Below are 72089 nucleotides of genomic sequence, written 5' to 3'. Positions count from 1 at the left end.
AAGTAAATGATTTTGTGATGGTGGAGCTACATGATGGGAGGAACCTGGATTCCTAAGTCACCATTTACTGGGTTAAGCCACAGATTTTGCGGTTATGCAGTACAGCACATGACCTACCCTGATGAATAAATTAAGTCTTTTTTGCTTCTTTCCTTTAGCAAACTATGGGCTCTGTTATTTCCTGTTGTATCTGCCACCACCAGCAGAGTGCTTGGCAGAATGTGAGCATTCAACAAAGGCTTGCTAAGTGAATGAAAGGCAACTGGATTCAGGATGAGGACATGAAGGGAGGGGTAGGCAAAATTAGGGAGAAGTGTCACCGTCACCATGAGAGATGATGAGGGCTGAAGTGAAACAGGAGGAACGGGGATGACAGGAAGGAAGGATCTGATGTTTGTTCAGGAGGGAGAATTAACAGAACTTGGTGACCAACAGGATATGGGAGATGAGACAAAGGGAGGCACCAAGGACCACCCAGTTTACTGGTTGGGACACATGGTTGGCTGCTGGTGCACCGAACTTTCTAATGTTACAGGGGTTGTTCTGATTATGTCAGTGAAAACACAGCTTGTATAACTTTATGTGACTGTTGCTTCTTTGCTGACAGTAAAATCCGTGTGTATAAAGTTTCTCCTGAAATACTGTCGGTGGGGCAGTCTTGGTGATAGGGAGATTTTCATTCTACCATGGTTGGGAGTAATGGCATTTGAACTATTTGGTAGGTTGAAGCTATCCTCTAAATGTTTGTGTCCTCTCAAAATTCCCATCTGGAACCCTAATAACCAATATGATGATATTAGAAGGTAGGGCCTGTGGGAGGTGGTTAGGTCATGAGGGTGGATCTTCACAAGTGAAATCACTCTTCTTATAAAAGAGACCCCACAGAGCTCCATCATCCCTTCCACCATGTGAGGACACAGTGAAAAGGTGCCGGCTATGAACCAGGAAGAGGGCTGTCATCAAAATGTGTCCATGCTTGTGTCTTGATCTTGCCAGCTTCCAGAACTGTGAGAAATAGATTTCTACTATTTCCAAACCACCCAGTGTATGACATTTTGTTACAGCAGCCCAAATGGACTAAGACAGTTGATAAAAAAAAAAAAAGAAAAAAAAAAAGGTACAGTGATTCACACATTCTGCATGCATGTCCCTTTTCTTTCTTTCTTTCTTTCTTTCTTTCTTTCTTTCTTTCTTTCTTTCTTTCTTTCTTTTCTTATTTTCAGAGAGAGAGAGAGAATGTGAGTGGTCAAGGGGCAGAGAGGGAGAGACAGAATCCCAAGCAGACTCCACGCTGTCAACACAGAGCCCGACACAGGGCTCGAACTCACAAACTGATTATGCCCCAAGCTGAGATCAAGAGTCAGATGCTTAACTGACTGAGCTACCCAGGCACCACATGTATGTCCCTTTGCAATGCAACTTTGCCACTCCTCCATATTCTCCTTGAATATGAATTGCCTTTGTAGTTTGTTTTGTGCCAAAAGAATGTGATATTCTTTTGTACCAAAAGAACAGTGATAATGTGCCTGTTCTGACCCTGGGTCTCAATAAGTCTTATGTGCTTTATTTTAGTGACTAGGATCCTTGCCCAGGCATCATGTGAAAAAGCCTGGGCTAGCCTGATGGCTTATGAGAAATCTCATGGGACAGAGAGGAACTGTCCCAAATGAAGGCTTTCCCAGACCAACCAGCACCCTGGTGACCTGGCAGTTAGCAGCAAATGCAAGAGTGAGTCCAACCAAGACCAGAGGAACCATCCAGTTGAGGCCAACCTAAGTTGCCAATCTATGGAACTGTTAGTTAAATAAATAGTTATTATTTTAAGCCATTAAATGTTGGGATGATTTGTTACATGGAAAAAACTAACTGATACAATCCGTATTTATAGGCATTTATTGGAACAGAGAGACATGGGTCTGGGGAGTTGTGTGGTTTGCATCCAGCCATAGCTGATTCCTGGGGATGCACCTCATCATTTTAGCCAATGTAGCTAGCTGGAAAATGCATGACCCTAAAACCTATTTTGGTTTCACAGCACAGTTGGAGGGACTTAAATTATTCAGAGAATTGCCTCAAACTACCACTTTACTTGTGAGCAAAACCTACTGTGAGGTTCTTAAATTAGTCATCCCAAACTCTGGGATTTCATCTATAGTAAAATGACCAAAAACTAGGCATGATAAGTTTACCATTTTTTCCCTGGTAAGAAATATTTAAACACACACACATACATAAATATAAGACTAACATAATTTAGAAAGTGAACTGTGACACAAATAAAGTATACAGCTTTAAAAGAGGTGCTTATAGAATATCTATTTCATCAACCATAATTTTTCTCAATTTTCTATGGACTAGAAAGTTAACTATGGAAAACTTCAGTATTGTTCTTAGGACTGACATTTGAGAACTACCTGTTGTATTTTATTTATTTATTTTGGGGGGCAGAAAGATAGGGAGAGAGAGAATCCCAAGCAGTTTCCACACTGTCAGCACAGAGTCCCATGTGGGGCTTGATCTCAGGAACTGTGAGATCATACCCTGAGCCGAGATCAGGAGCTGTATACTTAACTGACTGAGTCACCCAGGCGCCCCGAGAACTATTTTTAAAGAGAATCTACCAAATTTCTTCCTGCTATGGGGGTGCCTGGGTGGCTTTGTTGGTTAAAATTGATCTCAACTCAGGTCTTGATCTCAGGGTTGTGAGTTCAAGACCAGCATTGGACTCCACACTAGGCATAAAGCCTACTTAGAAAAAAAAAAATTCATCTTGCTATGTTGCTGAGAATGCTTACACACATGTAAGCTGGGACTGCTGGGATGTCAACACTTTGAGAGAAGCCTTTGCCTGTGTAGGCGGAGTGAAACATCCTTCTGTAAGTTCCCATATGCTTGACCTCTCTTTCTGCCAGAGTTGCATCCCCTACATAGAGGACTGGCTGCAGAATTGGTGAGGCCCCGTGTTCAGAAATCATTTAAGAGTTTTACAGCAATTTAAACATGGGGCGGTTCTCAATTGATTTTGCAATGTCTGCTCATCAACAGTGTTTGGTTGTGGCAACTGGGAGGTGCTACTGGCATCTAGTGGGTAGAGTCCAGAGATGCCGCTGAACCTTCTATGATGCACAGGACAGCCCCCCACATCAGCTCCCCATATCACAGAATGATCCACTGTAAAATGTCAATAGCATTGGGGCACCTGGGTGGCTCAGCCGGTTAAGCTACTGACTTCGGCTCAGGTCATGTTCTCACGGTCCGTGAGTTTGAGCCACTCATCCGGGTCTGTGCTGACAGTTCAGAGCCTGGAGGCTGCTTCAGATTCCGTGTCTTCCTCTTTCCCTTTCTCTCTCTCTCTCTGTCCCTGCTTTGCTCACGCTCTGTCTCTCTCTCTCTCTCAAAAATAAATAAACATTAAAAAAATAAAATGTCAATAGCATTGAAGCTGAGAAACCCTGTACTCACACCAAAACCCATGTTTCCCAAACATAAGACACTTCATCTTATTTTATTTATTTATACTTTATTAGTAAATACTATAATGTATTTATTATTCTTCTTAAATGGACTTTAAATTGATGTGCACCTTAAATGTTTCTGCCCATGAAGCCAAGTGTTTGATGTGTCATAAATTTTTTTCTGACACACATTAAAAATAAATATAAAATTATTAAAAAAACATGTTTGGGTACCACCAAAAATCATCTCACCTACTACTTGTGGTCTGGGGGAACCAAAATTTAGACCCATTTCACTTCTCTTGTAGTTTCCTTTATCTTTTCAGAACAAAAGAATAAAATATATCAAATCAGCGTGTTGCCCCAGCACGGCAAGGTGCTAGCCACATTTTGGCTTCTGTTGGAGAAAGTCATCAAGGGGACATGACCTTCAGTTGACCCCTGAGCTGGAGGTGGGCAATCGGAGGCTCATCACCCCCTCCCCTGTCCTTGCAATGTATATTCCAAACACTGTACTGGCACTAGGAGTCTGCTTCAGGGATGCAGCGCTGAGAGAGCAAAGTGCTGTTAAGACCATCTGGACGATATACTACTGACCTCCGTTTTGGGTTGTGTGTAATATAAACTTGTAAGATTCTGGCAGGCAGGTGCAGAGATCCACTTGCCTTGCAGGGCCCAGGGCAGGCCTTGTAAGTTCCCTTGCTTATTACCCCCACCACCCACCTATCTGGAGACATCTGCCTCCTTCTTTGGTCTCTCCTTGCCCTCTGTATAGGGGGGTCCAGTTTTGACCCCCCCCCACCCCCCAGCCCCCAGGTAGCTCTTAAGGTTCCCAACCAACAGCTTCTGTGTCATCTCTTTTTTCTCAAGGCTAACAGTTGCTAAGAAACATTTTTGAAACCCTAAAAGTCACCAGATGAGGACTATTAACAATCAACGCCTTCGGCCACAACACAGTCTAATTTGTGGAGTTGCGTATAGATGGACGCAGGCTCCAAGTCTTGGTGAACAAACCCCCTTTGTAACATCGCTCCTTCCCCTTAATTGTTGGGGAGTATGGTTGCAGGCTCCTTGCTAATTGTGCTGCAGACTGACATAGTTAAGCCTAGAGCAAACAAGATTCTTCCTTTGATATTAAAAGTGCCTGTGTTGTAAATACTAATGTCATCATCTCTTTCATAGAAAGCACTTTCCTGAAGAGCTGCGTTTTAATTTCAACACATTTACATGAATTCATTTGAGTAGTGGTGGGGGTGGTCTTTGATGATGATTTTACATCTTCTATGAATTTGACAGGTGTTTCAATTAGGAAGTAAATAACCACCCCCCCACACACACACGCCGCACCCCTCCCTGCCAGAAACCCTGAGAGAAATGCTTTCTCAACCACATGTCCTAAATGGGGACATGTTTTCAATAATCACACATCTATTAGGAAGCAGTGACTCTATTTACTGAGTTGACATACCCAGAGGAAAGTGGCTTTCTTCCTTCAAAGAGTAATATGACCCTGATTCTCCCCTTCTTGTACATATTTTTCAAAGGCTTGGGAAACAGGTGTGGGCAATATTCCAGGCCGGAACAACAAGGGAATTTGGTTTGGTTAAAGTTCACAGGGCTAGCAGGTTTAAAGTTTGGGATCTGGCAAATAAGCCATGAAGGGTCGGTCTATCCGGTTGGCTTCTTTCCAAAACAGGCTCCCTGCACTCTCCTTGTGACAAACAGGGGACAGTCTCTTAATTAAAGCCGGGAACAGCAGGCAGAGTGAGTCTCCTCTGAGGACCGGACTCAAATGTTCTGGTGACAAGCAATATTTTACAGAGATTGGAGACCGATTCTAAAATGGACTTTTCTGTCTAGAGTTTGTCTCTTTTCATGAAGGTGTTTTCTGTCTCTCTTTTTTAAAATCAAATTTAGAAGTGTCCGAACACCCCCAACTCTTGAGGGAAGGTGTCTGTGACCTATTCTTCTACCAGGTCCTTGCCCTAGGCTCCCAGCTCTGATGCTTGCTGGGAGGTGCCTCGGTGGGGTGCAGTGGGGGTGGCCAGGCAGGAAAACAGAGGCTAAGAGTCTGGCATTCTGCACCCAGCCTTGGCTTTCCCATTTGTTGACCATGTGACCTTGGGACAAAGCCCTTAACCTCTCTGAGCCTCAGCTTCTTGGACCTTGGCAGGCGTGCTGGAACAGTCCTTTCAGGTTCTGATTTAGTGCCTAGATTTAGTGCTTAGACCAATCCCTCTGTGCGGTCCCGACAGCAGAAACTCCATTGTCAGTTCTCCCTTGGTTTCACACCAAGGTCTTGGATAAGAGCTTAATAAGTTAAACAAAACAGCCTATAAATAGTTTTTGAGTGTCTCTCATGCTTCTGGCTGCTGTAGGTGCTGGGAGATGCTGCAGGAGTCAAGGCCCCTTTCTGCCCTGGAATTTACGTAACATTCAATGTGCGGAGACGGGCACAAACCAAATATATAATGTAATGTCAAACGGACAGGGAGTCTAAGGGCCTATTTTAGGAAGGCACTACCTGCAGTGGTTAGAACACAGACCTAAGAGTCACTTTTCTTGGGTCAAATGCCAACTGTGTAGCATCCCTTGCTGTGCTACTGTGGGCAACTGGTTTAACTGCTTTGGGCCTCAGTCTCTCCCTCTGTTGTATGGGCCTGATAGTATTACCTAGAGATAGAGTTAAATGAGATCAGTCACTCCAGTGGTTTAGCAACTATTCCCAGATTGTCTGTGAGATGCCAGGCACTGCTTTGAGCATCTGTGAGGAGGTGATTTTAGAAAAGATAAGCTTAGTGGGTATGTTGTAAGCATCAAATAAATGTCAGCTATCATGAGCTCTCACATACCAATGCTTGTGTTTGTAGAGGCTCACACCGTGGTGGTGGGTGTGGGTCGACAGACATCCACACTACCTTATTTTGGAAATCTCATTCCGATGGCTCTGATGCATTTAGACTAAACAATCTCACACCTTGCCCAGGTGGTTTGGGACATAATACAGCCCGCAATTCAATGAATCTCCCAGGGCTGGCATACTTCTGGATATGCTGGGTCAGTGTCGGCCTGGTTCATTTTTTGCTGGAAAAGGGTCATTCTATGCTAGTGTTTCAGAAGACAGGAGGTGACATTCTTTGAAGAGAAGGCACAATTAATTCTCCAAGCTCCCTGTCATTTTGAGAAAACTTGCCATAGAGTCCAATAACCGCCTCCCCAACCATGCTTTTTTAGTTAAAGAGAACCCACTATGTCATTTTCTATGTGACCCAACTTTTTGATGCTTTGAAAATGAAAATGACCCGAGAAGCCCCTAACCGAAGCCCAATGGAGGGGCTGGGGTGGTGGAGATATCATTTCCCTGCAAACCGCCCAGCTGACTGCAAAGTGTATACTTAATTAATGCAATTAAAAACAAAACAAAACGCAGGGGCGTGTGGAGATCTAAATTTGGTGTAGCAGCTTTGGTGCAAATCCTGTTTTGGGGGCTATTGGAATCAAATTCAAGCAGAGGAAAGAAGTGGTAGACATGAGAGAGGGCTGACGGATGGCTGGAATCCGCTGAGTGGAGAGGGCAGATTTGGAAATGCTGACGGGCGACGACCTGAGGCTGAAAGCTGAGGAAACAAGGCCGGGCTGCGCCACATCCGGTGAGGATGTCTGGGGGGCTCCGTGAGCACAGGGGCCAGCCGTCTCCGGAGACCCACGCGCGGGCTCCAGGCGCGGGAGGGTGCCTGAAGCTAGGTGTCCAGGCCTTGCGCTGCACCGATCTGGGCGCGCAGAGGCGGCGCGGCGGTGTGCCCTCCTGTGGAACGCAAGGAACGCTGCCGCGAGGTCGTAAAGGGACAGAAGTGGCAGGTCCTGGGGCCTGGGAGAGTCCCAAGGAAAGACCTTCCGGCACGTGGGACGTGCCCCTGCCTGGGCCTGGTCTACTGCCTCTCCCTACCCCCTGCGCTTCTTGACTTCAGTTCCTCCCACAGCCCTCTCCCGGGGGTGCTTACCCCGGGGCCAGTGGCTTGCCACCCCGCCTTCCCAGCACAGCCTCCGTCCTCCGCCAAGTCCCGGGGAGTAGAACCATCCCGGACGCGCGCGCCTGACTAGAGGGCGCAGTCGGGAGAAGCTTCGGAAGGGCGAGGCGAGACGGCCCCGGGCACTATGGAGGGGCGATCCTGATCAGACTGTGTCCCAGTCTGCCTTGGAGCGGAAGCCACTTAGTCGGTCCCTACCTAACCCCGCCGAGTCCCCCCTTCCCTGGAGGTCAGATTCGAGACGCAGCTCCTGCGCACTCACGCCTGAAAAAGCCACGGGCGGAGCCCGCCTCTTCGCCCGGAACAGGTCTGAGCCGCGACTCACTCCCGGAGAGGGCGCGGGAGGTCCCGCAGCCATCCTCCACCTGCTGGGAAACCCGAGCGGTGCCTTCAGCCCCAGTGGCTGCCTAAGCTCCCTCCTCTCCGCCCGCTAGCGTAGCTCAGCTCCGCACGCCCCCCAATTCCCTCCCGCTAGCCCTCCTGAGTCACCTCTTCCGCGCCCCCGCCCCTCTGGAGCTCGCGCCCTTTCAACCCCCTCCCCCCTTTCCCTCGTCCCCCTCCCCCTTTCCTCCTGCCTTCCCTTCATCCCACAAGCGTTGCTTGGCTCTCTCCAGGGCACTTGGCGAGCTGGAGAGGTGAGAGGGATAGGGATCCTCAGAGCGGGCGCAGAGCGGCTAGTCCGGAGCCTCCCGCCTAGGCGAGGCGCTGACAGATCGACTCTCCGCTGCTCTCCGCCCCCCACCCCGCCCCGCCTCTCCCCGCCTCTCCCCGCTTCTCCCCGTAGCCCGCCGGACCCACACCCAGCCCTTGTCCCTACTCATCCTCCCCGCGCCCGGCTGGGCGCGCTCCTCCCCGCCCGGCCCCTCCCCCTCGGCGCGCACGCGCGGCGGGCGGGAGGCGAACGCTGGCTGAGGCCAGTGCAGTGACCGCCCACCGCTGAGCGGCCCGCGCAGCTCCCTGCCTGTCCGGCCCGCGGCGGCTCGAAGCCCCCGGCAGCAGCCTCGGCAGCTTCGGCCGCACCTCAAGAGGCGGCTGCAGCGGCTCTGGCGGCGGCCGAGCGACCGAGCCCAGGCTGGGAGACATGATTTCGTCGCGTCCCACGGCTTCTCCTCGGCTGCTTCCTCCCCGAGCTGTGCACCCGCGTGTGCCCGGCGCAGGAGCGAGCGGGGCACGGGCAGCTGGCGCAGCTGGAGGCGTGGTAGTACTGGCGGAGGGGGGGGGGGGGGCAGCTGCTCCGGGGCCACCTCGGGAGAGGCCGGCGAGGACCCGGGGGTCTCGGACAAGCCACCTACCAGAGCGTCCACGCCGGACTTCTACCGGGGCTACTTCGATGTCATGGGGCAGTGGGACCAGCGGTTCACTCGGGCGACTTCATCTTCTGCTGCGGGACTTGTGACTTCCGGTTCTGCTGTACATTTAAGAAGCGGCGACTGAGCCAGAGCACCTGCACCAACTACGACACTCCGCTGTGGCTCAACACCCGCAAGGCCCCGCGCGCAAGGACGACTCCCCACACCACCCCACGAAGGACAAGACCACCCTGATCCTTTACATCATCTGCGGGTGGGACGTCATGGTGCTTGTCGGCATCTTCACCAAGCGGGGGCTGTAGAAAGCGCACCGGCTGCAAAGGGAGCACGTGTCCAGGTGGGCTGCAACCCCTCCCCCCTCCCCTCCAGGCGCCGCTCTCCCTCCTCTTCCCTCTCCACCTTTGCCTGCGCAATGGCGCTTCCCCCACCCCCCGTATCTCCGCTGGAGGAGGTCGCCCAGGAAGCCAACTTGGGCTCCCAGCTCGGAGAGGGGGCGCTGGGCTCCGCACAGGTGTGGACTCGAGCGCGTGTGTGTATGTGGGGGTGGTCTCTGCCCTCCTCCTTCACCCTCTCGCCGCCCCCTCCCGCCTAGGATTGAAGCGGATCTGAGACACACACACAGCCCGGAAGCCCACGGCCCCGGAGTCTTGGGTTTTGGCGAAGGGTCGACCCCTCGTATTCCAGTTGCTAGGTTCTAGGTAAACAGGGCAGGTGGGCCCAAAGGGAAGGGCGGCCTGTGTAAGGGAGGGAAGGAGTGTGTGCCGCCTGCAACTCGTAAGGCTCGCGAAGAAGAGGCGAGGGAGGTAGAGAGAGAGGGGAGGGCGAGAACAAAAGCCTTGCCTGGAGCGGCCGCCTCTCTCTCCCTGAGCTGCCAGGTCCCTGGAATTGGGACCTTGGTTGCCTTCCTGTCTTTCCTGACTCCTCCCTGCTTTCCGCTGGCGCCACTTCTCCCTGCTGGGGGTCAGGGCCTCCACCTCGCCCCTTGCAGGGTTGGCCCGGACTCCATGGGCGGGAGCCCCCCTGATTCCTCAACTTTCCAGTTTGCTTTATTCATTATGCAAGTCCCAGCGGGAGCGAGTTGCAGCAGATGGGAGAAGGCATTTGGGGATTAATGGAGCGATTTGCCTTTTGCTTTTTTTTTTTTTTTTTTTACGTTTATTTATTATTGAGAGACAGAGACAGAGCATGAGCAGGGGAGGGGCATAGAGAGGGGGAGACACAGAATCCGAGGCAGGTTCCAGGCTCTGAGCTGTCAGCACAGAGCCCCCACGCGGGGCTCGAACTCAAAAACCGCGAGATCATGACCTGAGCCCAAGTCGGTTGTTCAACCAACTGAGCCACCCAGGCGCCCCTGCCTTTTGCTTTTTAAAAAAGTGTCTGAATTGATTCGCACGACCCAGTAACTTTGAAGGCAGAGGACGCAGCCACAGGGAAGCAGCCCCCAGACGCGTCGCAGGCCAGGGTTGGCGTGAGGTCTGGGCGGGCGGGGTTGGCGAGCGACTGGTGGTCTTGGAACAGGTGGATGGCTGGGTGCTAGCTAGCTCGATCTGGCCGAGTGTGGGCAGCGGGGTCGCCATGTGTCCCCCTACCCTCCCTACACACAGACACATACCCTCCCCACACCTCTGGCGGGGGCCCATGTGTGCTCGTGTGGATGCACGAGCTCCGTGTGCCTGCCTAAAAAATCTGAACAGAGACCCCACCCAAAACAGGCGAAGCAACATTACCACCTCACTAGTCATTATTTTCTACTTATACGCAGAGTATCCGATGATTCCCACCCCCCCCCCCAGAGGGGAGGGATTTGGGGCAAGAGGTGAGGAAGTTCCTCTTGGTTTGGGTCAGCAGGGAGGTGTGGGTGGATGTTGGGGTCTTGAAGCACAAAAGTTAGCTTCAGGGGACTCAGGATACTCTGACCAACTGAGAGAATAACACGCTGGCCCCGCCCACCTCCTGCACCCTCAACATGCCCTGTCGCCAGCCCCACAGGCCAGTTTCACTTCCCCGCAGTCCCCACCAGTCCCTGTAGCTTCCCAGGGTCTGTGTTAAGATGAAGGAAGAGTACCACAGGACTGCGGCAGGGGACGGGTGTCGCCTTGGTAGGGAGAGAGTCCCCCAGGGATAGGTAGGCTCCCTTGCAGATTCGTTTTAATTCCTCTGCTGAAGTATATCCCCTGAGCCTTTCTTGCAAACCAGCGTTTCCAGGAGCCCTCCTGGGTGTTTGGGTGGGGGGTGGAGGAGGGTAGGAAAGGTGGGAAGGTTCCAGTGGAGTTAAGGGTGGGCGGCTCCCTTTGGCCTGTCGGCGGGGTGGGGGGGGGGGGGGGGAGGTGATGTGTGATCTTCAGGCTCTGTGTGATCTGGGCATTCCTGTTGAGACAGCGCTCCACCGCTGACCTCACGGCCCAGGAGGGACTCATGTACTCATGTTCGTGTCCTGCCACCTTGAAGCTCTGTCTGGAGAAAAAGAATCCCCCAGAGGTTGCAGCCACTTCTGCAGGGACCACAAAGGGCTGCTTGGGGGTGGAATCTCGGGGCACCCAGTCCTCTGATAACAGAGCCTGGACACAAGACTCTCCCTGGGCACAGTTTGGGAATTCTAGAATGCAGTGGAAGTACATTCTCTTGAAGAGAAAGGATAGTTGGTTTTTATTGGCAGTTTCCCCGGTGTGGTTTTTTACCCCAGCTGCTGTTTAGCACCTGGAGTGCTTTAAAAAACAAAAACAAACAAACAAACAAAAAAACGTGTTGCTAGGGGCCCCGCCCTAGGCAATTTAGATCAGAATCTCTAGGGTTGCTGAGTCTGTATACTTCTGTAAAGCTCTCTAGGCTTTCCTGTGTGTAGCCAGTTACTATTACGGAAATGGAAGGAACATTTGTCAAGCACAGCACTAGAGGTGTGTGTGTGTGTGTGTGTGTGTGTGTGTGTGTGTGTGTGTGTGTGTACTCGCATGTGTGGGTGTGTAAACGCTCCTTTAGTGTGCATGACTGCCTTAGGAGACAGGTGCTGTCAGTTCCCACTTACAGAAGAGAAAATCATGGCTCAGGTTGGGTGGCTTCTCCAATGTCACACAGTTAGTTATAAAACTGCAGTCCCCAGCCCCCTGATTTCAACTGTGTTTCCAGTTTGAGTGAGCAATGGGTGGGGGTGGGGGGCTTCCTAGAACACACATTCTTGTGTTCTGTCCGGAAAGGGAACGATTCCGGGTCAGTAAAGGTCTGGGATGAGCCCCAGAAATCCGCATGTAACAGCCTCCTCGAATTGCTCCTCAAAAGTGGCCTACACATTTAAGGAAGACTGTTCTTGAGTTTGGGACTATTTTACAGTCTTGGAGATGGATGCATTAATCCAGTGCCACTCTCTTATTTGCATTTGGTTGTGTGTTTTCTGCACGTATTTCTGCTTGTGTATTTGTGGTGCTGGGGGCTGCCCCAGGGACTGTCCAAATGCATGTTACACTGTGTATGCAGTTAATCATTTCAAGTCTCAGCCACAGGTCAGGCTGGGTGGCATATACCCAGCCACCTGGGAGCTCCCGGGTGAAATTAACATCTCGGCCACAGCCTCTTAATTTGTCTTGGGCTGTGCGGGTCACTGAGATGAAGGGTTCATTCTCATTTCATCGGAAAGCACCCCCACGTCACCAACTGCTTCTGGTGACCCATGCACTTGTGGTATCCCAGAAGAGGCCTCTGTGATGTCAGTTTTCAGACCCAGAGTCCTAGGCATGTCGGCTGCTCCTTTCTGGGCTGACTGGGACCTGAAAACAAGAGAAAGTCGCTAATTCCAGGAGCTGTGGGGGTCTTGCCCACCTATCTGAAGAACTTTAGAGGCCCTCATTCACCAGCCACAGCAGCCTTACATCCAGCAACTATGTATTGGAACAAGTGACTGCAAACAGTGGCGAGCTGTGGTTACCCATCCACGCAGACATGTTTTGTTTGGTCTGCAAGGTATTGCTATTTATGTATTCTTTTTAAAAATTTTTTTAATGTTTATTTTTGAGAGAGAGAGAGCATGAGCAGGAGAGGGGCAGAGAGAAAGAGAGAAGGAGACACAGAATCCAAAACAGACTCCAGGCTCTGAGCTGTCAGCACAGAGCCCAACACAGGGGGTCGAATCCAGGAATGCTGGGATCATGACCTAGGCGGAAGTCGGATGCCCAACCGACTAAACCACCCAGACGCCCCTATTTATGTATTCTTATTTTTAGTTTCTCTCTCTTTCTCTCTCTCTCTTTTCTTACTGTGAAACATTTTACACATACAAAATAAAAAACTTAAAAGAAGGACAGGAATGTCTTCAGGGTTTGTCACTCCCGGTATGACTGCCATTGGGGCCGGCTCATTCTCAGCTGTGGGGGGCTGTTCTGTGCGTTGTAGGGTGTCTGGCAGCCTGCTTCGACTCCCCCCACTAGGCGCCAGTGGCAGCTCCCTTACAACCCAGCTGTGACAGTTAAAAAAAAAAAGGTCCTCAGTCATAGCCACATGTCTTCCGGGGGTAGAATCACCCCCAGTTGCGAGTTACAGATCTAGACCACACAATTACTAGTATTTTGTCATATCTGCTTTAACACACTCTATATTTTCATTTTCTCTCTCCCTTTCTCCCTCCATTTCTTTTTCCTCTGTTTCTTGTTGGAAACATTTGAAAAGAAATTGCAGATGTGGCACTTCATCCCTCAATCCTTCAGTGTGGATCATCTAAGAACAAGGACATTCTCCCACATGACACAATCCCAGGATCACACTCAAGAAGAAGGACAGAAACTCTGTAATACCATCAAATAGCCAATCATGGTAACATTTTCCTGGTCATGCCAGAAATGTCCTCTGGAGCTTGGACTGCCAAACTCAGATCCAGTCAAGGCTCACTGCATCTGGGCTGTAAAATGTCTTCAGTGTCTGTTATATATTGTGTTTTAAAACCAACTTAGAACCAAAGAGATTTCACATAGAAATCCCGATTTCTGACTTCTCTTGAGAAATTGGTAGAACCGACAATACCGGACGTGCATTTTCACAGGAAGCTGTTGGTTGCCACCCAGTGGTGACTTCCCTCCTTAGGAAGCTCTCAGGTTCACCTCTGTCTCCACCCCCAACCCAGTTCACTTAGTGCTGGTCCCTGCAGTGCCTGGAGATGCGGTCAGGCCGACCTCAAGTCAGATGTCCGGAGATTCCATCCAGCCTGGCCACTTAAGAGTTGTGTGGCCTTGCGAAAGTGACTTCACCTCTCTTTTAGGTTCTTGACTGTAAAATGAGACCACGGCGATCCCTATGTCCTAGGTTTGTGTGAGGGTTTCACTGAGACTGGGCTTAGGAGGCCCTTAGCACAGGACCTCTTTATGGTCACTGCTCCGCAAATTTTACCCCTTTGCCATGACCCTTATTATTGGAATTTTCTACCCCTTACCTGCCAGAGGGGTAAATGTTGTAGTCTGAAACTCGGTTCCTAGCCCTCACTCTGTTATATCTTTTTAGCTATGTGATATTGGTCAAGGCTCCTAACTCCTTCAGACATAAGCAGCGGAAGGTGACAGGTTCAGAATAGGAGAGAAGGCCCAGGTATGGCCACATTGAATGCCTTGCAAAGTGTTGGCCTGGGTGATATTAAAGAACTCTTGTCTAGCCTGCTATTTTGCCGTGAGCTTGGGTATAAATTCTCATTTAATTTCAGGCCCTGCCCCAGTGAAGCAGGCGTTAGGACGTGTGCCTTTGAAGAGGCACAGATTGCTTTCCATGAGGATGAACAAGGCCCTGGGAAGTGGAGGAGTCAGACTTCCAACCCAGACAGTCTGAGGCCAGAGCACAGGTCCTTGACCACTAGGCTGCATGGCCTTTGAGCGGACATGTGCAGGACTTCCGTGCTCTCAGATCACCTAGAAGTGCTTGCAGTTCTGCAAATGGCAACATGTGCCAGGGGGGCCAGATCAAGAAGACACTGTAAGATCAAGACCAGGAGTGTTTCCTGCATCTGCCCCTGGCAGGACCAGCACCCTTGGAGGAGGCATTGATGAGAAATGACCTTGGGGGCAGGAATGCCTGTTTGAAGCTCCATACACTTGAGGCCAGTAGGGAACACATGCCATTATTTTGCCCACCTTCAAACAGAATCAGAAATCCAAGTGGCACATTACACAGCACAGTGTCCTGGGTGCTTTTCAAACACACTTCAGAAGAGCTGGAGTCCCTTTTAAAGAAGTGGCATCAAGGGATAAATGTCTTCCCTTCTTTTGCCTTTTCTCTCTTCCTCCTGTTTCCCCTTTTTCCTGCATGTCTGTGGTTACCCTGTGGCTTTGACCAGCTCCCCAGCTGGAGAAACCCTTGCAGGCACATCTCCTTGCCCATGGAGTAGTCTCTTTATATTCTTTTTCATGGCAGGTTACTTCTCTTTGGGCAATGGAGTCCTTGCATTTTAGCAGTCACCTTCAGTGGGGAATACTTTATACATTAAAAGGCACACATTTTAAGTTTAAGTGTGGTTTGAGGAGCTTTGCCTGTACCTGTGTAACCAGCGCTCCAGAAAGTTACCTCATTCCCACAACCCTTGCGTTCTTGAAAGACTAAAAGATGCTTCTGGTACAACAGGAAATGCTCCAGAGTCCTAGTCAAGTGTTTAAATGTCAGGACACAGTTTAGACCTCGGGACTCCTGGAACCTTGGAAGCAAGATGAGGAGGTTCTGAGCTCTGTTTGGGAATGTTGGGGTCTTTTATTTGCTCGCCGTAATTGGAAAATGAAGGAACACCGTGTTCTCTTTTTGTTCCTCAAATGTATCAAGCTCATTGCTACCTTGGAGCTGTTGTGTTGGCTTGGCTTGAATTCTCCTCCATCAGACCTCACATGCTGGCTCCCTCGCCATTGAGGTCTCCGCTCCAATGTCGCCTTCTCTGAGAAGTCATCCCTGACGGATGACCCAGGCTCAGTTACCACTGCCCCCCACCCACCCCCTCCAGCCCATTGCTTGGTGTTCCTTGCTTCATTTCACATGATAGTCTAAAATTAACTTATTAATTCCCTGGTTTGCTACTTGATTATCTGTCTGTTTGCATTACTGTCCACAGTGAGGAGTGCAGGGACACTCCACAAATCTCTTCTTTTGTATCCTCAGTGCCTAGAACAGTATCTGGCACAGAGGAATTCTGGTTTCTGACATCCCAGTTTACAAAAGAAAGTACCTCCTCTTTTATTCATTCATTCATTCATTCACCCATTCACCTATTCATTTAATAGGTATTTATGGAGCACCTATGGCATACCTAGCACTGTTTTGAGAGCTAGAAGAGAATAGTGACAGTGCAGACACAATTCCTGCGGTCAAAGAACTAACAGTCAAATGGCCCAAGACAAGTAACACACAAGTACATGTAGAAGGAAATTGACACTAAATTGAACCTTATGAAATTGCCAATATTCCATCATCCTTGACCACACAAATGGCAATGTCTGAACCTAATTTTTCTGAACTGGGACAAGGGATATCAAGGAAAAGTATAGTTTCTTTAGTAAGGTACCTGTATTAGTTAGGGTTCCCCAGAGAAAGAGGACTATATTTATATATACATATATACAGTTGAAGGCTGTCAGACGGGAAAATTCCCCTTTACTCAGGAGAGGGTCGGCCTTTTGGTCTTTGCATGCTTTCAACTGATTAGACGAGGCCCACCCGAATGATGGAGGGCAATCTACTCAGTCTGTTGAATGTCAATGTTCATTTCATCCAAACACACATTCTCAGATGCATCCAGGATGACCTGACCAAATATTTGGGTACCCTGTGGCCCAGTGAAGTGGACACTTAAAAGTTACCATTATAGTTCTTTTAGGAACTTAGTATTCAGGGTGTGTCCTTTGGAGCAGCCTCATTTTCATGACCTGGGAGCTTGAGTGGAAGAATGTTATGCCATGCCTCAGACTTACTGAAATAGAATCTGCGTTTTATCAAGGCCCCTAGGTAGCATGAATGCATATCGTTTGAGAAGCACTCAAACTATGTGCTACAAATAGATGGCAAATCCTTGGGAGTTTGTTTGGTTTATAGCACATAGTTGGTGATTTCCACTGTGTTATTTATGAAGCTTTTTGGACATGTATTTTCACATGTTTTTTAGTATGTACCCCAATCCATACACATCTGTTATACTAATAAGTATGTGCATGTACCAGTGAACAGTTATTAGGTACATTATAAAGCATACATAACAACAAATTTTAAACTGAGCTGTAGGTGCAGTAAATATTATTGTAAAATTTGTTGGTAAGCACGATGACATTGTGCAATCATTAGCTAATGTCAAAGCATGATGTATGTTGAGGATGAAACTTAGCATTAATAAACAGTCCATATTTTGAATATTTTTCATGAGAGTTTTGATTATTCTTGGCTGACTTTGCTTTGATCTGAATAGAACATCATTGTTTTTAACCTTGTGACAAGCTAGCTGTTCAAGAGATGGGGAGAGTCAACGCAATTGTTTTCTTGTGCTTCCTCTATCAGTATTTTCTTGAGTCTGTAGTTTTGTTATGGCAGGGGGTGGGGGTAGTGGTTTAAGCCATGTGCCTGCTTAGTGATGGTTAGCCTCACTAACCCTAGATAACGAATCTGCATATCTCCTTTAGGGGGGCACATAGCTGTAATATGGGCAACATACCCCACCGATGGTGCCACTGCCAGTCATCGTTCTTGGTCTGAGCTTCCTGATTGTCACTGTCTGACGCAGGCATTTCAAGTGAGGGTGCCCGTATCCATACATATATTGCGTTGATTCCCCACTTTGACGACTAAAGACCGTACGCAGGAGTTCTCGGATTTCCTGCCCCTATGCCGAATCATTTTATGTGGTCTGTAGAGTGAGTGGACTCTACTTTGAAGGCTGCTTTTCCAGGATATGGAGGCCTCTTAAGAACTCTCATCTCCATTGCATGCCCTGGGAAGGGCTGCTTTGGGGAAAAGCATCCTTGGCTTTTCAGGAATTTCAGCACTCTGGAGAAGCCCAGGGGATCTGCAGATAGTAGTGCTGACCAAGTTCATGGTAGCTGTCCTGGTAACTTACTATGCGAACCTCTTGAAAGCCTGAATAACATGGAATTATGGGGAGGGGGGGGGACTCCTTAGAGAAACTGCTGAAAGCTATGGCCTCTTGCTTGAGAAAAATGCACAAATTTTCCACTCAACTCCCGAGGGGTCCAGGGACCCCCTGAAACTCATGATGAAGAACCTGTTTAGAAGTGAAAAAGGCAAATCAGGTTTGGAGGGCCTGCTTTACCTCAAACATTCCCTTTCCTGCAGCCTCCTTGAGTTTCAGACTATGCTTACAGCACAGAGTGAGGAAGGAGGCTGAACTCCGATTTCAGAGACCCTCAGTTTTGTATGTCAGTCCCTGCATTGATGCGCCAGGTGAACTTGAACAGTTTTTTTAGCTCCATAAAATGGGTAGGTTTTCCTCACCTTAAATGCTCCCTTCCTTATTGGCTATCCTCCAGCTTCATTGGCCTTTTGGCTTATACCTCAAATATCTGAACTCTTTCCTGCCCCAGGGCCTTTGTACTTGCTGTTCCCTCTGCCGGGAAGGTTCTTTCCATCATCTTTACATGACTTACTCCTTCTTACCGTTCAGGGCTCAGCTCAAATGTCAACTCCTCAGGAAAGCTTTTCCTGATCACCTTGTGTGTGTGTGTGTCTCTCAGTTTATTTAGAATTTTAGAAAAGTGTACAATTCATTGATTTTTGGCATATTCACAAAGTTGAGCAACTATCACTACTATCTGATTCCAGAACATTTTCATGGTTGAAAGTCTGTATACATTCCAGAACCACTCCCCAGTCCTCCCTGTCTCCAGCCCCTGGCCACCACTGGTCTACTTTGTATCTCTGTGGATTAGCCTATTCTGAACACTTGATGGAAATAGAATCACGTACCCTGTGGCTTTTTGGGTCCTTTGCAGGAGCCTCAAGTTTCCAGGTTCCATCCATGTTGTAGCAGGTGTCAATGCTTCCTTCCTTTTCATGGCCAAATCATACTCCACTGCATATTACACATTCTGTGTGTCCATTCATTAGCTGATTTGGGTTGTTTCCACTTTTGGGCTGTTGCAAATAAGGCTGCTATGTGCTGGTGTGGTGGTCTGCTCTGTTACACTTTTTCAAATTTATTTAATATGCATATATTTTTTATCCTGTCCCCTAGAATACAAGCTCCAGGAAGACAGTGATCTTGTGCATCTTGCACACTGGCTGTGTTCCCAGAGCTTTGACTAGTGCCTGGCACATAGTAGGCAATGAATGTTTGTTGAGTGAATGAATGAATGATTGGGAGCTGTTGTTATTCTCTTGTGTCTTGGCACACTCCTCTAATTCTTGAGGGACTCTTGCTGTGTTATCTGTATTTCACATCTGACACTTCTCACCAGCTGTGGTTTTTGGGCCATTGTCTCATTGCCCCCTGAGCAACCACTCAGTCCCCAAGCTTGGGGCCTCTGTGAGCCTAGCACAGGCTCAGACTTGAACGTGCACTTGAAAACACAGGTAGCTAACTCTGGAGTTTCTGAATCAGTAGGTCTGGGTGGATGTGAAAATTTGCCTTTTAACGTGCTCCCAAGTGATGCTATTGCTGTTGGTTGGGAGACATTATTTGAAAATTGGTGCTATTGGGGGGGGGGGGTAATTGCAGCAGGCAGGGTGGCCTCACTCAAACAGCTCCCCTTCCTTCTCTGTCTCCCTTGATGTGGATTCAGAGGGTTCTAGTTTGTTAAGAGCATCTGGATGTATCCTAAACCATGGCAGTATCACTTGTGAGTGTGTACCCTGAGAAGCTCTCCCTGGTCCAAGAGGAGGCATGGATGAGGATGCCTATTGCTGTGTTGTGTTCAGAGGCAGGGAGGTGGTGACCATGTAGGTGTCCATAATTGGGGAACTGGATAAGCAGGGCTGATATTCTTCTACTTCACCATAAAACCACTGGGTAAAGGAGATTCACAGTTAGAACTTTGGCTAGCTCTCATGTCGTGCAAAGAGGAAGAAACAGAATGAGATTTGTGGTCAAAACACTACTCATGTCAAAGATACACACCTATGCAATTATACCTACAATAGTATATATCATTCAAGCATAGTCCTGTCTCGGTAAAGACATGGTGGAGCGTAGGTGAAGAGAAAGAAATGTGGTGGTGAGGTCTGACCTTAGATGTGATATCTGCTTGACACTTACCTGTGTTCTGCTCTCTGTGCAAACACTGAACTGCTTTACTAAGGTTACATCTAATTGTGAAGGTCACTGTTCTGGGTGAATTGTGTACCCCCGCCCCATAACAAAAATTTTTTTAAAGTCCTGGTCTTTTTTAGTGATCCTCAGAAAGTGGTCCTCAGAATGTGACATTGTTTAGAAATAGGATTTTGCAGATGTAATGATTTGAGATGAGGTTATCCTGGAGGAGGGTGCACCCCTAACCCAGTATGACTCGTGTCCTTAAAAGCAGGTCTTCATGGGAAGACAGAGCCTCCAGGAGACACATCAGGTGAAGATGGAGGAAGAGTGAGGCAGCTGCGAGCTAGCAAATGCCAGAGATTTCCACCAGAAATCCACCAGAAGCCAGGAAGAGGGAAGGGAGGAGTCCCCTAACGTCTTGGTTTTGGACTTCTGGCCTCCGGAACTGTGAGAAAGTACATTTCCATGGTTTGAAGCCACTTAGTTTGGGGTACTTTGTTACAGCAGCTGGGAGAAACTAATACAGTCACTTAACACCTCTCAACTTATTTTCTTGTCAAATAATAGTAAAAAGCATATTGACCCTTGGATGAATGTCAAGGAGATGAAACATGATGATAAAACACAGTTGGTGACTCAGGTTGTAACCTTGCCCTCCATCCCAGCTACTGATTAAGAGGGGCACCAACCTGGCGGGGGGTGTGTGGATGGATCATGCCAAATCCTCCCTAACTACAGGAAACCCAATGCACTCAGTGTACAGAGCTGTGAAAACAGACTCTTGTTCAAAGCCCTGTACAATTGGCTGTGTGACTTAGAGCAGGTTAATTCACCTCTCTGAGCCTTGGTCTGCTCATCTGCAAAGAAGGAGTAATAAACCTCATAAAGTGTTTGTAAGCTACTTAGTTGAATTAAGGCTTATAACGTGATCGGCATGGTGCCCCGCTTATGGTAAGCACTCCATGAATGTTATTTGTGGTTAATGGTGGGCCATTGCTGTACATGGAGTGTGGTATCGGGCGTTAGCTATGAGGGGGGACTGAGTTTATGGGGTGCAGACACATTACGTATATTTGTCATTAAATCTTCTCCACAGCTCTGCAGGGTGGGTGATACTGCTATCTGTGGGTGATACACATCTATTGTGAGAAACGTGTGGATTGTTTTGCATGAAGTCCTTATGTAATCTGTAATTGCAGTGATCTTTGGTAACTTCCTGCTGTCTTTTTCTCCCTCCCACCTCTAACGAGCATGCAACTCCGTGGAGTAAGGGGCCTTGTCCTCATAAGCACAGTGCTCAGAACACAACAGGTGCCAATCATTGTGTTTGGAATGAACAGATTTAAATTCTTTCTCCTTTCAGGGCCCTTGCAGATGTCATGAGGCCACAGGGCCACTGCAACACTGACCCCATGGAGAGGGACCTCAACATTGTGGTTCATGTCCAGCATTATGAAAACATGGATACCAGAACTCCCATAAATAATCTTCATAAGTATAGCAATGCAGTCTGTTTCCAGCCCCACTTGGTGACCCAGGCAGTGGTCACGTGTCCAGATTTCATGGGGTGTGTTTGGGTTCATTAAGAGCTTTTCTGTTTGTTGACTAGTTAGAAGTTTTCTTTCATCTCTCCGGGATGTTTGGCATCATCAGATTTCCCTTGGTTGGTGTCTCTGTTAAAGATTGATCCATTTGGTTGGTTTCTTATGGTTGGTTCTTCTGTTAACTAATGGCCCTCTTGGTTGGTTCATCATGGGTACTTAGTTAACTAATGGGTTACTTGGTTGTTTCATTTTACATAGTTAATCTGTTTGGCAATAACCCATTTTGTTGGTTCATCTTGATCGGGAAATCGGTTAACCAACAATCCATTTGCTTATTTGTCTGCTTCCTGAGGTGGACCAGTTATGGCCTTTAATCTTCATGCTGTTGTCAATGAACAGATAGTAGTTCAGAAGAATTTGATCTCTTTTTCATAAAAATAGAGTTTCATAAAAATAATCCCAAACTACTCTGAGTATGCACGCATGCACATACACATGCGTTTGTGTGTGGGGTGTTGAGTTGTGGTTATGATGGTTTGGGGTGCTTATTCCTTGCTATTATGTTTTCAGGTTACCCCCACATTAAAGTAATGTGGAGGGCTTCATTTAAAATAACACAAGCCAGACAGTTTAAAGGATGCATTTAGTTGTGGCTGGAGGTTCTTAAAAACATGGCACATTTTATAATCTGGGTGGCCTTTGCTGAAGCCCCATTACAAGAGCTGCATTGGTATCTTATTTGCTGAATCATCGTTTTGGACTGTTTGGCTGCAAATTTTTATGCTGGCTGGGTAGAGGAATAAATCGGCGGTATTAGACACAGGTGATGTGGATTCTCCCATTCTGCACTGTGATAATTTTTCATAGCCTTGGAAATGTTGCCACATATTTATCAAGTCAATGTTTACATGGTTTGGAAATGGGCTACTAAATAGAATGTCCTAGGTTTCATTGTATTCAGTGATTTGGCATTATTTATTTATGAATCGGGCCATAGAATGGCATGAGGAACGGCCACATCTTAGAGCAAAATACGTCAGAAATTGTAAGTTTTATAACCAAATCTCACAGCCCTGAAAGATACAGTAAATTGCACCAACTCAGAAATGGCGATCACTGAGTCCCGTTCTGGCTCTGATAGAAATGAGCACATTCCCTTTCAGATGTCACTGGGAAGTAAGCAGAACCTAGTTGTATGTGGGTCCCGGACGTCACACATGAGAGAATATGATTGTGAAATAGACAAAGGTGAAATGGTGTGGAGTCTGTGGCTATCCAAGGGGACTGTTAACAAGTTTCTCATGTGAAGTTATAAGCTTTAAGATGGTTTTTGAATCAACACTCAAACGAAATAACTCATTGAACTCATTTTTATCAGGCCAAAGGGCAAGGTACATTAATGAATCTTGTTTAAGTAAGGGACTTCTGTTTAACGTTGTACTGAAAACAAATTACTGCTCAGAGATGAGTGTCTAGGCACTGAGGAATTCAGAAGTCTCTTGTGACAGACTAACTTGATTTATTTATGATTCTTGCTTTTGGTCTATGTCTGAGTCTCAGTAATCAGATATTTATACCAATTAAAAAATGCCTTGTAATATTCTACTGGGTAGATGTATGCCAGAGCATTGCTGGTGGACTACAGGAGAGAATGCCAAGTGTACACAAACATTTACTGCATTCTTGCAAGATGTCAATTTCCTATACTGCTGCTGGGTTAATCCAGTTCTTATTTCCTAGAATTTTGGGGAAGATCTGGAAAGATAAGAAGCATATAGCTCTTCCACCGATTTACATTAATCAGTTTAATTTTATTCAAAAACTTTTAAAATTAATTTATTTATTTTTGAGAGAGAGACAGAGTGAGCAGGGAAGGGGCAGAGAGAGAGACAGAGAATCCCAAGCAGGCTTCACACCGTCAGTACAGAGCCTGATGGGGGGCTTGAACTCACAAAATGTGAGATCATGACCTGAGCCAAAGCCAATAGTCAGACGCTTAACCAATTGAGTTACTGAGGGGCTCCTTAATCAATTTAATTTTTACAATTAATTTAATAGTTGTTAATAAAGATAGCCTTCCTTGGAGTGATTTTATCTTTTTATTGATTCACAAGAGCTATTTACATATTGTAGACACAGGGAAAATTTACATGTTCAGAAGAGGGAATGATTTTGGGAGTTCATTGAGAGGATAGGCCTAAATGACTGATATTTGTCAATTATTAGGGGTTCAAGAGGCCAGGCAGTCACCAGAGCCCATTTTGACCTATAGAGAACTAGGAGAGAAGGAATTCATTCCAACTGAGAAGTTAGACCAGCTCTTGGTGCCAGAATTAGAGTGCACCTATTGAATTGAACTCTTCTCTGGACACTGTGAGCAACAAAGATTTACCATTACCAAAAATGGAAAGAAAGATGCATCCATTTGTGATATACCAAGAGGGGGCACATCATGCCATTGTTGCGGTATTCTTCACTAAGCATTCAAGTTATCAGATCTGACTGGGAATTCGATAACCCAGACTTGAATGTCATTTTCATCTCTATTCAGTGACCCATTCACCATGGCTTTCAGAGGATACTCATCTCCATCTATTTCTCTTTCCTCATCGTTTTTTTTAGTATTTATTTTTGAGAGAGACAGAGTGCGAGCGAGGGAGGGGCAAAGAGAGAGGGAGATACAGAATCTGAAGCAGGCTGCAGGTTCTGAGCTGTCAGCACAGAGCCTGACGCGGGGCTCAAACCCACGAACCATGAACCTGAGCTGAAGTCAGACACTTAACCGACTGAGCCACCCAGGCGCCCCTCTTTTCTCATCTTAATACTAATGCTAGACTCCTTTCTGATCTTTCCATTATGCCTTAATCAAGCTAAGAGAATCAAAAGTCTGCAGAAATCTGGATATTTGGGAGGAAGGAAGTGGAGGACTAAGGTAAAGGCAAATTGGGGGGGGGGGGGAGGTGGAGAAAGCTTCATTGTGGGGAAATGTGGTCAACTTCCCTTTATAAATTTCCTAGGGTTGATTTTTCCTGTGATATGCAAGACTTGCCTTTTTATCTGAAGATGAATTTTTCTTCAGCTGATAGTGTTCATGTTCTTTCCAGGCATTCAGTGATATTGCCTAAAAATATTTAGTCTGATAATCAAAAGGGCCTCGACCTCTATCAAAGAGGTGGGGGAGGGGCAGAGAGAGAGGGAGACAGAATCTGAAGCAGGCTCCAGCGAGCTGTCCACGCAGAGGCCAAAGATCATCATCTGAGCTGAAGTCGGACGCCCAACTGACTGAGCCACCCAGGCGCCCCTAACAGCACACTTTTTAAAAAATATATATAATTTTAATTTTATATTTACAGAGAAGTTGCAGAGGTAATACCCAGAGTTGTATATACTCCTCACCCATACTTCCCCCTAATGTTAACATCTTTCGTTACTGTGGTATACCTGTCAAAACTAAGACATCAACATTAGTACATTATTTTTAGCTAAACTGTGGATAGTGTTTGGATTTCACTAGTTCCCTTTCTTAAGTCCCTTTTCTGTTCCAGGATCCACTCCAGCATACTACATTGCATTTCGTACAGGCAGCTTGATAGTAGAATTTTGGCTGTGCGGTATTGTTTAGTGATGTGGTAAAGACTGAAAACGACGCCAAATAAGTCAGCAGCAATTACAGAGCCTTTATAGCCACGGTATAAAAAGTGTCTCCCAGGGTCTATAAAAGCATCCACATAAAATTATTCACCTGGTCAGTGTTGGAATAGAATCAGTTCATGTTTTGACTATGCTCTCATATAGGCTCATGGGACAGAGTCCCCCTGAGTGTTCTACCCAAACATGCAACCCCTCTTTTGAATTGGGTTGATGTTACAATGTTACTTAGCAGGTGAGATCTCACACCAAACTGAGGAGAAATACTGGCTTGATATTTCCTGACACAGAAACCATCTGAAAGACCAGGCTCCTGTTCCAGCCTCAGCTCTCCCCTGACCACTCCCCTGCTCACCTCCAGAACCATTTCCTAATGGGTTTACAAAGAACCAGATGAAAAGCAGATTCATGATTTAGCTTCTGAAGATGTTGTGCACCTCATATCTAGGGCCAGATGGATTTCCATTCATTTCCTATATTTACCAAGACACCCAAATGTCCTATACTTGACTTTTGGAGACACTGGCAGGGATATTGCCAAATATCTTTTAAAAATTGGGGGAATTTCCTAATCAGGGGAGGTGTATAAGAGTAAAAAAAATATGTAAGATAGTGAAATATTAACAGTAACTTATATAGGCAGTATTCTAACCCCTCCCTCCACATTTAATGTTCAAAACCTTATTAGGTTGGTACTGTTATTTCCACCATCATAAAGCTCAGAGAGGTTAAATGACTTATCCAAAGTTCATACAGCTACTAAATGGTGGAGCTGGGATTTAAACCAGGCCAGTCAGACCCCAAGGTCTATGTTTTAACCACTATACTACGTGACCTCTCCTTTGGGTACAGGTGTTTGCAGAAGGGGAAAGTCTTCCCCCCCTAGGAGTTGAAGTGGTTGAAGGATATGTGAAGTGAACCAAAAGATCCATTGGCATTGTAGGAAAGAGCTATTTCCAAAACACATTCCAGTGTAGGTCTTGTGATGAGTCCTTCTTTAGGAGGAACAGGAACTAACATTTATTGAGCACTTGCTGTGTGCCAGGCATTGTGTTAAAGCTCTGGACGCATTAGCTCATTTTGTGCTGAAAACAATCCTCGAACAGCCTTGCTCATCCCTGCCCCAAGGATCTTTGCACTTGCTGTGTTCCCTGCCTACAGAACCCTGCTCCCAGGCCTCTACCCTTTTACATCGTATGTGCAAAGCTGCCTCATTGGAGAGGACTTCCTTGTCTCCCTTGGGCCCCCAAGTTATCTACTGTTCCTCTTTCCCCCATGATTTTCTTCATGACTTTTGTTCTTTCTGAAATTGTCTTCCTCCTTATTTATGCCTCTTCCACTACAATGTAAACTTCATGAGAGCACATACTTTGTATTGTCACAGCAGCATCCCATACCGTGGGAACCGGGCTGGCTCATGGCAGCAGCCCCATCCATTTCTGTCCAGTGAATGAAAAAGACTATGGAAGGGGTATCATTATTCCTGTCTCATGGAGGAGAAAACAGATTCATAGAAACTAAGGAACTCACCTAACATGATGACTGAGATTTACTTTAAAAATTGCCAGGAAAATATAAAATTGTGGGGGCAGGTGAAACAGAAGGGGGGAAATATCATTGCATACTACTACTAACAAATATTTTTATTATTATTATTTGGTGGCCAAATACATGGGAGTCCATTCTATCTTTGTGTGTATTTGAAGATATCCACAATGAAATTAATAGCGAAAAAACTTGTCCGCGGTGTCATAGTTAATAGATAGCGGAACAAGGATTTGTCCCCAGGTCTGTCTGACTACATAGCCTGAACATTATTGGATACACGTGGGGTATCTTCTGGTGAATATCCAGGCTCAGGAAGGGTAGGAATCAGGGCTACCTTCAGGACTTTAGTAGGTGGAGTGAGTAAAGCATCAGTTTTGTCTTTAATGCACTTAACTGCTGTGTCTTTTAGTTCATATTCTGCAGAGAGAGAAAACATGATGAGCTTTTGACCAGCCAGTGGTCTGGCTTCCCCTGGATCAGCTGTCTGACCCTGGTTCAGTCAGTTGAGTCGGGTGGAGAGTATCTCAGCCTCTCTCATGGCTGTGGTGGAGCCGGTTCTCCAAGAAGGCCAGGCTTGAGAAGTGGGGTGGAGATTGCTGATTTAAGCTTTGTTGGGGAGGGGGCAGGGGTTGTGTTTGTTTTATTCACCCCTGTATCTCCAGTGAAATGACGCAGTGTTCAATAGGTGTTTGTTGAATGAACGAACACCTACATGGGTGAATGAATCTCTAGCCAATGGAACCCGTTAGCAGGACCCTTAGGATTTTGAGTTTTGAGGGAACATGGCCAATTCCAACTCTTGTGAGGCTCTCTTTTGAATGAAGCCATAGCTACCAACACTCTTGTTTCTGAAATGTGAGCATTCTTTTCCCCATTCAGGCAGACTAAAATTGTTCCATCTGAAGATCTATGACTGTTATGGTTTTGGCACATGGGTCAGTAAGTGATGACGTTAGTAAGAGTTAGGGGTTGGATCTGTAGTGGATTACCAAACACATTTGTAGGTTCAGTGCAATGGCTTGAATCACTGTTGTATGCTTTTAAATCAAAAGTTCTGTTTTTCTCTTGAACTATTCAGTGTTACGGAAGGGTCTCTCACATGTGGTTGATGCCCACTAAATATGTCCAGTATGTCTCTGAGATAGTGCAGTGAGGCAGTGGGGCATATGGACTTGGGAGGTAGATGTAACTGGGTATCTGCTCTGTCACCTATTGGGTATGTAATCTTGGGAAAATTAATTTCATTTTCTGAACCTCAGTTTCCCATTCTATAAAAGGAGCAAAATGCAAGACTGTTTGGGAGGATTAAATATATTAACACATATAGTGAACCTAGCATAGTGGCCAGTAACCTAAATGTTGGCCGTTACTCTTATCATTTGTGGAACGAGTGAACATTCGTGCTAATGTGGTCCATTAATGAGGGGGCAATGATACACAACACACAAATTCATTGTGCAGTTGATATTTCAAGTGAAAATGTTTGCCCTCTGCGTGTGTCAGTTGGTGACACAGTCTGTGTGTGTGTGTGTGTGTGTGTGTGTGTGTGTGTGTGTGTGTTACTACTAACGTGTTTGATGCCAGTGAGAACTGAAGGATCTGTCAATTTCTTCCCAAGGAAGTAGTTCTGATGGAGAAGCTGTCCTACTCTTAACCATTTGTTCCTGTCTTATGTTTTTTTTCTATTCCCGTTGAAACACATGATCTTTTGTTCTGTTAGGAATATTGGTTTTAATATTTTATTTACAATGGCAGACCAGGACCATAGGAATCTGTATGGTCTCAAAAACACCTTGTATTTTCAGCCAGAAAAATGAGATTGTGTATTCATGAGTGTGTGTGTGTATGTGTGTGTGTGTGCATGCGTGTGCATGTGCGAGCAACACAGAAAGAGCACTTAAAACGGAAAAAAAAGCCCTACCACTTTCTTTCTTTTTTTTTAATATGAAATTTATTGTCAAATTGGTTTCTATACAACACCCAGTGCTCATCCCAACAGGTGCCCTCCTCAATACCCATCATTCACCTTCCACTCCCTCCTACCCCCCATCACCCTCAGTTTATTCTCAGTTTTTAAGAGTCTCTTATGGTTTGCCTCCTTCCCTCTCTAACTTTTTTTTCCCCTTCCCCTCCCCCATGGTCTTCTGTTAAGTTGCTCAGGATCCACATAAGAGTGAAAACATACGGTATCTGTCTTTCTCTGTATGACTTATTTCACTTAGCATAACACTCTCCAGTTCCCTCCATGTTGCTACAAAAGGCCATATTTCATTCTTTCTCATTGTCAAGTAGTATTCCATTGTGTATATAAACCACAGTTTCTTTATCCATTCATCAAGTTGATGGACATTTAGGTTGTTTCCATAATTTGGCTATTGAAAGTGCTGCTATAAACATTGTGTTACTAGGATCATAGCAAAAGGACTTAAGAGTCAACTTTAACCAGGCTCCACTGGTCAAAGATGAAACAATTTGAGGATCAAATAAGGACATTAACTTGAATGGATGGATATTCATCACATATAAATAAATCCATGAATTTAAAATGACATCAGAGGGGAAAAGAACCCTAACTGCTCACCATTGAAGGATGCTAGGGAACCAACTCATAATTATGAACACTAAAGAAAGAATCAAATATTAATTTTGTCTTTCCTATACAAACTGTACCACTGAGTAACCAAATAGTAGATAATGGGAAATTTATATTTAGAGAAGTATCCAGTTAATAAGTGAAGACGCAATGATAACATTGGAATGACACCATGATAGAACCACTAATCAATGAGTGGATCCTGACATTGAACGTGAGTGGCTGCTAATATCTCAAAAAAAGAAGAAACCACGCATGATGTGCCTCCTGACCAAAGAATACATCTCCACCTTTGAGATAGTTTTGCCAATGGATGAAACTTGCATCTCAACAAACCTCTAGAAGCAGCCGCCAATTTACAGGAAATGCAGAGGACAGAGGATCACATCAGGAGACATCCTGATGATGAATGAAGATGGCAAAATCCAGACTGGGAAGCTCAAGATAAATGAGCTTGTTTCTTCAACAAATAAATGGTAAGAACGAGAAGAAGATGAAGAGAGGAAAGTATGAATTGAAAGAAAGTTTAGAAATGTTCAACCAGCCATAATGTATGGATCTTGTCTTCATTTTGAGTCCATAAACAAACCATATGTTTCAATTAGAAATTTGAGCACTGACTAAATATTTGATATTAAAGTATTACTAAGTTTTTTAATGTTTTTTTTCAATATATGAAGTTTATTGTCAAATTGGTTTCCATACAACACCCAGTGCTCATCCCAAAAGGTGTCCTCCTCAGTACCCATCACCCACCCTCCCCTCCCTCCCACCCCCCATCAACCCTCAGTTTGTTCTCAGTTTTTAAGATTCTCTTATGCTTTGGCTCTCTTCCACTCTAACCTCTTTTTTTTTTTCCTTCCCCTCCCCCATGGGTTTCTGTTAAGTTTCTCAGGATCCACATAAGAGTGAAACCATATGGTATCTGTCTTTCTCTGTATGGCTTATTTCACTTAGCATAACACTCTCCAGTTCCATCCGTGTTGCTACAAAGGGCCATATTTCATTATTTCTCATTGCCACGTAGTACTCCATTGTGTATATAAACCACAATTTCTTTATCCATTCATCAGTTGATGGACATTTAGGCTGTTTCCACAATTTGGCTATTGTTGAGAGTGCTGCTATAAACATTGGGGTACAAGTGCCCCTATGCATCAGTACTCCTGTATCCCTTGGGTAAATTCCTAGCAGTGCTATTGCTGGATAGGGTAGGTCTATTTTTAATTTTTTGAGGAAATTCCACACTTTTTTCCAGAGTGGCTGCACCAATTTGCATTCCCACCAACAGTGCAAGAGGGTTCCTGTTTCTCCACATCCTCGCTAACATCTATAGTTTCCTGATTTGTTCATTTTGGCCACTCTGACTGGCATGAGGTGATATCTGAGTGTGGTTTTGATTTGTATTTCCCTGATGAGGAGCAACGTTGAACATCTTTTCATGTGCCTGTTGGCCATCTGGATGTCTTCTTTAGAGAAGTGTCTATTCATGTTTTCTGCCCATTTCGTCACTGGATTATTTGTTTTTCAGGTGTGGAGTTTGGTGAGCTCTTTATAGATTTTGGATACTAGCCCTTGTCCGATATGTCATTTGCAAATATCTTTTCCCATTCCATTGGTTGCCTTTTAGTTTTGTTGGTTGTTTCGTTTGCTGTGCAGAAGCTTTTTATCTTCATAAGGTCCCAGTAGTTCATTTTTGCTTTTAATTCCCTTGCCTTTGGGGATGTGTCAAGTAAGAAATTGCTACGGCTGAGGTCAGAGAGGTCTTTTCCTGCTTTCTCCTCTAAGGTTTTGATGGTTTCCTGTCTCACATTCAGGTCCTTTATCCATTTTGAGTTTATTTTTGTGAATGGTGTGAGAAAGTGGTCTAGTTTGAATCTTCTGCATGTTGCTGTCCAGTTCTGCCAGCACCATTTGTTAAAGAGACTGTCTTTTTTCCATTGGATGTTCTTTCCTGCCTTGTCAAAGATTAGTTGGCCGTACGTTTGTGGGTCTAGTTCTGGGGTTTCTATTCTATTCCATTGGTCTATGTGTCTGTTTTTGTGCCAATACCATGCTGTCTTGATGATTACAGCTTTGTAGTAGAGGCTAAAGTCTGGGATTGTGATGCCTCCTGCTTTGGTCTTCTTCTTCAAAATTACTTTGGCTATTCGGGGCCTTTTGTGGTTCCATATGAATTTTAGGATTGCTTGTTCTAGTTTCGGGAAGAATGCTGGTGCAATTTTGATTGGGATTGCATTGAATGTGTAGATAGCTTTGGGTAGTATTGACATTTTGACAATATTTATTCTTCCAATCCATGAGCATGGAATGTTTTTCCATTTCTTTATATCTTCTTCAATTTCCTTCATAAGCTTTCTATAGTTTTCAGCATACAGATCTTTTATATCTTTGGTTAGATTTATGGGAATTATTAAGTTTTTAGGAGTGATTTGATACTATATTTTAAAAAATCCTTTAGAGACACTTACTGAAATATTTATAGATGATATGATGTCTGAGATTTGTTTTAAAGTGATGCAGGGCAGAGAGTTAGCTGAGGACAGAGATGTAATAGGACTAGTTCTGAGTCAACCATTGTTGAGTAATGAGTTCATGTGGTTTATTATACTGTTCTCTCTCTACTTTTGTAGACTTTGTATGACTGATGTCCATTATAAAACAAAATTAAAAATGACTATCTTGGTAAAAAGAACAGTGGTTGCTCAAGTAGTTCTTGCAATGGCAGATAGAGGTGACTTATAACTATATCATTCATTGCAAAACTTGTTTTTGTGAACCTATACCTATATATAAATAAATAATATTTCCCCCTGCTTTATCCTGTAGGGTTTTGATGGTTTCCTGTCTCACATTCAGGTCCTTTATCCATTTTGAGTTTATTTTTGTGAATGGTGTGAGAAAGTGGTCTAGTTTGAATCTTCTGCATGTGCTGTCCAGTTCTCCCAGCACCGTTTGTTAAAGAGACTGTCTTATTTCCATTGGATATTCTTTCCTGCTTTGTCAAAGATTAGTTGGCCATAATTTTGTGGGTCCAATTCTGGAATCTCTATTCTATTCCATTGGTCTGTGTGTCTGTTTTTGTGCCAATACCATGCTGTCTTGATGATTACAGCTCTGTAGTAGATGCTGAAGTCGGATTGTGATGCCTCCTGCTTTGGTCTTCTTCAACATTACTTTGGCTACTCGGGGTCTTTTGTGGTTCCATACAAATTTTAAGATTGCTTGTTCTAGATTCAAGAAGAATGCTGGTGCAATTTTGATTGGGATTGCATTGAATGTGTAGATTGCTTTGGGTAGTATTGACATTTTAACAATATTTATTCTTTCAATCCATGAGCACAGAATGTTTTTCCATTTCTTTGTATCTTCTTCAGTTTCCTTCATAAGCTTTCTATAGTTTTCAGCATACAGATCTTTTACATCTTTGTTTAGGTTTATTCCTAGGTATTTTATGATTCTTGGTGCACTTGTGAATGGGATCAGTTTCGTTATTTGTCTTTCTGTTGTTTCATTATTAGTGTATAAGAATGCAACTGATTTCTGTACATTAATTTTTTGTCCTGTGACTTTGCTTAATTCATGTATCAGTTCTAGCAGACTTTTGGTGGAGTCTTTCAGGTTTTCCATGTATAATATCATGTCATCTGCAAAAAGTGAAAGCTTAACTTCATCTTTGCCATTTTGATGCCTTTGATTTCCTTTTGTTGTCTGATTGCTGATGTTAGAATTTCCAAGACTATGTTAAACAACAGCGGTGAGAGTGGACATCCCTGTTGTTTTCCTGATCTCAGGGGGAAAGCTCTCAGTTTTTCCCCATTGAGGATATTAGCTGTGGACTTTTCATAAATGGCTTTTATGATGTTTAAGTATGTTCCTTCTATCCTGACTTTCTTGAGGGTTTTTATTAAGAATGGATGCTGAATTTTGTCAAATGCTTTTTCTGCATCGATTGACAGGATCATATGGTTCTTTTCTTTTCTTTTATTAATGTGATGTATCACATTGATTGATTTGCAAATGTTGAACCAGCCCTGCAGCCCAGGAATGAATCCCACTTGATCATGGTAAATAATTCTTTTTATATGCTGTTGAATTCGATTTGCTAGTATCTTGTTGAGAATTTTTGCATCCAGATTCATCAGTTCCATTCATCAGGCCAAATTGGCATTTGTATCCATATTCATCAGGCCATATTGGCCTGTGGTTCTCTTTTTTTTGGCTGGGTCTCTGTCTGGTTTGGGAATCAAAGTAATGCTGGCTTCATTGAATGAGTCTGGAAGTTTTCCTTCCCTTTCTATTTTTTGGAACAGCTTGAGAAGGATAGGTATTATCTCTGCTTTAAGTGTCTGGTAGAATTCCCCAGGGAAGACATGTGGTCCTGGACTCTTATTTGTTGGGAGATTTTTGATAACTGATTCAATTTCTTTGCTGGTTATGGGAGTGTTCAAGTTTTCTATTTCTTCCTGTTTGGGTTTTGGAAGTGTGTGGGTGCTTAGGAATTTGTCCATTTCTTCCAGATTGTCCAGTTTGTTGGCATATAATTTTTCATAGTATTCCCTGATAATTGCTTGTATTTCTGAGGGACTAGTTGTAATAATTCCATTTTCATTCATGATTTTATCTGTTTGGGTCATCTCCCTTTCCTTTTTGAGAAGACTGGCTAGAGGTTTGTCAATTTTGTTTATTTTTTCAAAAAACCAACTCTTGGTTTCATGGATCTGCTCTACAGTTTTGTTTAGATTCTATATTGTTTATTTCTGCTCTGATCTTTATTATTTTTCTACTTCTGGGTTTGGGGTGTCTGTGCTGTTCTGCTTTTATTTCCTTTAGGTGTGCTGTTAGATTTTGTATTTGGGATCTTTCTTGTTTCTTGAGATAGGCCTGGATTGCAATGTATTTTCCTCTCAGGACTGCCTTCACTGCATCCCAAAGCATTTGGATTGTTGTATTTTCATTTTCATTTGTTTCCGTATATATTTAATTTCTTCTCTAATTGCCTTGTTGACCCATTCATTCTTTAGTAGGGTGTTCTTTCACCTCCATGCTTTTGGAGGTTTTCCAGACTTTTTCTGTGGTTAATTTCAAGTTTCATAGCATTGTGGTCTGAAAGTGTGCATGGTATGATCTCGATTCTTTTATACTTATGGAGGGCTGTTTTGTGACCCAGTATGTGATCTATCTTGGAGAATGTCCCGTGTGCACTCAAGAAGAAAGTATATTCTGTTGCTTTGGGATGCAGAGTTCTAAATATATCTGTCAAGTCCATCTGATCCAATGTATCATTCAGGGCCCTTGTTTCTTTATTGATCCTGTGTCTAGATGATCTATCCATTGCTATAAGTGGGGTATTAAAGTCCCCTGCAATTATCACATTCTTATCAGTAAGGTTGCTTATGTTTGTGATTAATTGTTTTATATATTTGGGGGCTCCCGTATTAGGTGAGTAGACATTTATAATTGTTAGCTCTTTCTGATGGATAGACCCTGTAATTATTATATAACGTCCTTCTTCATCTCTTGTTACAGCCTTTAATTTAAGGTCTAGTTTGTCTGATATAAGTATGGGTACTCCAGCTTTCTTTTGACTTCCAGTAGCATGATAGATAGTTGTCCATCCCCTCACTTTCAATCTGAAGGTGCCCTCAGGTCTAAAATGAGTCTCTTGTAGACAGCCAATAGTGAAAGTAACCAGAAAATTTTCATGTACTGATTTTCCTCACCTTTTATTGAGGGGAGATCTATCAGTCTTAGAATATAGGTCTTTCTTGCAGGGTTGATTACTTTTATACAGATTATCTAATGGAGAAGGGGATTTTCTTTGGTTAGGGTCACACTCCTTTTGGTAGAAAATGAAAATGCCACATCTGACATGGAAGGACTGAAATTTCAGGATTAGCTGTCAGGAGTTGAGTACAGATCCTTTTCAAAGTACTGTTTTCAGTTCAATCAGCTCACTGTTCTTCAAGATTCGTGTTGAATTTTTTTCTTCTTTTAAAAATAACAGCTAATATAAAATTGAGCAACATAGTTTAATATCATAATACATCTATTAAAATAATTTATAATAAGGTTTTAGGAAGCTTCCTGAAAACCCCGATAAGAATTCTCAGTAAAGTTAATTACAAGTTGAAAGGGAAACCCCATCACATTATTTGAGAATGCAGTTGATGAAACTAAATGTAATCATATTCTGAATATTTTATTCAGTGGAGACTTAAACTCATTAATTTAGGTGTTAGGCCTGGAGTTGTGTGCTCACATGAAGACTGCCATGCTCAAAGCAGAGCCTGCACTGTCTTCTACTAATTTAAATCCAGCCCATTTGTTCCCCAAGATGGGCCCCACATCTGGACATCTGTCCATGGTGCTGAATCACTCCCCGATGCAGTTATATAGTTCAAAGTACCCAGCAAGAAAAGTTTATCTCCTAGAATGCTGGAGCTTGAGAGAATGTCAGGAATCATTCTTGCCTTTGGTTCACCACACTACTGGTTTCAAAGATGATTAAAAATTTTAAAGAAACTTATGAACTGGGGGATCAACATAGTGTGCTAACTTCCAATTTTGCCAAGAAAGGAAATTTTGTAAAAAGTAGCTATAAAATACTATCACCATCATTTCACAAATGATATGGGCATTTTAACAGCAGACGTGTATTTTCTCAAAACAAAATACAATTCCTAAATCAAATGCAGTGTTAGTTTTATGAAAAATTCATTCCACTGTCCTTATTCTCTCTGTGTCTCTGTCTCTGTCTCTGTCTCTTTCTGCCTCCAATAAGTTGAAAATGAGAACATGGATTTGCAGTTTGAGGAATAATTGATTATTCCTTAAATGCTTTGTTCACTGAATGAGTCTTTATTGACTTTATTAGGGCTTGGTGCTAGGGATACAGAGATTGGCTCTGTGTGTGTATGTGTGTGTGTGTAAGTATGTAGGTATATATGCATATATCCCTTCCTAGACATTATACTCAGTCCATTCTTTGCATTTTATGAATAATGAAACTGACGACCAGGGAAATGTGTGGGTTTTCTTAAAGTTACACAACAATGAAACTCATGAGATTAATATTGTCTTAAAAATATTATTGAATATTTAGGACATAATAACTGATCACAAATACATATTTACTCGGCAGTTCTCTGAAATGGACTTAAAGATGTTAAGGGTAGGAATAGACTATGGCTATTGGTACAGTACTAGTTTAGTTTGATGCCTTACCTCTAATCCAAAGGACCTCTTTGAAATATTCAGATATTTTTAACATTTTTAACAAAATATTGACTTGTCAAAAGCCCATTAATTGGAAGTTGTATAAGGGCAGCATGTGGTATTTGTCTTTGTTTATTGAGTAGTAACATGGAACGGAGAAAGCACCTCATTCTTCAGAGGCATTACTTAAAAAATTTTAGCACATGTATTCAAAGTCCAAGAAGGTCATCAAACAATTCTTTGATAATAGCCAACAAAGACATTGCACAAACATGTTTTTAAAAATTGTTCCTTGTGAACATTTTTCTTCTCTAATCAGCTTAGAGGTGGCTAGATTCAGATTCTGGTATGTTTCTTTAAAACATGTATTTATTGTTTTCTTGTTTTGTTGTGTTTTACTTACGACTGTTACATACATACATATAATTACAGAAGTTTTCATCTAATGTGGTACTGAAAATTCTTGCTTCTGTCCTTAATAGCTCCTTTATAACAGGATCTTGGGGCACCCTGGTGGCTCAGTCAATTAGGCGACTGACTTCAGCTCAGGTCATGATCTCGCAGTTTGTGGGTTTGAGCCCCATGTCAGGCTGTATGCTGACAGCTCGGAGCCTGGAGCCTGCTTCAGATTCTGTGTCTCCCTCTCCTCCTCATGCTCTCTCTCTCTCTCTCTCAAAAGTAAATAAACGTTAAAAAAAATTAAAAATAAAACAAAACAGGATCTTAAGCCATATAATTATCAATTCTATGTAAACTAGAATATTCATTTTATTTCAACATGTAACTACCATGTATGATATACATTCTTAAATTTCATCTACTTTGTTCAGTGTTCTGTCTTCAGTGCCTGTAATAAGGTCTGCCACATAGTATGTGCTCAATGTGTAATGCTAGATGAGTGAATGAATTTATAGAATTTTGGTACTAGAAGGAAATTCAGAGATTAGTTAGCTGGTCACCTCAATTTAATTACAGTACTGAATAATCATCTATAATTTTACCTGCTTAAAATTGCCTCATTTTGGGGCAACAATAGCACCCTGATTTTTCTGTTGGGTGAACCATTTCTCATCTGCATTTTGGGTGGAGCTCATCTCATCCTACTATTCCAAGGATGAGGTGTTGACTCTGTCATAAGCCAACAAATGTATTCTATTCCCACAGTGTACTCTAAATTTTGGAATAATGTAATGTTGGTCATACAACTTTGTTATTTTTCATCATAGTTGTTTTGAGCACAGCGATGGGTGTCAAGACTGGGCAGTTGACCCAGTAAGAACTGGGTTCACAATTTTGTTTCTGTACTGGAGAGAAAAATAACTTACTGATAGGGTTGTAAGGAAGATAGGATGTACTCCTGGAGTTGATGGAAGCCATCTTGTCACTGCAAGGCAGAAAACCTTCCATGAAATAAAGCTATTGTGTAGGAAGGCAGAATGGAGAGAGTGAGTTTAGTTCTGATGATATTGGTTGAGTTCCTGGATCCAGCCACCCCCGAAGTGAGATTTTTAGTGACCTAAGAGAATGAATTTCTTTCAAACTTAATCAGCTTGAGCTTGATTTCTGTCGCTTTCAATGGAAAGAGTGCTGATTTCTGTAAGCAAAAGCTACCTTTTATTAATTAGTCACAGTTTTCAAAGCAGATATCTCATTTAACTCTTACAAGATTCACCTGGGACTACAGCCTACTAGCCAGGAATATCCAAATATATGCATAAATGTGCTAATTCTGTTGTGATTTTATCCTACTAGACTGTGAGCTCTTTGAGGTCTGGGTTTAGGTCCCAGCATTTGGACCTGAACACATGGTAGGCAATTAGTAAATGTTTTGTAAAGAAACTATTGAAGCCCTGCCACTTAACTTGTCATGACTGGTCGAAGCTAAGGGACAGAACAAGGACTCAAGCCCCAGTCTAGTGCTTTGATTGCCCACCTTGCCTTTGAGGCCTGGCCACTTTTGGGGTATAGTGATATGTGGGTTTTCACCTTAACTTCATTACATCACGAATTCCATTACCTGCTTAACACTAACCAGTTGAGCTTTCCATTGCTTGTTTCCATGGCAGTAAAAACAAAATATCAAACTCCTCACATGCCCACAAGGTCCTAAGTAACCTGCTTGAGCTCTTGCCCTTCTACTCTTCATCTTGCTCGACCACGGCAAGCTCTCTTTTTTCTACTTTGAACACGTCAGGATTGCTGCCATCTTAGGAGCTTCACTTTTGCTCTTCCGTCTGCCTGTGACACTTTTCCCCAGATCTTTGCAAGTGGATGCTCTTTCCTGCCACTCAGGGCTTGGCTAAACTGTTATCTCTTTGGGGAAGCCTTCCTTATAGAAGGTAGCCCACCCTATATAAAGAATCCTACCACCATCCCTCTCTATTAGGTCACCATTTTCTTTTCTTTTTTAGTGTTTATTTATTTGAGAGAGAGAGCACGTGCACACATGTGTGCAGGCAAACAGGGGAGATGGCAGAAGAGAGAGGGAGAGAGAGAATCCCAAGCAGGCTCCATACTATCAGTGCAGAGCTTGACACGGATCTCGATCCCACGAACTGTGAGATCATGACCTGAGCCAAAATCAACAGTTGGATGCTTAACCAACTGAGCCACCCAGGTGCCCAGCCATTTTATTTTCATCATAGCACATTACCTAAAATTATCTTGTTTACTTGTTTTCTTTGCTTCTTCCCCACCAAAGTGTCAGGTCCGTGATATCAGGGACCTTGTCTGTCTTGCTCCCCACTTGTATCCCCACTTGTATGCCTAGCATAGCACCTGGCACATGGTGGGTGCTCTACAAAAACTACTCAAATGAATGCTGTCAAAATACAAGACTGGGCACGTTTTCAAGTACTTGCTATTCTTACTTCTTTGTCAGTTCATTGGGGTTTTATTTCTTGTGGTCTAAATCTTTAGTGTTGCTATCAGTTTAGCTTAGCAGATGCCAACTTACATGCCAAGAGAAGTTGCATCACTTAAAAGATCGTGGATAAGATATTCCAGCATTGCCTGGAAATTATGAAATGTCACACAGAGACAGTGCTTTCAGAATCCAGTCCACCGATATAATCACAATTGATTTTTGTCATTAGCATTTCCCCCCAGTTTGTTTCTTTCAGCTTCTTTGGGTCATAGATGGCCATGTAATGTCCTATCCATGCTGACTCTCAATTTCATCAGCCCAAAAGCAAACTAAGGAAGGAGTTGGGTGTGTTTAATTGTTATGCAATTGCTATGGTGTGTTGATATGGATAATAAAAAAAAGACTGGTGGTGCAGAGTAACCTTAATCATCTCCTGCTTAGGATCACAATATTAATTTAAATGTATTGCCAAGCAGAGTGTTACATCTCCAGCAGCTATGTTCCACATTTAATTATTATATTTAAAAGGAAGTCTTGGGGTGCCTGGGTGGCTCAGTCAGTTAAGCATCCGACTTCAGCTCAGGTCATAATCTCACAGTCCGTGAGTTCAAGCCCCACATTGGGCTGTGTGCTGACAGGTCAGAGCCTGGAGCCTGCTTCAGATTCTGTGTCTCCCTCTCTCTCTGCCCCTCCCCTGCTCATGCTCTGTCTCTCTGTCTCAAAAATAAATAAAAACATTAAAAAAAATTTTTAAAGGAAGTCTTAACAACCCAGAGGGAGGAAGTAGTGGGTATGAGGGGGGAGAAAAGGTCACCACAGATCCACAGATTCATTTCATATCCTGTAATTGGGCATTCATCCAATGGCAGGCCCTAAGCCCTGGCTTATCCATGGGTTCGATCAAGTACTTAGCCACTGTTTGACTCTGAGTCCCCAAATGCCCCAAATATGCCACCAGATCTTATAATCCTCCCCTCTGGAGCAAAATCAGGTCAAGCTAAGAAAAGCACTTAAGAACAAAAGATGCAGCCTTAGGATTTTCAATCACGAACTCTCTGAGCATCTCCTATCACCCAGGATACTTGTTAGTAAATGTCTGGAAAGAAAATAAGATAGAATGTGTTGTATGGAGAGAGGAAGGTTTTTGTTTTGTTTTTTTTTTTTTTTGGTTCCCTTTTCTTGGTTTTCATTCTTTGTGACCCATCGTGCTTGCTTCAGGAAGGTTTCTGTTCATGCCAGCCCATCTTATTAAGCCATCACTGTATGTGAAACAGTTATGAGGCTTCCTTGGGGGAAAACTAATAGCACCGAAAGCATTTATTGGATACCTGTTGTGTGCCAGATATTTCAAATATATTATTTAATTCTCTTACCAAAAAGAAAGTGGGTAGGATTATCTATATCTGACAGAGTAACCAGGTACAGATTATCCTTCTGATAGATGGATTCAAATGCAGTGTGGTCTGGGACACCTGGGTGGCTCAGTCTGTTGAGCATCCGACTTTGGCTCGGGTCATGATCTCGCGGTCCGTGAGTTCAAGCCCCACATTGGGCTCTGTGCTGACAGCTCGGAGCCTGGAGCCTGTTTCAGACTCTGTGTCTCCCTCTCTCTCTGTCCCTCCCCCACTCATGCTTGTGCTCTCTCTCTCTCTGTCTCTCTCTTTCTCTCTCTCTCTCTCTGTCAAAAATAAATAAACATTAAAAACAAAAACAAATGCAATGTAGTCTGACTGCAAAGCCGGGGCTCTTTCTTCCACCCAGAATAAGCAGCCCTAGGGTTCCTTTTGGGTGCTATCACTCATGACCTCCAGTGTCTGCCTGAAGTGGAGTGTTACAAGGGTCTTTGAGGCTGTATTCAAGCTTGGTGGGCATGAGTGGTGAGATTGAGTAGCCGGGTTTGCTGTTTGTGTGCTATTTATGTTTACCCCTGTTTCTGCAACACATATGATAAAATCCCCTTAAGAAAGACTTATGATTTTATAAATGAGGGAAGATAAATATAATATAAAATGAGGGAATATAAACCAAATTGATGGATTGGAAAGGCCTCAAGTGTGTGTTGCCTAACATGTGGCATTTGAATGTATAGCACATTTGAGTGTAAGCATATCTCTGTTGAATGAATAAATGAATACATGAATGGCTAGTTTGAGGCATTTGATAACTTTCTGTTCTCTTAGGTTCTCAACATATTTACAGGTAGCAAGTCTTACCACCATAAAACTACATATCAGAACTGCATTACTTATAGTTTCCTATAGGCATGCCAATCCAGGACTGTATTCATAGTATATCCTTGTGTTTGTTTTCATTTTGTTTAATCATGCTTGATGTAACAAAGGGCAATATGAATAATGCATATAGATTCTTGTAAATATTCTGTTGAAAATGGGGCCAAGTCTATTGTGCAATTCTTTCTATAGAGAATGACTTCTGTATTACACATTCATTCAACAGACCTTTGTCTTGCATTATCTTGTTTAAACACTGTGCTAATGGAGCAAAAACAAGCTACATCTCTGACCTCTGGAGCCTACAAAGTGAGTGATGGAAAACTGTTTTTATATTTAATAGATAAAAGTAAGAATTATTATTTGTGATGTGTATAGGGCGAAACAAGGAAGGTGATGGGATAAGGAATAACAAAGCTAGCATCACTGAGGAGGTGACAATTCAAGTGAGGCCTAAGGATGAATGAGAAGGAATCGTCCAAATGAAGGTGGGGGAAAATGGTATTCTCAGCAGAAAAAAACAGAATGTGCAAAGGCCCTGAGGCAGGAAAATACTTCACCATGCCTGCGGAACTAAAGGAAACCCAATACGGCAAGAGTCTGGTGAGGGAAGGGGAGGGGTTATAGTAGTAAATGTGGAGAAAGGCTATTCAGAAATGAGAAGGAACAAAGTGAGATACTAAGTACAAACTGTCTCTACAATTTTTTAATTAAAAATTTGTTTGAATGTTTATTTTTGAGAGAGAGAGAGAGAGAGAGATAGACAGTGAGGGGTGGAGAGAGAGAAGGAGGCACAGAATCTGAAGCGGGCTCCAGGCTCTGAGCTGTCAGCACAGAGCCCGACATGGGGCTTGAACTCATGAACTGTGAGATCATGACCTGAGCTGAAGTCAGATGCTTAACTGACTGAGGCACCCAGGTGCCCCATAAACTGTCTCTACAGTTTTTGAGAGCCTGCTGTAACTAGGCATTGTGTTAAATGCTTTACATCTATTATAGTGTGTCTCAATTGTTCATCTGTCCTTTTTTTATTTAAAAAATTTTTCTTTAATGTTTATTCATTTTTGAAAGAGAGAGAGAAAGAGCACAAGTGGGGTAGGGGCAGAGAGAGAGAGGAAAACACAGAATCTCACTGAAGCAGGCTCTAGGCCTGAGCCATCAGCACAGAGCCCAACGTGGGACTCGAACCCATGAACTGTGAGATCATGACCTGAGGTGGAATTGAAGGCTTAACTGACCGAGCCACCCAAACACCCCTGATTTGTCCTTCTACTAATGCTTCCTAGTGGGTGTTCCACTGAACACTAGTCCTCTGAGATGTTCTACAAAACGAAAGTTTCTTGGCTAAATAAATTTGGGGATACCTTCATACTCTCTTGCCTCTTGGAGATTTTCAGAAACATAATGTGTCTGTGCTAATACACTGAGATTATTCGATGTTACTGGGTTTGCTAATAATCTTAGAAATTGTTTTCTCTCCTTTTAGTTAGTTTATAGCTAATAACTGAGAAGATCAATACATTTAAAAAGAAAACAGAACTTGCTGATGAAGTATCCATTTGGGAGCAGAAGGGATCATTACCCTTTCAAAGATTTTTTCTGATTTCATTTTGGTTATTTGTACCTCTGGTAGTGTATCCTACTGACCTATTTCATGTGTTCTATAAACAGTTCTAGTTCAAGACAAGCTTCACAAATGTCAAGCACTGTCTGTTTATTTGTGGAAGGAATCACACATTAAAAGATAGTTTTGTCTATCACTATGCTATTTGTGAATTCTAATCCTTTATCATATGTTTTATAGATCAATGAATCAAAGAAATGTCTTTAAGAAACTAAGAGAAATTAAGTTTCTTTCTGATGAAGCTCTTAAATTAAAGGTAAGAATCCCTTCTTTGCCTGGATTGCTTTCTCAAAACAGGAGTGAAAATAGTGAGTTATTATTACTGATTCATTGCATTTTGTTGAAGGAGGACATCAAAACAGTTGAATATTTTAATGAAATTTTAAATGACAGTCTTCAAAGTGCACGTGCTACCTTGCAATCTGAGAGAGAGAAGAATGTCAAGAATAAGGACTTGGTAAGAGTTGGCTGCTGAGTTTTACTGTAATTTGGCTTTGGAGGCTTTTTGTTAATTGGGTGAGGTGAGCACAGTATGTTCACTTGCTGTTTACCACAGTAGAGATTGGGCCTCTGGGAGCCAAATCTCCATCTGCAATGTGAGCTGGAATTTCACTAGGACCACCAGGAGGAGTTTTGCTATTTCAAGGACTAAGAAGTACCTGTGTTTTCACAACTAGGTAATTATCACATCATTTCAGCTCTGCCCTCCAAGATATGAAGAAAATTCTAGAAGATATTTGAGAGAGGAAGGGTGATTACTAGCCAAATTGTGTAGGCCCTTCCTGTCTTAATGCTGAACACATAATTTTCAATGTGAATAGGGAAGGAGATATCTATTATCTATCTATCTATCTATCTATCTATCTATTGATATATATTCCACTAAGAAAGCCATTTGTGAGCTCTTTGATTTAAACTATTTTCTACCAAGTTGGCTTTCTCCTTGTTATATATATGCCTCAGGATCTTTCTTTGTTGCAGTGTACAATCATGTTGTGTTAGGTGCATTCACATTGTTGTATGATCATTATTTCTTGAATGTCTTTTCTCATATCTGTCTTAAAGTCACAAGATGGAAATGGTGAATTCGAGGATTGAGAGCTGAGAACCTTGAGGTCCAATAACTGTGAACTGGAAGGTATGCTGTCTGTTGGGGAGAAATCCCCATATGAGTACATGACTTTGCATTGGGAAGGGAAAGAATGCCTTCTTGCCTTCATGGTTCTTGCCCTTTTCCTGTCACACCAAAGCCAACTCTCAGGTCATGTGCACACTTATAAAGAAAATCCATTTTTTACAGAAAATAAAAAGGCCTTAGAAGACAAGTGTAATGCATTGAGGTCTGTGAAAGCAATCAAGGAAGCAAAAGTCAAACAGCTGAAGGAGAAAGCACATATCCTTGAAGAATTCTATAAACAAAGAAGAGTGGCTGCAGAAGAGTAAGATGTTCAAATATTAATTGTCACAAATCCTGTTGTATGAATGAATGTCGTAGCCGGTATAGAGAATTTTTGCCAAATGCATTCGGTAGAATTGTGCTTGACCTTCCTACCTTGCTTTCTGTAACCTGCATTTTCCTTTCTGTCCTTAGTGCTTGTCACACATTATTGTGTCATGTATTTAGGGTGAAAGAGGGAAGGTACCAGCATTAAGAACACTGATCCCTGATACCCTCTGGATCCATTTACATTGTCCCATGGATTTCAATCCTATCACATTGTCTTCTCAGCCGGGAATTAGGTCATTTTTGTTCAGCACCAGACATGGGTAAAAAATATATAGGGGGGAATGGCTAGGTGGTTCAGTTGGTTGAGCATCTCACACTTAATTTTGGCTCAGGTCATGATCTCATTGTTTGTGAGTTCGAGCCCCACATTGGGTTCTGCGCTGAAAATGCTGCAGCTGCTGGGGATTCTCTCTCTCCCTCTCTCTACCCCTCCTTCCCTGTCTCTCTCTCTCAAAATAAATAAGTAAACATTTTTTTTTAATTGGGTAAAGAGAAGTTGAGTTATATTGCTGCAGAAACAATGGGAATTTCTTTCTGGAAAATGGGTTGGGGCACCAACAGTACTGGACCCCTTCATTCAGTATGCCAGTGAGGTTGTTCACTGCAGGCCCAATCCCTAAGAAGGCCTGGGTATTTCCTGTCCCCCTGCATTTCTTATGTGTAACAATCTTTGGTTCCAACCAAAACCTGCAGCTTCGCTAGGGCTCATCTTTGCTGACTGACCCTCAACTACACTTGTTTACTTCTAAGTCTATGTGCATAAAGTTATTTAGCTGCTTTGCAGTTCAGTTTTCTGTCCCCGAATGTATTGATGAGTCCTGGGGAGACTGGCTCCAACTGCCAGGCTGGCTTTGTCCTGGGCTTCCTTCTTCTCCATCTTGGTCTCGTGTGTCTTCATGGGGTCGTTAGAAATTTGGTGCATTCACTCACTTGTTTCCTCCTTTGTGCAGTATTTCCTTTTGTTCTCAGAAGATCGGGGCCTTTAGAGTCCCTCATTCACGTTGAAAAGTAAACTCTTCCTTCCCTTCCCTGGGGACTCAGCTTCATGATAGTCCTTCCCACACCTGGGGTGGGGGCTGCTGTGTCTCATTGGCATCTTGTTTTTGTTAATTTGTAAGCTCTTTGTGGGAGTGGGTACAGAGCCCTGACCACCTTTCTATCTTCAGCCTCTTACAACAGAGCCACTACATTACAGCCACTCCAGAAAGCATTTGCTGAAGGACTGCCTGAGAAGCCAGAGGGAAATGCACGTGCCTTTCTCTGTCTAGAGATTTTTTGTCAGTTTCTAAAAGTCAGGGCTCCCTGTGGAGGTGTAAGACTAATGATGATCTGTTGCTCCATCCTAATGGGTATAGTTGATCAGACATGGTTTTTCACATTGAACTGAAATGAGTCTTCACCATCCCAAACAAAAGACCAGCTCTGGGAAGGCACAAAGTGCAATGTTATTTGATGACTTCGTGACGAAGGAGTAGAAGCAGAAAACTAGAAAGACACCTCCAATTGCAGAGACGTGGCAGCAGACAGAGGTTGATTTTAACTTAAATGAGGTGTTCAGTTCATTTCTCTGATTGTGGTTTCAGTCTGCATTTATGGGAGAGGTGAGGGAAGGGATATTTGAATCTAGGCCTTCAAAAGTGCTGGGAGGTAAAAAAGGAAGAATTTCTGGACCTTGGCTCCTGGATTAGGTATATATCTTTCTCATCTTAGGAAACTGAAAATGGCACAATGTGAACTGGTGGCAATTGAGAATCAACTGGAAGCTACAGAGGAAAATTTGAAAATAGCTAACGAGGAAATATACAAGTACAAGTGAGTTCAGATACTAATTAGCAGTGGCTCATGAAACCCCTGTCCATTTCTTGTTTTTCACATTTGTACAAATTTAGACTCAATTAACAAGTAATATAAATACATATTCAGAGGACATATCCATAGAGAATGAACAGATAGAAAAAGATAAGATTTAGAAAGAACAAAAAACAGTCAAGTTACTAAACATTTCCAGAACTCCAGTATTGGCCTGACCATGTGGAAACTTCATCCATGCCAACATTCCTCAGGGGTGGTGTCAACTCTCATAATCTATAGGAAAGCAGTGTGTGGTAGGATGAATTATACCCATCAACATGGTAGTGCCATTTGATGGCCCTGGTTTCTGGGAAATATGGTGAAAATATATGTTAAGGGACAAAGAGCTTTATGATGAAAGACACTTGTCACATGATGAATTAGGGAAAGATTAAAAATGGGAAGGAATTCTATGAACTCTGAACCCTACAGGCAGGGAATAATGAGTAAGGAAAGGATGTAACAATAGCTTTGATCCTACTGTACATTTATAATCATGTAAGAATAAATTGTATCAGGGGACAGATACGAGGTTGATGGCAATGTGGGCAGATTATTTAAAATCATACCCAATATTGGGCCTTATCTGACAAAAGCAATTGTAACTCACAGGCAGCAAATTGAGCAAACACGAGAACAGCTGCAGCAGGCAGAGCTCACCTTCAGACACCAGGTAATCTGAGTTCTGCCTGACTTACTGAACCCTTAGCACCTCATACAGGTGAGTGTAGTGGCCCTTGGAATCCCTAAACACGGGCTTTTCATTGTTGGCTTTTTCAGATTGCAGTTCATGAGAAGAATGCTCAGCACAACTGGGTAAGTGTTTTCTTGTTTCCTCCTCTTTCTTTGGTGCACAGTCTGGCAGGACTGAAGGTGGATGTGTTTTTTCTCCCCCAGATCAAGACTCAGATCTGGGACAGGGAGATGGCAGAGCAGAGCAGGGAGGGCGCCCACTTGAAACAGGTGTGGGAGCTTGACATGTGGTTTTATGGGTGTTTCAAGGGATGACAGCTGTGCTGTTGTGTATCTGTGGTGTTGTAACTCTTTAGAAGTCCATTCTTTTTCTGTATCCAAGACTGGATGTTATGGAAGGAAAGAGGCTGCCTGAGGGACACATGAGGCAGAAACCAATGCCTGGAAGACCAGAGACGCAGAACCGTCCAGGGAGAGGTAAGGAGCACATTGTGATATGCACTGGCCTAATTTCTGCTGCAAAGCCTGTTCCTGTCGGTGATCATTGTGTGGCCTGGACAGAACCACAAGCACTACCTAAGGATAGCAGGTGGCCTGAAGGGGTGACAGGAGGGTGTTCTCCTCTGGTGCCCTAGCAGCACTGCTAAATTTCTGTAGTTTTCCTTTTCTCATTAGTATAAGATTAGTCTAAGTACATTTCTAGTCAGACATAGTTATATAATAACTGCTCACATGTGGAAGGCAGCTTACATATAAGCTGAAGGATTGAACAATCCACCTAGAGCCAGAAGAAACACATGCATTCTCTTCCGTTGAGGGTTCTTTGATGTTATCCGCCAATCGATACTCTCATTTGTATTCTTTTTTTTAGTTAAATTTTTAATGTTTATTTACTTTGGAGAGAGAGAGTGTGAGTGGGGGAGGGGCAGAGAGAGAAGGAGACACAGAATCTGAAGCAAGCTCCAGGCTCTGAGCTGTCAGCACAGAGCCCGACGCGGGGTTCGAACCCATGGACTGTGAGATCATGACCTGAGCCAAAATCAGATGCTTAACTGACTGAGCCACCCAGGCATCCTCATTTTTGTTCTTAATCGGTAATGAAATGGTGATTTCCCATGATGTACACTGAGAAACCTCTGTCTTAGTGATGACTTCTAGATTGCTAACTGAGCCTGTCATCACTGACCTGTCCACAGTTATTTGATTAATTACAAAACAACATGAACTAAGGCAACATGAGGTCTTTATCAAGGTGAGGGGAGGTTCTCCCCCTTATCCTTGGGGGTCACCTGAGGCATGTGGGATACCCTCTGCCTCTGGTCAGGGACCTGAGTGTAGGGAAAAATTTAAGATATTTGAGGAATGAGAGGAGAGATTGTTTTCATTCCGCACAGTCCTCTAAAAGCAGAATAAACCTCTGTCCCTTCTAGGGTCTTTAGTAGATCCACAAACTCTGAAACCTCTGTGAGTTACAGCAGCTCTGACTGTACCAAGAATGCAGACAAGGACAAGGTAAATGCTGGGGCCATTCTCAGGTATAAGTCTTTCAGGAAACCCTCATCTTTCGGTACATCACACTCTCCTGGCCTTGTCTCATTTTGCATGTTGTGTGGTATGTCTGTTTAATTCTTTGTTTTCCAAATGCACACTCATAACCCAGGAGCCCACAGGCTTCTCTGTTTTCATTCAGCTTATCGTCTTTCTGTGGTAAGTTTAGAATCTCGAAGAACTTACAGGTTGAAGACCTTAGGGCTTTTCCTGCGTGTTTCTGTAAATAACACAAGGAGGATGACCCCACACTCCACACGCCAGTCTCCTGGCCTGACTGACTCCTTCCATACCTCAACTTTGTGGGATCAATGTTATTGTCATTATTTTCCTCTTTTTGGTCAGGCAATTAATGTGTTCAGACAGTCCCCTTTTCATCAGAACCATGCACTTCCTGGGTGTTTTCATATGCATGTTACATGCAACTTATGGTCGTGGCTGAGCGATGTTTGCTTTCAGCCCAGTCAGCTGCAATGGTCCACTTTGCCTGTTCCGAGCAGGGTTTGGTCCCTGTTCCGGTAAGATTCCAGTCTGCTGCTGCCTTGGGCTTGTAGTTGGGTCTGACCAGATGTATCCATTTGTTGGGGCTGTGGTGACCCCTAACTGCAGGGTGCTCTTCCTGCCCCTGAGAGACTCATTAGTCAGTAGAGCCTTCAGTCAGCCCAGATATCTGCCACCAGTCTGTCTGTTGGGGTTGTAGTGACCCCCAAAGTGCAGCACTTTCTCCTTGTGCAACCCCTTTGAAGTTTTTATTGGTGGCCGAGGCCGGCATTCACATCAGATGTCTGCCTCCAGCCCACTGTGGGGGCTGCAGCCCACTGGTGTACATGGTTATCTTCCCCTCTCCCTGCGCCAGAACAGGCTGTCAGAGATGTTTGCAGAAAGAGTCATGTCAAGAATAGCTTTGCAGGGACTCTGGCTGGGTTGGGTGGGACTGGATGGCACAGTCCCCGGGAGAATGCAGGACAGGGCTCCAGGTGTAGCAAGGGAGGTGAAGAGCGTTCACACTGGTTCCAGCAAGTGTCTGCGTATCTAGGCTTGGGCAGGGTCAAGAAATGGCACCCACCTGGTCTTTCATTCTTGGAGAAGTCGGCTGGAGACCCCTGCCCCTGCTGGGCATGTTCTGAGATTAGTAAATAAATCTTCTATTGTGTTGCTGCCTTTCAAAGGGCTGCCTCTGTGTTTGCTGGCCTGGATGTTTGCTATGCTGGCTCATTAAGGGAGGGGATTCCTATGGCTCTCCAGCTCTCCAGAGCTAAGCCCTCTGATTTTTAAAGTTCATGGACTTAAGGCCCACTGGTTGTATAAACTCGTGAATTTAAGCCCCATGATTTTCAAAGCCGAATATTATGGGGATTCATCTTCTCAGTGGAGGTTCCCCGTATCTGAGATGAATGGTGAGGGGTTTCTTCCTCTCCCATCTCTGCCTTTGTGGTCTCCCTCCCATTTGTGTTTGGTCTCCTTGGGAATTCAGTACCAGCCTGCTTTTCTGCTTCCCTACCCTTTCCAGTGTAGCTCCTCTGAGCGATTAAGTGTGGACAGTCACTTCTGCCAGGTTTGGGGTTGTTTTCTAGGTTAGTTCTCCTGATATGACTGTTTTCTAGGTGCATCCATGAGATGAGGTAAGCTTAGGACCCTCCTACACTGCCATCTTCCCAGCATCCTTCATGACAGTATTCTTTTTCCAAATAGATTGCCCAGTTTTATTTGCTTATTTATTTTTAAGTTTATATTTTTATTTAAAAACTTTTTAATCAAAATATTTTTTTCAGGAATAGAATAGTGATTCATCACACCTTTAACACCCAGTGCTCATCCCAACCAGTGTCTTCCTTAATGCCCCTCACCCCTTTAACCTTTCCCCCCATCTAACACCCTACCAGAAACCCTCAGTTTGTTCTCTGTATTTAAGATTCTCTTTTGGTTGGTCTCCGTTTCTGTTTTTATATTATTTTTGCTTCCCTTCCCTTATGTTCTACTGTTTTGTATCTTAAATTCCACTTATGAGTGAAGTCATAATGATATTTGTCTTTCTCTGACTGACTTATTTTGCTGAGCATAATAACTCTAATTCTATCCACATTGCAAATGGTAAGATTTCGTTCCTTTTGATCACCAAGTGGTATTCCATTGAATATATATCCCACTCCTTCTTTATCCATTTATCAGCATGACAGTATTCTTATTATGACGTCCTCTTGTAATGGAAGCATTTTGTCATGATTGGTTGCATCTGCTTTAAAATCAATATCTAGGGGAAGTATTTTTCTTCTTATATTCTCAATAGTGTTCAGGTATAACATAATTTCCTAGTAGCATTACAATTCCTTTGAATTTAATTACAAAATATGACCAAATCTCACCCATCACTAGCTATATGATTAGATAGATCTTCATTATAGCAATCTCTAATTACTTTAAATTTGGAAACATCCTAGTATTTGGGCTTCAAATATGTTCTTGTGATCTTCTAAACTATAATTTATTTATTGCACAAAATGTAACATCTCAATCACTCCCAAAGCATTCTTTCATTTTAAAAATGATCTTTTCCCTTGCAACCATCATCTAGTAAACTGTGATTTTAAGTGATTTTCTTAAACACTTATGTTTGAAAAACATATTGATGAAGCATCATATCTTCATGTTAATTCTTTTTCCATTCTGTAATATAAATGAATTAAAAATGGCTGCTGTTTATTGGCAGGCTGGTCCCATTTGCTCAATATCCTGTTGCTGCCAAGCTCAAATGTTTATACATCCAGTTTGTTGTTGTTGTTGTTGTTGTTGTTGTTGTTGTTTTTAAGTAGCCCTAGGGGCGCCTGGGTGGCTCAGTTGGTTAATCCTCCAACTTCAGCTCAGGTCATGATCTTGCGGTTCATGGGTTTGAGCCCTGTGTCAGGCTCTGTGCTGACAGCTCAGAGCCTGGAGCCTGCTTTGGATTCTGTGTCTCCCTTTCTCTTGGCTCCTCCCCTTCTCTCTCCCTCTGTCTGTCTCTCTCTCTCTCTCAAAAATAAATAAACATTAAAAAAAATTTTTTTAAGTAGCCATAAATCGTGGTTTTTTTTGTTTTGTTTTTTGTTTTGTTTTTTTTGCCATTTCACTGTCTGCCTGATCTTCATGCCTGTGAAATTACGACAAACATCCGCTAATCAGAGATTAAGATCACCTCTGGCTGTCAAAGACCCTAAGCTACTGGTGACTTCTGAACTCGAGTCCCTCAGCCAGGCTGCTGAGAGACAACACGTAGGCATGTAAGTACCCTCTCCACATTACCTCTTCCTAAGACGCTACCTTGCCCTCTTCTACTTCAGGGTGGTAGCCACCGGAAGGTCAGATGCTGTGAAGGACCTCCCCTCATGCAGACCTGTCAGAGTGGCCCAAATAATGCTACCTGCATGCTGCTGCCACCTCATGGTCACATCTTTCTCCTTCAGCCTGAAAACTCTTGAACTCAACTGTACATTCTTCCCAATATTGAATGTTTTTCTGAATTGGAATTATTTGATTCTGTTGTATTGCCGCTAAAAAGAATGCATGGAAACAAATTAAAAACAAGGATTCTTTAGAATAAGTGAGCTAGTCACAATGAAACACCTGGCCGTTTGTACATTTTTGGAAAATGTTAAGCCATGATGTGAAAAACATCGTCCAGAATCTAAATAGGTCCATGCTGTAGGATCACCAACTTTATAGTGAGCCCATCAGTGACACACTCTTTGAAAATCAGAAAAACACATAATTCCATACTATAGAATACAATGTGGCATATATGTTATCATCTTAGTGTAAAATATGTAAAATGGCTACTTTTGTCAATTATATTTATTGTGTATTAAATTTTTTATAACATACATGCTATTATTTAAATAAAACAGCAGTAAGAACATGAAAATGAGTAAGTGTCAACTGTTAGTAAATAACAGAACTCATTATGCAGTTACATGTGTTAAAACAATGATTATTCATATACTTTTAATATTATTACAGTTTTAGATTCATTTTAAAAAGAGTCCATATGGTACCAAATAAATGAGTATTTTCAAAGCTGAAAGCATTTGCATTATGTAGATACCCAGTCCTTCAAGAGGTGACATGTAACTTCCCACTTCTTGAGATGTGCACTTATTTCTCTAGAGAGAACATACATCATGGACAGGGGAGAAACCTGAAAAGCACTACCTCAGCCGTGTGATGAAACATAAAATTAACAGTGGCAATTCATCTTGAGAGTAAACATTCTTGATATGAATCAATAAGGATGGCATTTTGCCTCTCTGATCTTGTGCCACCAAGCACATAACTCCAGTATAGTCATTTGAAAAAACATTAGAGGGGCGCCTGGTTGGCTCAGTTGGTTAAGCATTGGACTTTGGCTCAGGTCATGGTCTCATAGTTCATGGGTCTGAGCCCCACATCGGGCTCTGTGCTGACAGCTCAGAGCCTGAAGCCTGCTTTGGATTCCATGTCTCTCTCTCTCTGCCCCTTCCTCACTCACACTCTGTCTCTCTCTGTGTCTCAAAAATGAATAAACGTTAAAAAAAAATTAGACGTATACCAACTGAGGATCATCCCACAAAATACATTCTACAAAAGTACCCCTCAAAACTTTGCAGATCATGAAAAATATGGAAAGTCTAAGAATTGTTATAGGCAGGTAGAGCCTAAGGAGACAGGATGACTGGATGTAATGTGCCAGCTGGGATGAGTCTGGAACAGGAAAAGTTAAAACCTCAGCAAATCTGAGTAAAATAGACATTGGTCGATTATATCAGTTTTTGATTACTGTACCAACTCATGTGACATTAATAATCAACAAACTGAGTCTTAGGTATGTGAAAACTCTCAGTACTATCCCCACAATTTTTATTCAGTAAATCAAACCTATTGTAAAATTAAAAGTTTATTAGTAGTCTTGGTTTATGTTTTTAACACATAATATGGCATAATTAGTCCTGCCCTGAGTGACTAGTATCTACTCTTATAGTTCTTACTATTGTTTTATTTAAATAATAACATTTATGTTATAGAAAACTGAATGATACACAGTATTATGTAATTCACAGAAACAGAAACATCTAGTTTCTATAGTTTATGTTAAGATAATAAAACATATACAACATATGATATATAATGATTTCTGATCTAGAATGGGTGTGTCACTGATGCACTTTCTATAAAGTTTGTGCCTACCGTGACATTGGCTAATTAGTATTCATAAAGAGAAAAATGACAATAAAAGAATAGTACCAACATGGGCGATATAGATTACTGTGGGGGATAATATGAAGTTGATGTTAAGACACTGTATTCCTAGGGTGTTGGCTGTTATTTTACCTCTTTCTTTTCTAATTTTATTTATTTTTGTCCTCTCTTCTTTTGTTAATGAGTCTGGATAACAGTTTATCAATTTGGTTTATCTTTTCAAACAACCAGCTCTGGTTTTCATGATGTGTTCTATTTCTTGTGTGTGTGTTTTATTTCCTTTATTTCTGCTTTAGTTTTTATTATTTCCTCTCTTCTGTATTTGGGCTTTGTTCTTCTAGGCTTAAGGTTAGTTGTTTTTTTGTTGTTGTTGTTTGTTTGTTTTCGGGTTTTTTTTTTTTTTTGAGATTTTTTTCTTACTTCTTGAGGTAGGCCTGATTGCTATAACCTGCCCTCTTATATCAGCTTTTGCTACATCCAAGACTTAAAGTTTTCATTCAAATTCCAGTTAGTTAACATCCAGTGTAATATTAGCCCCAGGTGTACAATATAGTGATTCAACACTTGCATATGACACCTGGTGGTGCTCATCACCAGAAATGCAATCCTTAATCCCCATCACTTATTTTACCCATCTCCCACCCACCTCCCTTCTGGTAACCATTTGTTTCTCTGTAGTTTCTAGTCTGTTTCTTGGTTTCTCTCTCTTTCCTCCCCACCCCATCTCCTCCCTGTGTTCATTTGTTTCTTAAATTCCACCTGTGAGTGAAATCATATGGTATTTGTCATTCTGTAACTTATTTCACTTAGTATAATACTCTGTAGGTCTATCCGTGTTGGTGCAAATGGCAAGATTTCATTCTTTTTATGGCTGATACTATTCCATCGCATATATCTATATATACCACACATTCTTTATCCATTCAGCAGTAATGAACACTTGAGCTGCTTCCATAATATGACTGTTGTAAATAATGTTGCTAAACACATAAGGGTATGTGTATCCCTTTGAGTTAGTGTTCTTGTATTATTTGGGTAAATACCCAGTAATGTGATTGCTGGATCATAAGGTAGTTCTATTTTTAACCTTTTGAGGAACTTCCATACTCTTTTCCACAGTGGTTGCACCACGTTTGCATTCCCACCAATCAGTGCACAGGGGTTCCCCTTTCCTCATATCCTTGCTAACACCTGTTGTTTCTGTGTTGTTGATTTTACCCATTCTGACAGGTGGGAGATGATATCTCATTGTAGCTTTGATTTGTATTTCCCTGATGATAAGTGAAGATGAGCATCTTTTTATGTATCTGTTGGCCATCTGGATGCCTTCTTTGGAGAAGATGTTGCCCAGTGTCTCTTGCCCTTTAGTTTTATTGATTGTTTTCTTCGCTGTGCAGAAGGTTTTTATTTTGGTGTAGTCTCAGTAGTTTATTTTTCCTTTACCTTCCTTTGCCTAAGGAGGTGTATCTAGAATGAAGTTGGTACGTCCAATGTCAAAGAAGTTACTACCTATATTCTTTGCTAGGATTTTTATGGTTTCAGGTCTCACATTTAGGGTTTTAATTCATTTTGAATTTATTTATGTGTATGATGTAAGAAAGTGTCCAGTTTCATTCTTTCGCATGTTGTTGTTCAGTTTTCCCAACACCATTTGTTGAAGAGACTTTCTCCCATTGGATCATCTTTCCTGCTTTGTTGAAGATTAACTGATCCTATAATTGTGGGATTATTCCTGTGTTTTCTATTCTGTTCCATTGATCTCTGTATCTGTTTTTGCTTCAGTATCATACTGTTTTGGAGCCACAGGAAGGATCCATTTCTGATTGATATAACAATCTCTTAGTCAGTTAGAGGTACTTGACTGAGAAATTATTGCATCATTCAGATATGGATGGATCCTTCCTCTGTCTCTGTGTTTCCATGCCCGAACTTCTGGCTGTGCCCAAGAATAAGGTAATCTTCAACAGTAGATGGGACATATGAAAAAGACACAGGAACCATCTGAAAGGATTGCCACTGATCAGATCAAGACAACCTGAACATCAAAATGAATCATGGCAGGAATGGTTTCCCAATACTGAATGATAAACAATCCATGAGTCTACAGTGATACCTAAAAAACATTTTTTAAATGGGGATTGGAGAAAAGAGAAATACCTTTACAAAAGATTACACACAAATAAAGGTAGAAATAGAAAATGGAGGTAAGAAATCACCTTTTAAAAACCATCATTCTAACAGTTTGGCCACCAATTATCAGTAGATGCTAAAGTTGTTGGGTGAAATAATGTTGGGGCATAGGAAATGGACTGTGGGAACCACAGTGAACTTAATAACTAACATACAAAGAAACCAGGCTGTGTCATGTGGCTCATGATGCAGGGTCAGTGTGAAGGGCACAATATCAGACAGTAAAAGATTTTGAAAAGAGAAGAAAAAACAGAAAAGTATAGACAAATAGAATGCACATATTGGTGGTGAATGTACAGTCCAAGAGAAGGTCACATTGAATTTACTGGATAAAAAGATCCTGTTAAAAATCAACAACTAGCTAAACCAACCAACCAACCAACAACCATAAGCTGGTGACATGATACTCATCTAAAATGCAAGGTCATAGACATTTTGAAAATAAGACACTGGAAAAAACTAAAGTATGCAAACACCAATCAAAGAAAAGCTGCTCTGGGTATAGTAATATCAGATAAAATATACAGAAGGCAAAAAGCATTGCTAGATATAAAGAAAGTTTGTACAAAGTAATAAAAGGTATAGTTTACCAAGAAAGGAAAAGTTGTGCATCCCCAATTACATGGCTGCCAACCATATAAAGGGAAGTATGCCAAAAACTGCAAGAAGAATCAAATCCTCAAGCAGAGTGGGAGATTTTTTCACAGCCCTCTCTCAGCAACTGATAATGGGCAGACCCCAAATCAGTAAGGATGCAGATTTGAACAGGAAGCCATCTTAATATAGATTATATACATAGACGTATATAGAAATATATGTAGATAGGATATATAAACATATGTTAAATAAGTAGTTAAAATAGATATAATAAAATATGCTTTAATATATTTTCCTATTAGATATTAGGGAATACAAAATATAAACTTTAATAGTATATATAATTAAATGTAAATAATACGAATATTACAAATACTATAAATAAATTTTAAAATCTAATGCATAATATATTAACATACAGAATTTTTATTTATAAAAATTAATACTTTATAATAACACTTATATTAATACTTATTAATATAATTATGTATTTTGTGTATGTTTTTTATCATAAATATATATTATTTTAATGTGATATATTATCAATATAATAATTATAAGAAATATAATTAATTATAAATTAATATATAGATGTATAAATACACAAAATAAATATAAATATAGGGAGAGAAATATATACAGAAATACTCTATCAATTTCTATGTGTATATATATAAAATATATGTATAATCTATTGGTTTCTGCACATTTGCAATTATGTTCCAAGAACATCCTCTGTGGGTTTCATTCTTTTGAAATATATTTAGACTTGCTTTATGGGCAAACTATGGGAAAGAGGAGAGAGGGAAACAAACACAAGAGACTCTTAACAATAGAGAATAAACAGGGTTGATGGAGGGAGGCGGGTGGGAGATGCACTGGATGAGTGATGGGTATTAAGGGGGGCATTTGTGATGAGCACTGGGTGTTGTGTGTAAGTGGTGAATCACTGAATTCTACTCCTGGAAACAATATTGCCCCCTTATGTTAACTGAAATTTAAATGAAAAAAAAAAAACTTTTGTAAACATATGACGTGTGCTTAAAAATAATGTATCCCCAGGTGCCTGGGTGGCTAGGTCTGTTGAGCATCCGACTTTGGCTCACGACAGGTGACAAATTAACAGGTGACTCACGCCCTGTGAGTTCGAAGCCAGCATTGGGATCTGTGCTGACAGCTCAGAGCCTGGAGCCTGCTTCAGATTCTGTGTCTCCTTCTCTCTCTGCCCCTCCCCAACTTGTGCACACATGCTCTTGCTATCAAAAATAAATGTATAAAATTTTTTTTAAAAAAGTATTGCTTTAAACCTCAGCACTTTTTAAAATTAAGACTTGTTATAGTTTTTTGGCTATTGAGCTGTGGAAGTTCTTTATATATTTTGGATATGATTGCTTTATCAGAGTTGTCATTGGCAAATGTCTTCTCCCATTCAGTAGATTGTCTTTTAGTGTGAATGGGTAAAGAAGTGATATATACCTACACACACACAGCAATATTATTCAGCCATGAAAAAGAATGAAATCTTGCCATTTTCAACAACATGGATGGAACTAGAGAGTATAAGGCTAAGTGAAATAAGCCAGTCAGAGAAAGATAAATACAGTATGGTTTTATTCACATGTGGAATTTAAGAAACAAACAAAGGGTGGAACAAAAGGAGAGAGAAACAAACCAAGAAATAGACTTTTTTACTATAGAGAATAAGCTGATGGTTACCAACAGGGAGTTGCTTGGGGGATGGGTAAATTAGGTGATGGGGGTTAAAAGGTGCACTTATCATGATAAGCACTGAGTAATGTATAGCATTGTTGATTCACTCTATTGGACAACTGAAATTAACAAAACATTGCATGTTAACTATTCTGGAATTAAAACTAAAAACTTAAAGTATATATAATTTGCATACAATAAATAAAATCAGAAAATTTATTATAAATGTAAAGTTTGGATCACTGATATAAAGGCAAATAAAAAGAAACCATTAAAAAGCATCAAAAAAAAAAACCCCAAAAAACAAAAACAAAAACAAAACCCTAAGCTAAAATGGAACCAAAACAGGGAAGGGAACAATGATATTCAATTGTATTTAGATGAAATTGCCTGCCTGAAAAGTCCCTTGAATGGGCTTTAGCTCATTGCAGTTTGAAAAAGGACAGTAGCAAGTATAAGACAAGCTCAAAAATGAATGGAGGGGTCAGGTCCCAGTGTACTCTGTCCCCTTGTGGGAATTGCTAAGGGAAACACTTTGGTGTTTTGATTCCATACAGATTAAAACTAATTAAGATGTCATTTTCACCTCTTAGGTACACAGAAAATGCACAAGTTTGATCACACTGTCAGCAAGACTTAGGGGAAACAGGCATTCTTAGACATTGCTGGTGGGAGTGTGAATATAAATTGGTGAAACAACAATTTATTAGCTAGAGGGTATAATTCTAAGTGAAATAAGTCAGAGAAAAACAAATACCATATGACTTCACTGACATGTGCAATTGGAGAAACACAGCAAATGTACAAGCCAAAAAGAGACAAACAAAAAAACCAGACTCTGAAATACAGAGAACAAAATGGTGGTTGCCAGAGGGGAGGTGGGTGAGGGACATGTGAAACAGATACAGGGGATTGAGAGTGTACTTATCTTGAGGACCACTGAGAAATATATAGAATTTTTGAATCATTATACTGTACATCTGAAAACAACATAACACTGTATGTTGATTATACTTCAATACAAAAATGAATAAACTGTACATGGGGTGCCTGGGTGGCTCAGTCGGTTGAGCCACCAGCTTCGGCTCAGGTCATGATCCCACCATTCTGAGTTCAAGTTCTGTGTCAGGCTCTGTGCTGATAGCTCAGAGCCTGGAGCCTGCTTCAGATTCTGTGTCTCCCTCGCTCTCTGTCCTTCCCCTGCTCACACCGTCTCTGTCTCTCAAAAAAGGAATAAATGTTAAAAAAATTCTTAAAAATGAATAAACTGTACAAACAAGTAAACAATTTAGGTATGGAAGGCAGTCTAATAAAATTAAAGATGCATATACCATATCCCCACAATTTCACCTTGTTTTAAGGTGAAAATTAGCGTACAGATTGGCTACCTTTGCATAAGAGGGGATACAGATATTTATTTGCTTGATTGTGCATAAAGAACATGGGAAGACACAAATGGAATTAAGAACAGAGATTTCCAAGAAGTAGAAGTCTGAGGATATCTTTTTTTTTCTTTTAATAGCCGTTTTAGGTTTACAGCAACATTGAGCAGAAGGTACAGAAGTTTCCCATGTGCTTCCTGCCCTCTACATGCATAGGTTCCCCTCTATCCATGTTTCCCACCAGAGATGTACATTCATTACAATAGATAAATGAACCTACATTGACACATCATTACCAGCCAAAGTCCACAGATTTCACTAGGGTTGATTCTTGGGTTGTTCATTCTGTGGGATTGGACAAATTTTTGATAACATGTATCCACCATTATAGTTTCATACCCACTAGTTTCACTGCTCTAAACATCCTCTGTGCTGCACCTATTCATCCTTCTCCCTCCCTCTTGCCTAAGCCCTGATAGTCACTGACCTTTTTACTGTCTCCATCATCATGCCTTTTCTAGTATGTCATATAATTGGAATCCTAGTGTATGCAGCCTTTTCAGATTGGCTTCTTCCACCTAATAACATCTCTTTAGGTTTTCTTCCATGTCTTTTCAGAGCTTGATAGCTTCTTTCTTTTTTAAAATTTTTTTTAACATTTATTTATTTTTGAGACAGCATGAACAGGGGAGGGTCAGAGAAAGAGGGAGACACAGAATCTGAAACAGGTTCCAGGCTCTGAGCTGTCAGCACAGAGCCCGACGTGGGGCTCGAACCCACAGACTGCGAGATCATGACCTGAGCCGAAGTCGGACGCTTAACCGACTGAGCCACCCAGGCGCCCTGATAGCTTATTTCTTTACAGCTCTTTACAGGAATAATATTCTTTACAGGAAAAATATTCCATTGTTAGCTATACCACAGTTTACTTAACCATTCACCTATTGACAGACATCTTGGTTAAATCCCACTGTTGGAAATTATGAATAAAACTGTTCTAAACATCCATGTGTTGGTGTCTGTGTGGATAAAAGTTTTCAGCTGTTTGGATAAATACTAAGGAGCACAATCAATTGTTGGACTGTAGGGGAAGAGTTTTGTAAGAACAACTGAACTGTCTGCAAAGTGGCCATACCATTTTGCATTGCCGCTATTCTAACAGATGTGTAGTGGTATCTCACTGTTGTCTTATTTTATTATTTTTTAAATGTTTATTTGTGAGAGAGAGACCAGGAGAGGTGTGGGGTGGGTGGTGGGGACAGAGATTCCAAAGCAGGCTCTGTGCTCACAGCAGCAATGTGGGGATTGAACTCATGAACCATGAGATCATGACCTGAGCCAAAGTCAGATGCTCAAGCAAATGAGCCACCCAGGTGCTCCCTCTCTATTGTTTTAATTTGCATTTCCCTCGTGACATATGATGTAGAGCACATTTTCATATGCTTATTTGCCACCTGTATGTCTTTCTGGTGTGGTGTCTTTTAAGGTCATTGCCCCATTTTTCAATTCGGTTGTTCTCTTACTGTTGAGTTTACAGAGTTCTTTGTGTATTTTGATAACAGTCCTTTACAGATGTGTCTTTTGCAAATATTTTCTCCCAGTCTGTGGCTTCTCATTTTGTTCTTTTGATGAGAATGACTTCTTATTTGTTTTTACTCTTTAATATTTGGTTTGAATCATTGGACTCCAAAACTTAACAGTATGGTTTGAGGAAAAAAAACCTAAACTTGTTTGAGAATTTGCCCTGGAAAAATCTGGTGTACTTAAGCTTACTTTGTATTTCATAACATTGAAGCTAGAGTTGCAACTATGTGCTCATTCCTGGCATAAACACATACTGAATCAAGTGTTGTTTTTCCATTTATTTAATAAACATTTACTTTTTAAACTATACAATTGGTTGCCACTCACCCTGAGACCCCACTCTGGTTCTGCACTGCGAGTGGTGAAGGCATTTATTGTCCTGACCCTGGAATTCCTCTCCCATGACCAGGACCAGCTCACCCAGGAGCTGCAGCAGCATGTGAAGTCAGTGACAGCCCCATATAAGTACCCGAGGAAGGTGATTGAGGGCAGATGGATGGGATCTGGTCCCCGCCAGTGGTTCCTGGGGCTCTGCTGCCCCAAATCCCCTAGCGTGGCCATGGAAATCTTATGTAGCCAACAGATTGAGCATTTTTCTCTACAGAAAAAGCATTTAACTTAGTGGTTTGGGGGAACCAACTTAATCAGATGGAATCTTTATCTTTTGTCAGAAAACCAAAAGGAATCCATGGCTGGCAGGTCAACCTAAAAGAAAAAAATCACACGAGTGCCTAGAAATATCCAAGAAGGTTATTTGTAATCTTTAAAAACTGAAAAAGAAATTCCAGTAGACGACTGCCACATGTTTTAAAAACATTATTTGTATTAAGAAATACATTCTAAATTGCAGCACAATACACATTTAGATACATAACAGATAAAAGCTAATGAGCTAATATTTATTCTAACATACAATACATTCTGATAGTTTTTATTCTGCTTCATTTGTTTTCAGTGCCCTGTTCAACCTATGGAAATGTCTAGCTGTTGAGAAATGATTAAATTATTCATGGTATTTGATGTTCTTATAATTAAAAAAAATTTTTTTTAATGTTTATTTATTTTTGAGACAGAGAGAGAGCATGAACGGGGGAGGGTCAGAGAGAGGGAGACACAGAATCTGAAACAGGCTCCAGGCTCTGAGCTGTCAGCACAGAGCCCGATGCGAGGCTCGAACTCACAGACTACGAGATCATGACCTGAGCTGAAGTCGGCCGCTTAACCGACTGAACCACCCAGGCGCCCCTGACGTTCTTATAATTTAAAAAGATGATGCAGATCTCTAGTTTGAAACATCAAAATATCACAACAATATCTTACTAAGAGGAAAACAGCAGGCTGTAAATGAATGTACATAATATCCTATCCATTGAAACACAGTTTGAAAGGATACATATGCCAAAATTTTAACATTTCCTTCTTTTGTAATCATACATTGCTGCATTTTCAGAATGTTTACAATCAGGACTTAAAGGCATTCAGCTAACATTTATTGAGCATTCACTATGGGTGCCAGGCTCTGGACTCAAAGATTTACGAGTTTTATAATTTCATTTAATTCCCTTCAAACTTAAGATGGTGTAACCATCCATTTTATGGAGTGAAAATGGAGGCTCAGAGACTCCCAAGTAAATTGCCTACAGTTGGGGTTAATAAAACGATGGAGGTGTGTCTCATGTTCATGAAATACAGCCAGACCAACACTAAACCATCCTACACACCTAGAAAACTGATTGGAGGATTAACACAACAATCTGCACAACCTGAACCACATGATTCAGCAGGTACACACGGCACAGAGAGCTGAACTTGGGGAGCGAGAAGCGGCAAAAGGTAGGGAACCACTTTTGTGGGCGGAGAGAGGATGGAGACTGGGGAGAGGGGGAGAATATGGGAAAAGCACCCCTCCCCAAAAGGAGCTGGAGAGAAAGTGGAAAATTGGAAACAGCCACAGGGACTAAACTAAAAAGGGAGAAAAGAGAAAGGAGAGGGTTTAAATTCCATTAAGACTGTAAACAAGGGGAACGCAAAGGCTGCAATTATGCAGCTCGATACCTGGCAGTGCTCTGGTGGGAAGGGGAGAATCCCCAGGAAAAAAGTGGGGTCTGGGAGGTCCTCGGGCCACACAGGGAAAAGCGGTGCCACTGCTGGTTCCAGCAGACCCCGGAAGGCAGCCACATTCGCTGGTGCTGGGGCAAGGTTGTTGAGGGTGAAGCCTGGTGCCAGATGTGTGTTGCAATTTTCCATTATCCCTGAAATGCTGATGCTACACTATCTTGAGAACTTTTTCTGGCACCTGGCCACAGTCTCGGGGCACTGGCAGCAGCAGGGTCCAGCAAGCGTTACTGGGTGCAGCCGATATTCAGCCGTTGCTGATTCAGCCACTGCTCGGTGAGACCCTCCCGCAGAGGGGCGGAGCGGGTCAAAGCCACAGTCCTTCAGAAGTAAGGGTCTGGGGAAAACAGCCACATCTGAGACAAAACTTGGGAGAGAGGTACTGCCTGGGGCCTGGTGACGGAGAGTGGAAAAGCAGGGAGTGGATGAGAGCTGAAGACGGAGGACCGGTGTGCAATTGCTGATCTGGGAGAACAGACTGGGTGGCTGGGTGGCGCCATTTTTCAGCACTCCCACCGATGCGCACCGCAAGAATCCACCCCAGTAGGCTAGCAGCGCCATCTAGTGGAGAGCAGAGCTGTTACACTGAGCCCAGCCCAACTGGGCCAACTTCGACCTTCAAGAACACAAGTTTCACTATCCGCTTAGTTTAGGGACTATAAAGCGCTACATAGACTGACTTTAACAAAGTGATTTCAGTCCTACTTCAATCTGTTAGGTCCACCTATTCAATTTTCTTTCATTTTTTTTTTCTCTTTTACACTTTTCCTTGAATACAGAAAGAAAAAATTCACTTTTATTTTCAATTTTTATTAAAAATATCTTTCTTTAATTTTTATTACTATATTTTTTATTTTGTGTAATTTTTTTCAAATTCTACTTTGCTTCCATCATTTTATTTTAGTCTACTTCAGTGTACTCACCTTTTCAAATTTGCAATTTCCTTTTTTCCTTTCTTTTTTCTCTTTTTTGTTTCTTTTCTTTTTCTTGAATGCAGAAAGAGAAAAACTTCATTTTTACTTTCAATTTCCATTAAAAATATTCTTATTTAATTTTCATTACTATATATTTTTGCTTTTATGTAAATTTTTTCAAATTCTATTTTGCTTCCATCATTTTAGTTTACTACAGTGTATTCACTTTTTTCAAATTTTCAAAAGATTTCTTTCTTTTTTGTTCTTTTTTCTCTTTTTCATTTCTTTTCTTTTTTCTTAAATACAGAAAATAAAAAAAAATCATACTTTTAATTTTTATTACAAATATTTTTCTTTAAATTTTTTTCTACTATATTCTTTACTTTTGTGTATATTTTTTCAAATTCTATTTTGCCCCCATCATCTCATTTTGGTCGACTTCAGTGCATTCATTTTTTCAAATTCTCAAATGATTTCTTTTTTTTTCCTCCCCCCCCCCCTTTTTTTCTCTAATCTGTCAAACCACTTTCAACATCCAGACCAAAACACACCTAGGATCTAGCATCATCTATTCAATTTTGTGTGTGTGTGTGTTTTTAATTTTTAATTTTAATGCTTTTTTATTTTAATTTTTTTAATTTCAATTTTTCTACCTCATTAATTCCTTTTCTCCCTTCAAAATGACAAAACGAAGGAATTCACCCCAAAAGAAAGAGCACGAAGAAACGACGGCCAGGGATTTGACCAACAAAGATACAAGCAAGATGTCTGAACCAGAATTTAGAATCACAATAATAAGAATACTAGCCGGAGTCCAAAATAGGTTAGAATTCCATTCTGCAGAGATAAAAGAAGTAAAAAATAATGAGAATTAAATTAAAAATGCTATAACTGAGCTGTAATCATGGATGGATGCTGCGGCAGCAAGGATGGATGAGGCAGAACAGAGAATCAGCGATATAGAGGACAAACTTATAGAGAATAACAAAGAAGAAAAAAAGAGGAAGATCAAGGCAAAAGAGCACGATTTAAGAATTAGAGAAATTAGTGACTCATTAAAAAGGAACAACATCAGAATCATAGGGGTCCCAGAAGAGGAAGAGAGAGAAATACTGGTAGAAGGGTTATGTGAGCAAATCAAGGTGGAAAACATTCCTAACCTGGGGAAAGACACAGACATCAAAATCTAAGCACAGAGGACCCCCATTAGATTCAACAAAAGCCTACCATCAACAAGGCATATCATAGTCAATTCACAAAATAGGAAAGGAGAGAATCTTGAAAGCAGCAAGGGAAAAAAGTCCTTAACCTACAAGGGAAGGCAGGACAGGTTTGCAGCAGACCTATCCACAGAAACTTGGCAGGCCAGAAAGGAGTGGTGGGATATATTCAGTGTGCTGAATCAGAAAAATATGCAGCCAAGAAGTCTTTATCCAGCAAGGTTGTCATTCAAAATAGAAGAAGAGATAAAAAGTTTCCCAGACAAACAAAAATTAAAGGAGTTTGTGACCACTAAACTAACCCTGCAAGAAATTTTAAGGGGGACTTTCTGAGGGGGGAAAAGATGGAAATAGATGTGTGTGTGTGTGTGTGTGTGTGTGTGTGTGTGTGTGTACCAAAAACAGTAAAAGATTAGAAAGGACCAGAGAACACCACCAGAAACTCCACCTCTACAAGCATCATAATGGCAATAAATTCATATCTTTCAGTATTCACTCTAAACGTCAATGGACTCAATGCTCCAATGAAAAGACATAGGGTAACAGAATGGATAAGAAAACAAGATCCATCTATATGCTGTTTACAAGAGACCCACTTTAGACCTAAAGACACCTTCAGATTGAAAATAAGGGGATGGAGAACCATCTATCATGCTAATAGTCAACAAAAGAAAGCCGGAGAAGCCATACTTATATCAGACAATCTAGACTTTAAAATAAAGACTGTATCAAGAGATGCAGAAGGGCATTATATCATAATCAAGGGGTCTATCCACCAAGAAGACCTAACAGTTGTAAATATTTATGCACCAAATGTGGCAGCACCCAAATATTTAAATCAATCACAAACATAAAGAAACTCATTGATAGTAATACCATAATAGTAGGAGACGTCAACACCCCACTCACAGCAATGGACAGATCATCTAATCAAAAAATCAACAAGGAAACAATGGCTTTGAATGACACACTGGACCAGATGGACTTAACAGATACATTCAAAACATTTCATCCTAAAGCAGCAGAATATACATTCTTCTCCAGTGCACATGGAACATTCTGCAGAATAGATCACATACCGAGACACAAATCAGCCCTAAGTAAGTACAAAAAGATCGAGATAATACCGTGCATATTTTCAGACCACAACACTATGAAACTTGAAATCAACCACAAGAAAAAATTTGGAAAGGCAACAAATACTTGGAGACTGAAGAACATCCTCCTAAAGAATGAATGGGCTAACCAAGCAGTTAAAGAGGAAATTAAAAAGTATATGGAAGTCAATGAAAATGATAACACCACAACCCAAAACCTCTGGGACGCAGCAAAGGTGGTCATAAGAGGAAAGTATATAGCAATCCAGGTCTTCGGAAAGAAGGAAGAAAGGTCTCAGATACACAACCTAACCTTACGCCTTAAGGAGCTGGAAAAAAGAACAGCAAATAAAACCCAAAACCAGCAGAAGACAGGAAATAATAAAGATTAGAGCAGAAATTAATGCTATTGAAAGCAAAAAAAAAAAAAAAAAACCCGAAAAAACAGTAGAACAGATCAATGAAACCAGAAGCTGGTTCTTTGAAAGAATTAACAAAATTGATAAACCACTGGCCAGTTTGATCAAAAAGAAAAAGGAAAGGACCCAAATAAAATCAAGAATGAAAGAGGAGAGATCACAACCAACAACACAGAAATAAAAACAATAATAAGAGAATATTATGAGCAATTATATGCCAATAAAATGGACAATCTGGAAGAAATGGACAAATTCCTAAAAACGTATACACTACCAAAACTGAAACAGGAAGAAATAGAAAATTTGGACAGATTTCCAGTAAGGAAATCGAATTAGTAATCAAATATCTGCCAAAAACAAGAGTCCAGGGCCAGATGGCTTTCCACGCAAATTCTACCAAACATTTAAGGAAGAGTTAACACCTATTCTCTTGAAACTGTTCCAAAAAATAGAAATGGAAGGAAAACTTCCAAACTCTTTCTATGAAGCCAGCATTACCTTGATTCCAAAACCAGACAGAGACCACACTAAAAAGGAGAACTATAGACCAATTTCCCTGATGAACATGGATGCAAAAATCCTCAACAAGATATTAGCCAACCGGATCCAACAATACATCAAAAAACTTATTCACCACAACCAAGCAGGATTTATACCTGGGATGCAGGGCTGGTTCAATATATGCAAAACAATGGGATTCATCACATCAATAAAAGAAAGGACAAGAACCATATGATCCTCTCAATAGATGCAGAGAAAGCATTTGACAAAATACAGCATCCTTTCTTGATAAAAACCCTCAAGAAAGTAGGGATAGAAGGAGCATACCTTGAGATCATAAAAGCCATATATGAATGACCCAACGCTAATATCATCCTCAATGGGGAAAAACTGAGAGCTTTCCCCCTGAGGTCAGGAACAAGACAGGGATGTCCACTCTAGCCACTGGTATTCAACATAGTATTGGAAGTCTTAGCCTCTGCAATCAGACAACACAAAGAGATAAAAGGCATCCAAATCAGCCAGGAGGAGGTCAAACTTTCACTCTTCACAGATGACATGATACTCTATGTGGAAAATCCAAAAGATTCCACCACAAAACTGCTAGAATGGATTCATGAATTCAGCAAAGTTGCATGATATAAAATCAATGCACAGAAATCGGTTGCATTCCTATACACCAAGAATGAAGCAACAGATAGAGAAATCAAGGAATCGATCCCATTTACAGTTGCACCAAAAACTGTAAAATACCTAGGAATAAATCTAACCAAAGAGGTGAAAAATCTATGCACTGAAAACTATAGAAAGCTTATAAAAGAAATTGAAGAAGACACAAAAAAATGGAAAAGGATTCCATGCTCCTGGATAGGAAGAACGAATACTGTTAAAATGTCGATACTACCCAAAGCAATCTACATATTCAATGCAATCCCTATCAAAGTAACACCAGCATTCTTCACAGAGCTAGAACAAATAATCCTAAAATTTGTATGGAACCAGAAAAGACCCCATATAGCCAAAGCGATCTTGAAAAAGAAAACCAAAGCAGGAGGCATCACAATCCCCGACTTCAAGCTATACTACAAAGCTGTATTCATCAAGACAGTATGGTATTGGCACAAGAACAGACACTCAGTTCAATGGAACAGAATAGAGAACCCAGAAATGGACCCACAAACGTATGGCCAACTAATCTTTGACAAAGCAGGAAAGAATATCCAATGGAATAAAGACCGTCTTTTCAGCAAGTGGTGCTGAGAAAACTGGACAGCGACATGCAGAAAAATGAACCCGGACCACTTTCTCACACCATACACAAAAATAAACTCAACGTGGATGAAAGACTTAAGTGTAAGACAGGAAGCCATCAAAATCCTTGAGGAGAAAGCAGGCAAAAACCTCTTTGATCTTGGCCTCAGCAACTTCTTACTCAACATGTCTCTGGAGGCAAGGGAAACAAAAGCAAAAATGAACTACTGGGACCTCATCAAAATAAAAAGCTTCTGCACAGCAAAGGAAACAATCAGCAAAACTAAAAGACAACTGACAGGATGGGAGAAGATATTTGCAAATGACATATCAGATAAAGAGTTAGTATCCAAAATCTATAAAGAACTTATCCAACTCAACACCCAAAAAACAAATAATCCAGTGAAGAAATGGACAAAAGACATGAATAGACACTTCTCCAAGGAAGACATCCAGATGGCCAACCAACACATGAAAAAATGCTCAACATCACTCATCATCAGGGAAATACAAATCAAAACCACAATGAGATACCACCTTACACATGTCAGAATGGCTAACATTAACAACTCAGGCAACAACAGATGTTGGTGAGGATGCGGAGAAAGAGGATCTCTTTTGCATTGTTGGTGGGAATGCAAGCTGGTGCAGCCACTCTGGAAAACAGTATGGAGGTTCCTCAAAAAACTAAAAATAGAACTACCCTATGACCCAGCAATTGCACTACTAGGCATTTGTCCATGGGATACAGGTGTGCTGTTTCAAAGGGACACATGCACCCCCATGTTTATAGCAGCACTATCAACAAGAGCCAAAGTATGGAGCCAAATGTCCATCGATGGATGAATGGAAAAGGAAGATGTGGTATATATATACAATGGAGTGTTACTCAGCAATCAAAAAGAATGAAATCTTGCCATTTGCAACTACGTGGATGGAACTGGGGGGTATTATGCTAAGTGAAATTAGTCAGAGAAAGACAAAAATCCTATGATTTCATTCATATGAGGAGTTTAAGGGACAAAACAGATGAACATAAGGGAAGGGAAACAAAAAATAATATAAAAACAGGGAGGGGGACAAAACCGAGGAGACTCATAAATCTGGAGAACAAACTGAGGGTTACTGGAGGGGTTGTGGAGGGGGGAATGGGCTAAATGGGTAAGGGGCATTAAGGAATCTACTCCTGAAATCATTGTTTCACTATATGCTAACTAAGTTGGATGTAAATTTTAAAAAATAAAAAAATTAAAAAAATAAAAGGATGGAGCTGGAACTCAGACTTACATGTATCTAACAACAGAGATCATGCTTCGAGTGTTAGGCTGTACTGCCTCATAGAGAGGAGAACACAAGATGCATACCAGTTAGTATGGACTAGATGTTATTGTGGGTAATAAATAGCCTCAAAGTCTTAATGGCTTATAATAAGGGAAGTCTCTTCCTTGCTCATGCCACATGTCCACGATGGTCCTCCTGAGACCAGGATAAAAGAGCACCCATCATAGGTAACTCCCAGGTGCCATAAGAGATGGACAGAGAGATGACCAGACACAGTTGTTCCCAACTACTGTGTTCGAGGTGGCACAATTCACCCCCACTCACATTTCACTAGTCAGAGCACATCACAGGGCTGTGTCTAGCTTTCCAGGAGGACAATGTGGCATGCTTGGTGGAACCTAGTGAGGCTACCACAAGGTACCAGCCTGTCTGGGGGACTGTGCAGGGGCAAAGGAGGGACGTGTGGAATATTGGTAGGAAATGTTAGCAGGACTAAGGATGGGTTCTTCCTCAACTAGGTGGAATTTGTCCCAGAGCTGCCCAAAATCATCACTGGCAAGACTAAGAGAAGTGAACTTTGGAAAAAGGAGTTTGGTCAGATGTAATCTGCAAAACACTCAGAAACCACTGTGTGATCATGGACAATCCCTGACTGCCTCAGTTTCCCCACAATGGAGAGGATGAGGAGGGAGTGTTGGGCAATGATCTGTAACTGCATCAAGAGTGCCCACATTCCAACATTTTTGTTCTTTTAAATTAATATCAGTTCCTATCCTTCCTCCAAATCCCTGGGTAAGTGCTCAAATGTGGCCTGGGTAAGAGAACACTGACATCAGCAGCCAAGGTGACCCTGTGTTGTGGTTTTATCCTGTGAATGAACTGGCACTAAATGCTGTCCCCGCATAATTCTGTCCAAGTCCCATAAGAGAAATTTCCAGGGCTAGATTCTCCCTCCTGGTTCCAGGGGCCCTGGGTGACTCCTTATGCCCGTTCAACAACTAGGACACAGAGGTCAGGGGGACACTCCTGTGGCCTCAGGTGTCTGTCTCTGCCTGGCTTGCCCATGCCCTGCTGGAGGTGATGCCTGGGCCAGAGCTAGTGAGGTGTCTGGGGAAGGGAGAAGGGGCCGAGGGCAGCCCAGCGTGGTGACTCCACTTGCTTGTAAAACCATGGCTCACTGCTCCATCCACCATCCCATGGATCTGCTGCCTCTGCTGCCTCTGAATGCTGCTGCTGCTTCCCAGTCCCAGCCTGTGCCAGCACAGGTGAGTGAGGGATCTGCCCCTTGGGGACTCATGAGTCCTGCAGGATTCCTCCAGCTCTTTCCCAGGGTGCCCAATCCTGCATTCCTTCCATGGGTCCCAGGAGCTCTGTTTCCCCAGCCCTCCCTTGGGGTCTTCACTCACTCACCCTTCCCAGGGTCCAGGAATAGTATTCTCAGCCTCACCAGGGGCCCAGAGCCCCCACTCCACCCCCACTTTATCACCTCCTCCTGCCATCTTCAGCTCTCCCAGCTGCTGGCCTGTGATCCTGAGCTGACCCTTCACTCCGTCCATCCTTGGGGCCTGAGATGGCACCACAAGGGCGGGAGGTGGACGGGGGGGGGGGGGGGGCACCAGAGTATGAGAGAAAAACGGGCAGAGGGAGCTGAGCCTGAGGGTGGGGAAAGCACATATTGGCTCTTGCTCACCTACCCCAAGAGTCACCCTTGAAGGGCCCCCTCTGCAGCTGCTTACTTCTGAGCTGCACAGACACACAT

At 42.3% G+C, this 72089-nt stretch overlaps 1 protein-coding gene across 1 annotated transcript; it reads left to right on the top strand.

The window, feature by feature from the left end:
• The first annotated feature begins 43049 nt into the window (after positions 1 to 43049).
• Positions 43050 to 57163, top strand: LOC132673353 (transport and Golgi organization protein 1 homolog). Its single transcript, XM_078451359.2, has 10 exons — positions 43050 to 43521; positions 43612 to 44403; positions 44566 to 44704; positions 46483 to 46584; positions 47236 to 47296; positions 47404 to 47439; positions 47521 to 47586; positions 47699 to 47793; positions 48747 to 48828; positions 52021 to 57163. Exons 4-8 carry the CDS (start codon positions 46493 to 46495, stop codon positions 47729 to 47731), a joined length of 288 nt encoding a protein of 95 aa, XP_078307485.1. The 5' UTR covers positions 43050 to 43521; positions 43612 to 44403; positions 44566 to 44704; positions 46483 to 46492; the 3' UTR covers positions 47732 to 47793; positions 48747 to 48828; positions 52021 to 57163.
• The last annotated feature ends 14926 nt before the right edge of the window (positions 57164 to 72089 follow it).

The sequence above is a fragment of the Panthera onca genome, chromosome C1 (genome assembly GCF_046562875.1).
Source record: "Panthera onca isolate mPanOnc1 chromosome C1, mPanOnc1 haplotype 2, whole genome shotgun sequence".
Taxonomy (NCBI): Eukaryota; Metazoa; Chordata; class Mammalia; order Carnivora; family Felidae; genus Panthera; species Panthera onca.
The sequence above is the reverse complement of the archived record's forward strand: the minus strand, read 5'-3'. Positions and strand labels throughout refer to the sequence as shown.

Excerpts from the sequence above, each read along its gene's own strand:
- LOC132673353 (XM_078451359.2), top strand. The coding sequence starts at position 46,493 with ATGGCACAATGTGAACTGGTGGCAATTGAGAATCAACTGGAAGCTACA. Across the intron at positions 46,585-47,235 it reads GAGGAAATATACAAGTACAA|GCAGCAAATTGAGCAAACAC; the intron begins GTGAGTTCAGAT and ends TGTAACTCACAG. Across the intron at positions 47,587-47,698 it reads AGGGCGCCCACTTGAAACAG|ACTGGATGTTATGGAAGGAA; the intron begins GTGTGGGAGCTT and ends TCTGTATCCAAG.